Consider the following 60,948-nt stretch of genomic DNA (forward strand, 5'->3'; position numbering starts at 1 on the left):
AAAGAAAAATAAATCCCGCCCGCACGAAGCTCCCAGTAATTCGCATTTCGTGACGAATGGCATCACCCATTACGGGATGGGAAGATCGAGCGGACGATGCTTTCGGCGAGCTAAGACAGTAGGAATCAAGGGCGGAGCCGCGGAGGAGGCGGGAGTGCGCGCGTTCGTACCAGCGCCGGCCCGGGGACACCGTGTGCTTTCCCGAGTAGCCGAGCTCTGCCTTCACAGCGTGGAATCTCTCCACGAGGACGAAGCCACCGCCGCCGCCGGCGACGGCGACGACGACGACGACGACGAAGCAACCCCACGGCGCGCGCGACATGGTCATGGGCTGCTATTGGGCTACGCCTATCATGGGCCGTCCATCACCGAACGAACGGGCCGAGACACCCGAAGAAAAAAGGAATAAGTCCACTTCAGATCCCTCATGTTGACGCTCAGATTCAAAATCATCCCTAAATCCCAATACCAGAAATATTGGAACTCGAATTCACATATCCTGTCTAATATAGGTCCCTAGTCAGTATGAAGGGGTGATTTTGCTTACGTGGCATCCTAGTCAGAAAAAAAATGCAAAGTTTGTGGGGCCTACTAGTCAGTGAAATATTGATTAAAAAAATGAAAAAAACACTCTCCCTCTCTCTCACTTCTCTCCTTTTCTTTTAACTCTCTCCACCATGGCGCTATCTCTTCTTCCGTCGTCGGTCGTCTTCTATCTCTTCTTCCGTGCGGCCACGCTGGTGGCGGCATCTGGCTCGTCGCATTCGTCGTCCATCTGCCTTCTCCCCTCGGCGACCGTCGGCCGCCCCATGCGCGCCCCACTGCCTGCGCCGTCGTTCACCATCTGCCCAGTTTGTCGGCCGTCCCCAGCCCGCGGCCCGCCATCCGCGCCGCCCGTCCCCAGCCTGCCGTCCGTCGCCGTCCGCGCCGCCCGTCCCCAGCCCGCCGTCCGTCGCCGCCCGCGCCGCCCGTCCCCAGCCCGCCGTCCGTCCCCACTCCTCAGCACGCCGTCCGTAGCCGTCCGCGCCACTCGTCCCCAGCCTGCCGGCCACCACCACCCGCGCCGCCCGTCCCCAGCCCGCCGGCCACCGCCACCGCCCGTGCTGTCCGTCCCTAGCCCGTCATCCGCCGCCGTCTGCCATCCGCCCGTAGCTCGCCGGCCACCGATGCTTGTGGCGCCACCACCGATGCGTCCAAGGATACCGGCAGCTCATAGGTAGGGAGGAAGATAACGGTGGAACCTGTGGCTTGCAACTGACATTGGACTTACAAGTGGGTCTTATTTTTTTTTAAATTTTTTTTCTTGCTGACTAAGATTTCACGTCAGCGAAACCATTTATGTATACTATTATAGGACCTAATTTAAACGGTTTTATATAGTTTATGGGTGAAGATTTCTAATATTAGGATTTAGGAATATCTCCTAAACTCGATGTAAAGTCGAGGGACGACGGTCGAACTTGTTCCAAGAAAAAATAAAAAGAAGAAATTCGCGTGAGATCCTGGCCCACCCCGAACCGAAGTCCAGATTTGGCGGGAAGGCAACGACCGGTTCCCGCGCTCGTCCTCTTCCTCCTCAGCCTCACGCGTGGATCCGAGCTCTGCGTAGGCCTGCCTTCCTTCCTCCTCCGCCTCTCGTCCATCCAAAGACGGAAGAACGGTTTCGTCGTCTGCGAAAGCTAGCCCTAGCGAGCAGAGGTAGAGATTTCGGAAACCAAAGCACACGCACGCGCACGCGCCGCCGCCGCCGCGAGGAGAGCCTCGATCGGATCGGTGCGTGGTCGAAGATGAACGATGCCGACGTCGGGAAGCAGATCCACCAGATGGTGCGGTTCATCCTGCAGGAGGCCGAGGAGAAAGCCAGCGAGATCTCGGTCGCCGCAGAGGAGGTAAACGATTCCATAAACGATTCAAGAATGATACCGTCAACTGAAACAAAATTCTGATCTGACGGGGGATGCGTGCGTGCAGGAGTTCAACATAGAGAAGCTGCAGCTGGTGGAGTCGGAGAAGCGGCGGATCCGGCAGGAGTACGAGCGCAAGGTGAAGCAGGTGGACGTCGGGAGGAAGATGTACGTATGAGCGATCGATACACGCACCACTCGCGAAATCAAATCCGCGATTGATTGATCGACCGATCGATCGATCGAATCAGTGTCGCTGATGGATTAACCATGCGTGCGTGCGTGCAGCGAGTACTCGACGCAGCTGAACGCGGCGCGCATCAAGGTGCTGCAGGCGCAGGACGGCGTGGTGGGCGAGATGAAGGAGGACGCCGGCAGGGGGCTCCTCCGCGTTACCAAGGACGCCACCGCCTACAGGAAGGTCCTCAAGGGCCTCGTCGTCCAGGTGATCGCCGCCAAATCCCCTCTCACATCGATCTATCCATGAACGTTTCTGGTTTAGAAGAAGAAAGATTCAGAGATGATAGATGGTGAGTTGTTCAGAGCCTGCTCCGGCTGAGGGAGCCGTCGGTGGTGCTGCGGTGCCGGGAGGCGGACCGCGGGCACGTCGAGTCGGTGCTGGAGGTGGCGAAGAAGGAGTACGCCGAGAAGGCCAAGGTGAACCTCCCCAAGATCCTCATCGACGGCAAGGTCTACCTCCCGCCGCAGATGAACACCCGCGACGCCCATGGCCCGTCTTGGTACGTACACAACATGCCATCGATACTGTATGGCTGCCTTCTTCTAGATATCAACAAGTGTATATTTTTCCTCGAATTTCACGTGCACGCTTTTCGAACTACTAAATTGTATTTTTTTCTATACGTTCCATCATTTATATACAATTAAATAGCTATCGAAAAATTAGATAATCTTTCATTCTTTTTTTTGTCGTCAGAAGATTACAGCCATGTATATATATGACTTGTTGTTATTGACAGCTGATCATTTGTGTCCATGGTTTTGCAGCTCTGGAGGAGTGGTGCTTGCGTCGCAGGATGGCAAGATCGTCTGCGACAACACGTTGGATGCGAGGGTGGAGGTCTCTTTCAAGCAAAAGCTTCCTGAGGTATATACAGTCTTGTCATCATCGATCGATCGATGGTAATCCAGGGATTTGATACGAGTGTTAATTACCTTGTCTTTCTCTTGCAGATCAGGAAGAAGCTCTTCAGCCAGAAAGTGTCACAATAAGCTTTTCTCTTTTCGGTTTCTTGATATTCAGGAATAAACCAGACGCCGGTTCGCAACATGTATATTTTTGTTGAAGATTTGCTCCGGTCCAACAAAAAGTACCTCGAAATACCGGTATCTTGAGGTACCAAATCATTTTTCACCGTTGGATCTAGCTGAGTAGGATGTGCACGGTTAGATCCAACGATCAGAAACGATTTGGTACCACGAGGTACCGGTACCACCGGAATCTCGAGGTACTTTTTATTACTTTTTGTTGGACTGAAATAAATCTCTTTTGCTGTATTTGGAGATCTGTTCTCTTTTTTCAGTTAAAGTACACAGGCCGTACATGAAACTAGTAAGGCCAGAATGTTCATTTCAGTGAAAACAAGTACTCCTATCTCCTTATGTAAAACACTACTCTATACCATACTGGAGTCAGGTCAATACCATGAGAACCTTATGAGTTCATCACAAAACATTGATTGTAAATTAAATGCACCAATAGAGATCGACACGGTTAGCTATACTATGTGTTTGGTGTCTCTCTGCATTACAAATTATAGCATAATCTGACAGAAACGCCCCTACGATTGGAAATTTGTTGGATATCGTATGTAACAGGGTGTGTTTTAGAGATATAGTTTGGTTCAGTAGTTCAAGAAGATAGAGTTGTATTTATGTAATCAGGACCATAACTAAACTGTCTGTAAGACACCTATATATTTGTGCCCATGGTGCCGGATTGCATCCATTCAGAGAGATCAACGTCAAGTGTCCACCGAGACATTTCTGCCAAACTCTGAAATTGCATAATAGAAGTGATTGTTTGTTTTTTACGAAAAAACCAAACAATATATTTGCAAACGAAAAATATTTGTGAATAAAAAATTTATATATGTATTCTTCATAATATTTGTGAACAAAATAATATTCCCTCTATCTCATGTTATAAAAATTTCGAACCGCACAGAGCAGGATAAGTTCACACGAAGATTGCCCCCAAAAAATGCTACTCAGTTCGTTCAATTCGTTCTATGTTATAAGAATTTTTGATCTAGACTAAATTCATAAATGTGTTAATAAATATAGACATATAAAAATATATACAATAATATATCGATGAATTTAGAAAAACCAAAAAGTCTTATAAGCCCATGACCTCACGGCCCAATAGGAACCAACTCCAGTGTTGGGCCAAAAAATAATTATTCATATTTTCTATGATTATTTATTAAAAATAAATACTTTTTATTTTTTTATTAATTTCTAAAATAATATATGGCTAATAAAAGGCTTAGGGGTAGAATGGTCACTTTTAATGTCTGTTTTATGAATTTTGGCGTTTTGACATAAGTACCCTTGTTTACTAGTGGTGTTTTGGAGGGTTTTTAGGGTTAGTGTTGCTGATTTTACGGGTGATAGTTTTGGCAATAGAAAAGAGCGACGACCGCCCACCACCACCCACCCCGACCCTATCTGCGGCGCGACGACGGCTGACCCGCCGCCGCCTCCTCCTCCTCCTCCTCGTCGCAGCGGAGAGCGCCTCGGCTGTCTCCCCCTCCCACGACTCCGGCCGCCTCGCCCGCAAACGCGCGCTGCGCCGCGCCGCGCCGCGGAATCTCCCGGGAAGGATGGCGCCCGCCGCCTCCGCCTCCACCGTCGGCGTCGCCCCTCCCTCTCTCAGATGCGGCGCCTGCGTCCTCACGGCCACGGTGGCGTGCCGCATGCACGCCCGGGGTAAGTTCCCCGCGCGCCGGCTGCTCCACGGCCAGGCGCAAGGTACGTCCGGCGCTCCCTTCCGCGTTTGCAGCGGACAATCTCATATAATCGCGGTGTAGTACTTGTTTGGTGCGTACGCGACTTCAGTTGACAATGGCCCGAGTAGGTAGGTGCTAATCTGGCTTCAAGGCTGGATGAGATTAGGAATGGCTGTTGCAGAGTCCGCGAAGAGCTTGCAACGAACAGAACGAACTGATGTAGTGTTTAATTCGGCAAGTACAGTAAGATTGAGTTTGTGGTACAACACTTGGGAGGCAGCATCAGTCTGTAGATCATGCATTTCCTACTACTGCACCTCGCTAAATTACACCGACATTATCCATATGGTTTTGGGTGAAATAATGCTTTAGATTCTTCCTTAGATTTGCATGTACATATTCGATATGGCCGTGGCTGGTTATCTACCAGCTAGATGATCATAAGCTGCACATTTTTCCTAGCTTCACAGGAAAATAAACTTGTGGATCCTCTCTTTGTTGTTTTGTCATCTGCCTGATTGCTCGTATTTTGATCCTTTTTTTGTTACCATTATGTGCTCATCAAGCATAGCTGTTTATCTGCTGAACTAATACATAACATATAATCATGTTTTGGCTGCAGTTAGGAATCGGGTTGCGACAACTTGGTCCTTGAAGGCTGGTCTATGGGACTCCCTCAGATCAGGGTAAAGTACATTGTGTACCCTTGTTATAATTTGTCTTTTTTTAACTCCATTAATATCCTTATATCATGCTCCTTAAATCTGGCATGTATGGTGAAAAGAACCTAATTCTTTTGTTTTCCAGTTTTTTGAAAGGTAATAACAGTACAGAGACAGTAGAGCCACCACCAACACCATTTGAAGAGGAAGAACCTTTGCCTGAGGAACTAGTACTCCTAGAAAGGACACTAGCTGATGGCAGCACGGAGCAGATTATATTTTCTTCAGCTGGAGATGTTGATGTGTATGACCTCCAAGCCTTATGTGACAAGGTGATCTTTCGTCAAAGTTCCTTGATTCTCTAGGCGGTGTTTAGTTGCCAAAATTTTTTGGCAAAAATATCACATCAAACGTGAGACGAATGAAAAAACAAATTTCAGATTCCACCTGGAAACCGTGAGACGAATCTTTTGAGTCTAATTAATCCGTCATTAGCACATGTTGGTTACTGTGGCACTTATGGCTAATCATGTCCTGATTAGGCTCAAAAGATTCGTCTCACGATTTCCTTCATAACTGTGTAATTAATTTTAATGTTTATGTATATTTAATGCTTCATTTAGGTGTCCAAAGATTTGATGTGATGTTTTTGGGAACTAAACAGGGCCTAAATTTCAGTAACCTGCCTAGTAGCTATTATACAGCCTAACTGCCTATCAGCCTATTATAGATTAAAATGTGTGGTGCCTACTTTATGCAGCTGTGTATATGAGAAACCACAAAAAGGGCCCTAAACTCCTAAAGGAATATTGGTTTTTGAAGGGAACGCCACAATAATTCAGTTCCATGCTGTTCCTTGGTGGTTTCTTCTTTAATAAATATTTGTGTTTATAATGCTTATCTCATAGGTGGGATGGCCACGCAGACCTCTAACCAAAATAGCAGCATCCTTAAGAAACAGCTACCTGGTTGCCACGCTACATTCAATTATTAGGTCTCCACAAGCAGGTACCTACCCCGTTGTTTCATTGTTGCTGGCTCTTCCGTGATCCTACACATTAGTCAAACCGCGTCTCCTAATCGTTCAGATTATTTGCAGAAATTCATTTTTCTGGATGATGAACATCTTAGTGTACTTGTAGAAGTTATTTGACAGAGGGAGAAGAGAGTAAGCAACTAATCGGCATGGCGCGAGCAACTTCAGATCATGCCTTCAATGCTACAATATGGGATGTTCTCGTTGACCCGTCATATCAGGTGAATTGGAACTGTTTGGATTCATTATTTCAGATGTGTTATATTAAAGGTTACTTTCAATGGTTTAGACATGTAACTGTTTCAGGGTCAAGGTCTTGGTAAAGCCCTGATGGAGAAAGTAATCCGTACATTGCTCCAGAGAGACATCAGCAATATTACATTGTTTGCAGACAACAAAGGTAAATACATTTGGGTTCATTCACAGTTTTGTTTTTGTTTACAAAAGCAATTCAAGTTTACTAGCCATGTCTAAGTAACAATTGGCTATCCCTATTTTATTTATCCTATGTACCTTTGGCTTCTTCTTAAGTAACTCATCTTTGTGAGACGTATAAAAACAGGTGAATATTTTGATCCTTTGAGCAATGCAAATATGCACTATCTCTAGTGATAGTGCCACATGACCTTCTACTCTCGTGGATGAAAATGTAATTGAAAAACCATAAAAGATGAACTCTCCGAAATTTTGTGATATGGATAAAAGCAGCTTTATCTGCACCAACCTATCCTTATAAGCAATTAAAAGAGCTTATCCTAATAAGGTCATCACTTCTTACTCCAAATATGAGTCGCATCTTACCTTGAATTTTACAGTGGGTGAACTGGTGACTTACTTTCCTTTCAGCAGCTATTCCACTTATTTCTATCGCACTTTACCTAACCAAAATGTTGAACTTTCATTACTAAAGATTTTCCTAATGTGGTGAGGATCACTATCGCCTGTAGCTGGGGAAATGGTCATTCTGTACCTGATAATCAGAACATGCAGCATATTAATGTCATTTCGAAACTAACAAGTGTGCCATCTTTCTGATCGTGCAGTTGTAGATTTCTACAAGAACTTGGGATTCGAAGCTGACCCTCAAGGCATCAAGGGCATGTTCTGGTACCCCAGATTTTAAGTGCCGGCCTCTTGTTCTTCAACAGCAGCGACTACCTTCTGGTTGGAGTAACATTCGTAAGCCAGGAGCTCAGCTGTATAACGCTAACTCAACTGAACAGTGTTCCCTGCTTTCAGCAACATCTGGTTGCCTGCACCCTGGGCCATGTTCAGCTGAATTTTTCACTCAACTTTGTAGTTGAACACACTTATTGTTGTCACTTGCAAAAAATGCAGCGCAGGATCGCTGAAAACGCACATACAGTGACAGTCGCGCCACGCTCTTAGAATCTTAGATCCACCTTTCCTGTCATGTAACTGGAGTAGTGGAGTATAGCCAAACAGTTCAGATCCACCAAAGAAGAAGCTGAACTGGCTAGGGCAATGTTTAAAAGAGAAACGAACTAGAGCTAGGTTTAAACCGCTTTATAGCTCCGCCCCAGACAGACTTTTTGCTCTGGAAGTTAGATTAAGGCTGTGTTCTTTTCGTGTTAGATTAGTGTTAGATTAACGTTGTGTTCTTTTTGTAGATAAAAAATATCTAATATTTGATAGTTATTTATTGATATAGACGATGAAGTTTAAAAATCTATAATATATAAACTTTTCGTTAAAAAAAACAGTGATAAGCTGGCTCCTAAAAACCTTGAAAAAAAAATCTGACGATAATCCAAACAAGCCTGTGCAGGCTTAGGCCTGCTTAGTTCCTAAAAAATTTCTCAAAAAAATCATATCAAATCGTTGGACACATAAATAAAGTATTAAATAGGTACGAAATAAAAAACTAATTAAACAGTTATGGGAGAAATCGTAAGACGAATCTTTTAAGTCTAATTAGGTTATGATTAGCTATAAGTGCTATAGTAATTAATATACGCTAATAATGGATTAATTAGGCTCAAAAAGTTCGTCAAGCAGTTTTTTGATGGAATCTGTAATTTATTTTTTCATTTAGGTCTAAATACCGCTTCCGACATGATATTTCTTGCAATCTAAATGCTGGCTTAGATGTCGAAGTATCGCCAAATAGAGATGTCACAACATTTCTACAGTAACCTGTGTTGTCCGTGTACGTGGTGCGTGGAATTTCTTCCTGAAAGCGCCATGCATTGCAGCTAGCGTGCCTTCGTGACCTTGAGGTTGGATGGAAGACGGACGCGTGCGAAATGGTCGCGCCACGGTGACATCAGCGCCGACTGACCGACACGGCTAGAGCCGGCGAATCGATGATGCTCTCCTATCCAACACGGGACGTGCGGTGATTATTTGGGTTTCCACTTACAAATAAAAAATAATTTATGAATAAAATTTATATATATATACTTTTAAGTAATCTAAATGTCAGAAAAAATAAACTTCGATAAAAAAAATCTAAAAGTCAACTTCAAATTTAAATTTTATTTTTTAAAAATTTTAGCTTGTAAATCAAATTAGAAATGAAAAGAAGAAGGCGAGAAGCTTCACATCAACGATTCAGTAAACATACACGTCGATCGGGTTTTAGTCCCATTACTTTTGTATTTTTTTGAGGCCGTGGCTGCAGCTGCGGTTGACGCCGTCCATCAGCAAAGATATTTCGGCTGCGCCATTTGCATGCCACTGGTGTTTTTTTTTTCCTCCTCCAAACACAGTACATTACACGTGCGCTCGTAACACAGGTACATTTCCGATAATTTGGGCTGACCATATCAGAAGACTTGCCAAAAGATACGTCGCTTATATCATAAGAAAACTAACCGGTCGAGCTAACTCCACTTGACCATAACACTCGAGCTAATCTACTTGGCCATGACACTCGTGTTATGATCAACTAGTTCTCTACATGTATCCATGTATCGTTTCTCTGAATCATATACTCTATCTGATTTTTCTTATTCGATACTGTTGATATTTAAATACATGTTTAATTATTCGTTTTATTTAAAAATTTTATTTGAATATGCAAAAATTTAAATCATACTTAAAGTTTCTATAATAATAAATCAAATCAAAAAAAAATTAATAGTTATATAGACTTTTTAATAAGACAAATGGTTAAACGTAGATCTAAAATTTAACTTGTTGATGTGTGTATGTATATGTATGTATGTGTATGTATATATATATGCATGCATTCTTAGTGATTTAAAAGCTAATAATAAAAAGTAAATTATAAAAAAATACCTCTAAAACCAGCTCTGAAATTAAGGGGGTGATGGTTTGGGTTTTTCATGAAAAAAACCAAACGATATATTTATAAACAAAAAATAATTTATGAATAAAAATTTTACTCCGTATATACGTATTCTAATGCTAAAAAATAAATTTCGACAAAAAACTTTAAAATCAACTTTAAATTTAAACTTGAAATTTAAATTTTAGTTTATAAGTATAAATAAAAGTGAGAAGATGGGAGCGTAAGTCGGTGCCGATTTATTCAAAAACTTTTTAAGTACGTTTAAAGATCATCCACGTCATCTGTTTGAAAAACTAGCAGCTGCAGCTGCTGATAGTTGAAGTCAACTTGTGCGTTTCTCCATAAATTCTGAAGCGGCAGACGGAGCAGGTAGCTACTTGTGCCGTGGGCCGTGCCTATCTATCTACCCATCGTGATGATCCATTTGAGGTTGACTGTTTTGACATCTTTGTTTGGGTATAAGGGGGTATTTAGTTGGTAAAATAAAAAAATTTTATGTGTCATATCAGACGTTTAACCGGATGTCGGAAGAGATTTTCGGACAAGAATAAAAAAACGAATTTCACGGCTGGCATGGAAACCGCGAGACGAATCTTTTGAGCCCAATTAATCCGTCATTAGCGTATATGGGTTACCATAGCAATTATGGCTAATCATGTACTAATTAGACTCAAAAGATTCGTCTCACAATTTCTCATACAACTGTGTAATTATTTTTTTGATTTATCTATGTTTAATACACTGTTTAGGTGTCCAAAGATTTGACATAATGTTTTGGATGAAAATTTTTGGGAACTAACCGGGGTCTAAATGGATTTTACGATGCAGGGGTACGTATTCCCAGCAGTATAAAAGACGCTCTGTACGGACCGCGTGTGTACTCATGGTGGACGTCACCACACCTAGTTTGGAATGAAGGAAATTTTTATGCTGTAATAGGACGTATTCTAAGAGTTTATAATAAATTTGTAGTGGGAGGCCACAGAACGTACCGCTTTAAAACGAAATAGATTATCCGGTTTATCACGTTCTAACAGATACCGTTTTCTAGTGCCTCTAAAACTTTTAATCCTATCAATTTTAATAGATGAATATTCATCGGTTCGTGCATGTCCTGGGTTTTAAGGTTGTGTTGCCTCGCTAGGGGTGTGTTTGGATGGAGGGTTTTGGGTGGATAGGACATGGTGGGCTATTTTTTTAGGTGTTTGGTTGGTGCACAGGAGCGGGATAGGGCGGCCCGGAAGAAAATATTTCCCCTAGATACCGGATGGATGAATCCGACCGATTTGGTCGGATTTGGGCGGCTGGGCGAGTCGGGCGAGTGAGCGAGCGCGCGAGTCGAGCAGCGCGGCGGAGGGAGCAGCGGCGGGCGACGATCACGACGGCGACGCCGATGCGTGCCGGCGACAACGACGACGTGGTGCGGCCGGAAGAAGGGAGTAGCGGCGAGCGACAACGTGGGCGACGAGCGCGGCGGCGACGGCGACGCGTGCCCGACGATGACGAGATGGCGTGTCGACGAGAGGAGGCAGCGGCGGAGGACGCGAGAGGCGGCAGAGGAGGCGGGAAGCGGCGGTGGCGGCAGCTGGGGGGAGGAGAGGCGCGAGGACCCTGCCGGCGGGAGGAGGCGGCGGTGGCGGTGAGCCCCCGGGGGCCAGATCCAGCTGCTCTTTTCTTTTTTTTCTTTTTCTATGTGTATTTATAATGGAGATAGTAGTGTAAAAATTATTGGAAATTTTATGATTTGTATTGTATATTAATAAAATTTGATGGGGTTATACCACACCTACAAATTCATCCTACTCCCTCCAACCAAACAAATAATTGATTCACCAAATCCATCTTTATCCCTACAACCAAACAAAAGACTGGATTACCATATTCGTTTAACCAAACAAAAAACTATATCGTCGTATCCAATAAAATATGGACCGTCATATCCCATCCAGCCTTAACCGTGAACCAAACACAGCCTAGTATCATACATTACGGCTGCGTTCTTCGAGGGGGATAAGTTAACTTATTCTGACGCGGAAAACGTAGTAATAGATTAGTACATGATTAATTATTTATTAATTATTAAAAATATAAAATAGATTAATATGTTTTTTTTGAAACAACTGTCCTATAGAAATTTATTGCAAAATATACACCCCTAACAGTTCAAAAAATATGCGTGCGATACTTGCCATGCCCGAGGGCAGCCGTAGTCTATCTCTTCACCTTATTTTGTTAGTGCACTGGTCGTTGGCAATAAACTATCTGATTCACTCACCATCATTGTTGCATTCATATGTTGCTAAAAGTTCAAAGATGAAAAAAATTTGTTATTTCTTATAACTATTTAATGGTATAAATGATATAATTAAAACATCATACATACATACATACATACAAAATATATATATATATATATATATATATACACACACACACTATTTAACGGTTCGCCGAGCATAATTTGAGAATAATCTGCCACGTGAATGCTATCACTTAGTATTGCTTATCTGATTTATTTAATAATTTAAATGAATAATTTAACTGCTACAAGGTTAAAATTTTCCTTAAAAATAACATGAGAAAAATTTTTAAATATTTTTTTACATAAAACATAATTGTTAAAAGTTCAGAAAGCATGTGTGAAAATAGAATATCAATGTTAGGAGCACATGATCTTTTTCATTTGACTTCGTTGACCTTTTGGTTTATTTTTTATCATTCATCTCATCTTATTAAAAAGATTTACCTAATTTTTAGTTAATTTGGTCTACCATTAAAGATAATTCAAACATGATTTATAATTTACATATTTTAAAAAAATAAATAAGACATAGTTAAAGATAGATCAAAGAGTTAATAACGACAAATAACAAAAGAGAGAGTGCTTGCTGTAGTCATGAGACCATTTGATAGCTGGAGATGCCAAGTAGCTAGCTTGACTCGTATATTTAAATCTGACCAAAGCTCACGGCTCATTGGAAAAAGGAACACCATTGGCAATAATCAACCAACTAGTGACAAAAGTACTCCCAGTCTCATATTTTTGTATTTTTATGCTTATTTAAAAAAATAAAGTTTTAATCTGAAAACTGGAGTTGATTTTAAGCTTTTATTGTAGTTTATTTTTCAACTTTTGCTTTTATATCGTTAAGAGCAAACATATAAAAGTTTTATTCACAAATTATTTTTTATATAAATATGTTGTTTCACTTTATCATTAAGGCCTCCCGTTGGTTGTGCTGCACTAATTACTAATTACTTATCTTCTCCATTAATTAGCTTTACCTTCATTCGAAAATAGGATTATCTGTGTGCCTCTATTGTTTGTCTCAAAATAACTTCATTGTTAGTAATAAAAACGAGATAAAGTCAAGAATAATTTTATTAAGATTTAATAAAGTTAAGGGTATTCCAGTTCTCTTATTGCATGGGTAGGAAGTTACTTTTAGAAATAATACTGCCTCTTTTGATAGGCTAGTTGTCAAATTTGTCATCTTGACTTCCTTGTGCAGCATGCATCACTACATGTCCATGTCAGTTAAATCCTGCTCCCTCCATTCTAAAATCTAAATGTTTCTAGAATTTAAATTTATACCATAATATAAATATTTTATACCGATTCTTGTAATTTATAATTATTACGATGGTCACGGATCCAATCAGGTATTTAGGGAATATAGTCAATTTAAAATTCAAAAGCCACCACTGACCAAAATATCTTCTGATATCATCTTGATTTTTGTTAAACAATAGAAAAACTTATATTTTAAAACGGATGCAACACAAATCAAGCGTGAGGTCGCCGTCAGACAATTCAATCGTCTCCGGACAGACAAGATCATCTCCCCCACTACTCGGTGGCCGCCGGGCAAGTGCTCAGCGATCAAGCGGGGGCCATGTCGCATTTAAACACGGCGGCGTTGGTGGCGAGAGGACGCCGGAGTCCGGGAAGAAGACCCCAGATCCAGAGGCGCCAGGGATGAACAGGATTCAGGCTGCAGACAGGTTGATCGATTCAAAGCTTGAATTAATTGTGGACAGGTAAGTTGTTCGAGACCTCAGGTCAAGTGCAGCGTATGGGGGCTCTGATCTTAGCTCACGGTACTTGCAATTATGAGAGCGTCTGATTCATTAGACACACAATCCCACTGGGATTAGTGATGTGATGCGAGAGCGAGATGAAAGCGGCAGTTTTTACTGTTATTTTTCTTTTTCTTCTCAGGGCCCGGACATGTCAGCTGTGGGTGTGGTTGGTCTCGATCACATCAAATATTAATCCCTCCTCCGTCTAGTAAAATAAAATACAGTAGTAAATTGGTTTGTAAAATATAAGGTTCTTTTGAAACAATGAACTGTAAAGAAAAACTTTGAATAGAAAAGCGTCGTATTTTGATAAGAATGCGCTCTATATCGTAAGATTTTATAGTCATGTCTAAATTCATCTATTGATAAATACATATAATTTATATATATATATATATATCTAAGTTTATTATCATCTAGATTAAAAAATAATCTTACTTTCTGAAATGAATAGAGCAATAGTAAAACAGCAACTGAAAAACACCGGAAAAATACAAAAATAACTACATGAATGACACGTAAATTAGAAAAGAGAGATATATTGAAAGAAAAGTCTACATAACGCTGAACCTAATAGTAACATTCCTCCAAAATCTCCTTATTTGATCTCTCTATAGGAATTTCATAGGATGGTTGAGGTCTCTATCCTTTGAAACAAAGAGCCAAATAGCAATTTTTCCTATTGGTTTTAAATATTTCCTGTGTTTTTTCCTATAAATTAAAGGGGCCCAAAAATTATCTTAATAAGTTACCTACCCTTGATATATGAAGTTATAAGTTTATTTCTTCGATGCCTCTTATCTAACCGCATATTAATAATACTTTTCGGTAATGGGTGACACTTTAGTCTTTTTCCTTTACTTATTATTTTTTAAAAAATGATACTAGAAATAATTTTATTTTAGAAAACGAGAGATGGTTTTTTAAAAAATATTTTATCCGTATACACACGCCAAATCTTCTTACAAAAGGAACGGATATGAGGGCAAATATGATCCATGACCCGACATAGAGAGTGGCACCACGTCCCTTTCATACCAGTATCCCACATCACTGATTTACATTTAGTTATTTACAACTGTTATTGTTTGCTTTCGAATTTATGGAAAAAAAAAGGAGAATCCTGACTTGCAACTTTTTAAGATATTTTTAAAGCCGTCTTAACATTTTTTAGAATAAAGAAATTTGTGCTTATTTCGCATCCTGATGTACCAATTATAGTCGAAGCGTATGATATGAAATTATGAATAGCAGTATTCGGTGAATACTCCCTCTGTCCTTTAAAAAGGTACTTACCGTGTCGAGTGTTTGACATTGTCTTATTTTAAAAAATTTTAAATATTTTTTAAAAAAATCACGCATAAAATATTATTCATATTTTATCATCTAATAAAAACAAAAATATTCATCATATTTTTTTTGAAAAAGACGAAAAATCAAACATTATATTTAAAAACTAAAAAATAGATTTATTTTATGACTGAGGAGTAACTAACAAGAAAGTGCAAGCATGTTGAGAATTACATATTTACATGGCAGTAAGTCTGTTTTATTTTATAATGTAAGACTCTAATCTTACCAAAATTTGTATAGATGCTAATAAATTTAGATATATAAAAAATATATGTTAATTAGATAAGTCTACACGAGATTAAAATGTATAACGTATAAAACAGGGTAAGTACTACGCTACCCTTCTGCTGCACTAACATGTGCATCTCACATTGGGATAATAAATACTCCTTAACATGGTAAAACTCGATTATAACCAGTATTTTTTTTAAAAAAAAGAAGGCATTGTATAATGTGGAGGGGACTTGCTCTCAAATTTTTGTCAAAAATGTTTATTAGAATAGAAAGCCTGTTGTTTTTCTTGCTTATGCTTATAAGCTAAAATTTAAATTTTAAACTTAAACTTAAATTTAATTTTAAGGTTATTTATCATGGTTTATTTTACAATTTTTAAGTCACTACATACATGCATATAAAAAATCTCACCCATAAATTTTTTTTCTTTGCAAAAATGCAATTTCACTTTTTATTCCAAAAAGCAAACCGACGAGAGCGGTATATGAAAGTTTTATCTATAATTATTTTCTAACTATTAATAAATCATTTTGCTCGTGAAGATCGTGTTCTTTTTTAACCAAAGATGAAAAATCATCTATTTTAATGGTGTAATCGATGAATTTACCTACTATAAACTTGTAAACTATTTTAAAAATATAAGATAATGGTCTTCAATATATAAACTTTTTTAAAACAATATACTGATCAGTACTTTGAACATGTATATAAAAATGAGTGAAAATAAAACTGAGAATAACCCGGGGAAAAGTTCGGACGCGTTCTAAAGTGATGGTAGGAGTGATGTCAACCCACGCACGGAGAACGAGAAATGTGATTAGTATATAATTAATTTAATATTAACTATTATAAACTTAACATATGAATTAATATGATTTTTTAAACAACTTTTATATAAACTTTTTTAGCTAACTACGTATCATTTAATTCATTCGAATACGTGCACGCGGAAATTAAATATATGCATTAGCCGCTGAGGCCTTTGCGAACGCAGCCGAATTCGCCTTTGCCTCCCACATATACGGAACCCGCACTCACCATCTAGGCGAACGAACTTTTGGGCTTCCATCCTGATCCCACCATATAAAAAAGCGCCCGTTCCGACGTCGTCGTCCATAGGACTCATCACTTTACTACTCCTACTACTCCGTCGCGGCGTCGCCTCTCTCCACTCCGGTGAAGTCTCCGACCCCCACCCTCCCCTTCTGCGCGCGCGCGCGCGGAGAAGCTAGGCGCCGCTCTCGATCGGTCCTCGCGGCTTCGGAGCAAGCGAGCGAGCGAGAGGATATATACGATCGATCGAAAGAGGAAGGAATCCTGAAGGTTTGATACTTCGATTTCCCCCTCCTCGTTCTGCCACCTTCTTCTTCGAGCTTGGGGACGGATCGAGCAGCTGGGGTGTTCTGTCTTCCTCGCAACAAGTACTATTTTGAGCCTACTTTTTGTCCGCTCGTTTTCTCGCACCGCTAAACGGTATATTTTTTATATAAAAAATTATCATCAACCTGTTATACATAATTATATAAATTAATTTTATCATTTATATTTATATATAATCATTGCATCAATCTTTCGTCGACCGAAATAACATAACATATAGCCTTAGGCTGTGTTCGTCTGCTGCTCATAAGTTAACTTATCCTCTTGTTATTCGGGCGTACGATTCTCGAACTGCTAAATAGTGTATTTTTTATAAAAATTTTATATAGAAAATTTGTTTTAAAAAATCATATTAGTCTATTTTATATTTTTTAATAATTAATACTTAATTAATCATATACTAATCTGTACGTTTTCTGTACAGGAAAAATTAACTTACCTTTACTTCAATCATGTACTAATATACATATTAGTAGTGAGTACTGCCGCAAAAGCAGCATGCAAGCTGCGAGTTTGGTTGGCACGTCGTGGTTACGAATTAGGATGGCGTTGTTGTCAGTCTCGTTGGCTTTGATGTTTGCTGCCGCGGAAGCTGGGTCTTGTCTCTGGCTTCGTCGATTCGATTGCTCCGCTCGAGCGCACAGAAGCGACTGTGTAGGCAGGTTTGTTACAGAGACAGGCAGAGTAGGTACGAGTACACGACACAGACGCGTGACCTTTTCTTTTCTCAAGTTTTGCACGTCGCTTGCATACTGTCGAATTCGGCCATCCGTTTCATTTTCCATCGATCCAAGTATCAAACTACCGTTAAACAATGATCCATAGAAAAAATTAATCTGTTTTCAGATCTTGGGGGGGAATTTTCTGTGCTCATGTACCAAATGAAGCATACGTCCGAACTTCCAACCTTGCAATTAAAAGTGAGATATGATTGAGACATCACAAATAATTATGGTATTCATAAACTCATTTGTTCATTTTTTCTCTTTGCTAGGATCCTGAAATTTTGGAGTTCTGCTGTCGACGATATGAGTGGTTGCTGCTGATTATCTTACAGACATGGCCAATTTCTTCAGAGCTGTACTCTGTGCAGTAACTCTTGTGGTGCTGCTCCCCTTCTTAGAGGCTGAAGATGAGAAATCTACTGATCCTAACGAAGGTAATCTTTCCAAGCATATACTTCATGGCTTCATGCCGAGCCAAACCTGAAACCTGGGCTGGGCCGGACTAGCCCAGGTTCAAAGATGGCTTTGGACCAACATGTTCTCCTAATCCCATGTTTCATATGACTTTCTCTGTTTTCTGTTTTTTTATTTAACTTTGTTGACTTTTAGATTTACGTTTGACCATTTATCTTATTTAAAAAATTTACATAATCATTAATTATTTTGTTGTGATTTGATTTATTACTAAAAGCCCTTTAAGCATGATCTACAATTTTGTATATTTGTATAAAATTTTTGAATAAAATGAATGGTCAAATATTAATTTAAAAGCCAACAACGTCAAATAAAAAACTAGAGGGAGTATATATTGAGCTTGGTGCTGGGCCTGAGTGCCTGACACGGGGTAGGCTTAGGTTTAAAGTAGGCTTTGGGGCAGGACAAGCTTGGTTGGACTGCTTAATTGTTTTAAACTAGTTTGTTTTCAGATAATATCTACAAGCCTTTTTTCCCTTTTATTTGCACAATACTCAGGCCTCATCAGTTGGATAATATGTCAAAAAATAATTTGTGATTAAAACTTTTAGATTTGTGTTCTTAGAGACTTAACTGCCAATACTGAAAAATAACTACGATGACAAAACCCGCCCACCCCACCCCCACCCCCAACCAAAAAACAATTCCAAAATTAAGTTTTCAAGTTTACATTTTGGCAGCAGCATATGCATTTTAGCCCAAAAGATGGGGCCCTCGATACATTCATTTCTAGAATTCTAGAGGGGTGCTTCCATTCTCCCACTAGTGAATAGTGATTTCTTTAAAGCATGCACACTTTATAGATCTGAATAAAGTAATTTGTTTATGCCCTTGAAAAGCAATAAATAAGAAATTATACTTCATGGATTACAAACATACCAGAACTCTGATCTAATTAAAACATACCAGAATTCTATTTTATGCCTGTTGTGAGGCATGAGTTGTAGGTTAATTTTGGACAATCACAGTATCTGTGGTTACACATTTTTTCTACCTTTTTAGATGATGGAGATATATACCTACCCGTTAGTATGTCTGCCTACCAGAGAATGGTATCATTTACATGTCTTATATGAAAAATGTAAAGAGTTGCAAACTTGTATGCTAACGACATATGAAATAATTTTCTCATAGGATTCGTAAAAGAAAAAGAAATGTTATGCCTTCTGCTAGATAACCACTTCTATCAGCAGAAATATGAGATGTTCAGTGCCAACAGTGTTTCATTCACTTAATATATTGGGTTCCTTTGCTTAAATGTTCTCAGTATTTTCTGAAAAATGTATCTTGTCTTTCCCACTATGCAGTCATTGCACTTATGGCTATCAAGGGAGGCTTAGTTGATCCTATGAACTACCTCAAGAATTGGAATAGGGGAGATCCATGCAGATTAAATTGGACAGGGGTCTTCTGCCATGATACGAATGATGCATACCTTCATGTGACAGAATTGTATGACCAAAACTTCTATTTAATTTACCAATCATATCCTCAGTTTCAGTTTGGTTGTCATATTTCTGGAACAATGGATGAATGGATGCTAGTGAGCATAGGAAACTGTTTTATATTAAATGCTAAAGACTATATTTTGTATGGCTTATTAGGAAATACAAATTTCTGCATGCATCATTAATTGTATAAGCTATTGAAGAAACTAACAATTGATATCTTACAGGTGTCTTATTGCCATAATAAAAATTTCATGCATACTAAAATAAATTATTACCTTTTTTCTTGAATGGTGACACCGTGACTTGGTGATACATTTACTGGTAACCATGCATCTCTTTTGATATTTGATAATTTTTTAAATTTCTAATCATTGTTGGGGCAGCTTTTCAAGGACTTTATTTGCTTGAAATATAACTTATTATGTTTATCCCTTTATCCTGGCACAATAAAGAATATGATAAGGGCACACTCTTTCTGTCAATTTCAATCTGCTGCTGGTTGTATTGTTTTTATCCATGTAGACAACTGTTTAAGAGGAACCTCTCTGGAAATTTGGTACCTGAGGTCAGTCTTCTATCTCAGCTGAAAATATTGTAAGTATACTATGATGGGTGGAGTTCTAATTTTTGTAAGTTCTGCATTTATTAAATTTTAGTCCTTACTGCTAGCTTCACCTCACTATATTTTCCATAAAAAGAAATTAATGGTACATTCCTGGAAAATTACTAAAGAAAATACTAATGGATCAGTATATGGTTGATTTTTTCATCAATATCTTATACCATATATTAACTTATTGTTGTTTCTCTTGAAGGGATTTTATGTGGAACAATTTAACAGGTAGCATCCCTAAAGAGATAGGCAATATCACTACACTCAAACTTATGTGCGTATACTCATTATATTACTTTTATTTCCCTTTTTCAATATGCACAGAAAACAATGGAACTCCTTACTTACATAATTCGTTATTTTTTCTTATACTTACAAAATACATTACTTGTTATTTTTCATGTTTTCTCAAGATTATTAAATGGCAATCAGCTATCGGGTATTTTGCCAGACGAGATTGGCAACCTTCAAAACTTAACAAGGTTACAGGTTGATCAAAACCTACTATCTGGCCCAATACCTAAATCATTTGCCAACTTAAAGAGTGTGAAACATCTGTAAGGATTGTACATTTCCTTTTCTTCTCATGATTTGTTGTTCAGTATGAGTCCACTGCTAAACTCAATTGCCCCATTCATTTCAGTCACATGAACAATAATTCTTTAAGTGGGCAAATCCCGTCCGAATTGTCCAGACTGCCTACACTTTTTCACCTGTAAGAGGAAGCCTATTTGTTACATTTTTTCCTTATGCATGTTTTATCAGGTGAGACAGAATTAAACTTATTATATATGTAACCAAAACCTTGCAGTCTTGTTGATAACAACAATTTGTCTGGGCCTCTACCTCCAGAACTAGCTGCGGCACCAGCCTTGAGAATACTGTATGTACCAATGGTCAATTGTCGTACTCAATTAAAAATTGCTTCATACAATTACGTACACCTTCTTCTTATATTTGTATTTATCTTTTTGGCGTCTAGTCAGGCTGACAACAATAACTTCAGCGGAAGTTCCATCCCTGCTCTGTATAGCAACATGTCCACACAAACACTAGTTAAACTGTGAGCATTATATGTTATCTCAATCTGTTAAGTTTAAATACTTTCAATATAATGAGTAGTTTCTAATGCCAATTACCGTATGCTGCTACCTAATTTTTATATTGCTTATTCCCATGCTAAAATGCAAAGGCTGAGGGTTATGTTTCTTGTTACATCAGGAGTCTTCGAAACTGCAGTTTGCAGGGTGCTATTCCCGATCTGAGTGCAATGCGTCAACTTGGTTATTTGTGAGTACACTAATCCTGCTGAAAGGACATGCCATCTTGATTTTCCAACCTGTGTATCTTGATATCATGGTTCATGGACACTGAAAGCCACTTCAAATATCTTGATATCAGAAAAGAAGTTTAGAGTATTTTTTTAAGATAATGGAAATGGTTTACAACTCTGGCCTATAAGTTTTGTTGAAGAAGTTTAGATTAATAGTTTTCTGCCAGAAAGAAAGTTAGAGTTTCCTTAACAATGTGTGACCATTTCTCTCGAACATGAGCTGAGGAAATAACTCAACAAATGCCAAAACTAACTCTCATATGCATATGCAGGGATCTTAGCTGGAACCAGTTGACAGGATCTATCCCACCTAATAAGCTTGCTTCAAATATCACTACAATGTATGCAGCTTTTATAATTTCTGTTTCACTTTTTTAATCTCTGAGCTGATATCTAGTTTTATGACAGTGATTTGTCACAAAACATGCTTAATGGAAGTATTCCATCAAACTTCTCAGGGCTTCCTAATCTTCAGTTATTGTAAGTGTAATATTTAGCTTCGCTAAATCTTGCTCCAGACTGCTTCATGTGGGTTTTTGTAACCACTTACTTATTCCAAATATAATCTCAGGCCTCCTGCACATTTCTATCTTGTTATAAAAAGAGAACGAATTTTATTGGTTTAGGGAGAGGCAACATCTCTGCCAGTTATACTTAGATAGAATGGGACAAAGCAAGGAATAAATACATAAGAGTGACAAGAGGGGGAAGACTGAGCAACGAATAGGCACTCTAAAACTTCACGAAAGAGGACACCAAGTTTAAAGAGGCATTTCCATATGATCAACCTGGTGGTTTGAGGGAATTTAATTTTTTTCTATTTTCCTTCCTTCTCATGAATTTTACATCATATCTTATTAGCTGCAGATTTGACCTAGCCATTTTCTATTGCTGTCAATATAACTTCATTTTGACACAACACAAATTGTGTATGGCGTTATTTTGTTAACCTTAGGAAATTTTGGGGATTTTACTGTAAGTTTTGACTTAGGCAAAGCCCACATATAAAGTGCATACAAGGATGTGAAAGGACTATATTGCCCATTGCATATAGTATATCCTTAACAGTTAAAACATTGCTTTAAAAAACATGTCAACATTGCAATTTTGCAGGTCAGTTAAAAACAATAATTTAGATGGTTCTGTTCCCTCAACAATTTGGGATGGCGTCGACCTTTCAAGAAACAGAAGTCTTGTGCTGTACGATTCTTTTTGGAAAAGTTCTCTTTTACGCTCAAAGTTGTAACGCTAATATATAATTGACATACTTGTTAATTGTGCAGGGACTTCCAAAATAATTCCCTCCAGATGTTTCCGGCTGGAATTAATCCTCCACAAAATGTTACCGTCTTGTACGTTCTCATATATCTACGTGATTCACTATCAGTTGGCATTCCTACATAAAAATTCTGTGTTGTAGATGGATATTTAATTTTGAGCACGCAAGTTCCACACCTGATTTCCCTTTTGATGATTTACACCGTTTCATCTTTTTAGAGCAGCTTATATTGCTTATATATAACAGTTTTCAGGCCACACTGTTCTTTTTGAGAATAGACATCATAATCAAAACAGTTTTTTTCATTGTATTATGAGTGAAAACAGGAATTGAACTGAATATTGCCCTTCCTCAAGGGGATAAAGTACTCAAGTTCTTATGCAATAGATCATTATCACAATCAATATTATTTGTGCAGGCTATATGGAAATCCTATATGTGAGAATTCTGATGGAACTCTGGTAACTAACCTTTGCCGACCCCAGTCAGTAAACCTGGAAACATCTAAACAGAAAACAAGTACTACCATGGTTTGTGGAACTTGCCCAACAGAAAAAGATTACGAGTACAATCCTTCATTCTCGGAACAATGTTTTTGTGCGGTGCCACTTGGAGTAGGGATTCGATTGAAGAGTCCAGGAATCAAAGACTTTCGTCCATATGAAGATGCTTTCAAGATTGATCTAACTTCTTTGTTGCAGCTGTTTCCTTACCAGCTATATATTGACAACTACATATGGGAGGTTGGTCCAAGGCTAGATATGCATCTAAAGTTATTTCCAAGCAATACAAGTTTGTTAAATATGTCTGAGATTGTCCGACTCAGACACGTACTTGCTGGATGGGAAATTACACTTTTAGATGTATTTGGCCCATACGAGCTTCTCAATTTCACGCTTGGTTCTTATGAAAATGGTATGCACACTTGAAGTTTAAGTGTATACAAATTGTTCTGCCATGAAACTCCTCATTTTAACTTATCAAGGATAAATTGGAATTTTTTCTGCACATTTATTTTTTTGAAAAATGTTGTGATGGATCATCTCTCAGCTCTATATAATGACTTATTAATAATGAAGCACAGTTCTGTATTATTTAATGTTCATCATCAAAATTTTAATGTATAAATATTCAATAAAATTATTGTAAATATAAATAAATAATCATCATGTTTATTTTTTAACCATATGTCAAATATAAAACAAAGATTTTTTTAAAAACTTGTGCGGTTGCCATGCACTGCTTTTGCCTGGTTGCTCACACTGATTACTAATATTGCTGTTTTTTGTATTTTTCTCGTAGAATATCCTAATCTGGCTTCATCAGGTTTAAGCAAAGCTGCACTGGGTGGTATCTTAGCAGGCGCAATAGCTGGTGCCATTGCACTTTCTGCAGTAGTTACTGCTCTGATAATGAGAAAGCATTCAAGAACTAAGGCAATTTCAAGACGTTCATGTAAGTCATTGTACTTCTGTAAGAATTAAGCTATCATTCCATGGCATTTCAAGCAGTTATGAATGTCTGTACTTTGTGGCACTCCCATTATCTTCATAATCGTTTCTTTGTTCCATGCTTATTGAATATCTGACTGTGTAAGGTAATTTTAATCTTTGATTTTTCAAGAGACAACATGAAAATATGTAATATTATTGTTTACAGTGTCGAGATTTTCTGTCAAAGTTGATGGGGTTAGGTGCTTCACATATGAAGAAATGGCTGCTGCTACAAATAATTTTGACCTATCAGCTCAAGTTGGTCAAGGAGGTTATGGAATAGTCTATAAAGGAACTCTAGCTGATGGAACAGTTGTAGCAATCAAAAGGGCACATGAGTATTCTCTTCAAGGTTCAACAGAGTTTTGCACAGAAATAGAGTTGTTGTCTAGATTGCATCATCGGAATCTGGTTGCATTGGTTGGTTACTGTGATGAAGAAAATGAACAGGTACATCTCTTTGATTTTAGTTATTTGTGTGAAGATAGTTTTCTGGAAAAACTATCCTGATAAGATAAAATTGTATCTTTTACAGATGCTGGTTTATGAATTCATGTCAAATGGCACTTTACGTGATCACCTTTCTGGTAAGCACAGGGCTAGTTCTGTTGCTTTAGGCCCAGTTTAGGTGTAATCGATCCCACTGATCTACTGTCATCCTGAACTGACTCTTATGGCTTTGATATCAAGATCAGCCATTCAATTGTCAGCTTCCTGAATCTTACAATTGATGTGCATTCTTGAACCTGCTTAAAGAGTGAATTGTGTAATACTTATTCTACTTTAATCTCATTTATATTTTGCAACCGCAGCAAAGTCAAAACAACATCTCAGTTTCGGTTTGAGATTGCACATTGCATTGGGTGCTTCAAAGGGAATTCTGTATCTACACGCCGAAGCAGATCCTCCTATATTTCACCGTGATGTTAAGGCCAGCAATATACTGTTGGATTCCAAGTATGTTGCTAAGGTAGCTGACTTCGGACTTTCGAGGCTTGCTCCAGTGCCAGATGTTCAAGGGACATTACCAGCTCATGTTTCGACTGTTGTTAAGGGCACCCCTGTAAGTGTTAGTTGCACTGGCAGTAATGCAGATTTATGGTTTCCCTTCTGCAGTTATACTAACAACATCCCTCTCGTTTGGGCAGGGTTACCTTGATCCAGAGTACTTTCTGACTCATAAATTGACGGACAAAAGCGATGTGTATAGCCTTGGAGTTGTTTTTCTTGAGATGTTGACTGGGATGAAGCCTATTGAGCATGGTAAAAACATAGTGAGAGAGGTAAACCCCTCAACTTTCAATAGTACTTTCAGCTAGAACTATTGTAAATCAACTGGAAAACATACAAAGCATAGTCCGTTCATTACTATCAGGAAACCTATATCAAAATCCACTATAGTGTTATCAGGGGAACATCAGTGGTTCTTAAGTTATTTGCTTCCAAGAAAAGATAAATATTCTTCAGCATACATACGTTGAAGCTAACCGATAATAGATTACTGAAAGGACTGCATTTTACTCTGCAGGTAAAAAAGGCTTACCAATCAGGCAATATATCTGAGATCATGGATAGCCGGATGGGCTTGTGTCCACCAGAGTGTGTCCAGAGTTTCTTCGTATTGGCAATGAAGTGCTCGAGGGATGAGACCGATACCAGGCCATCCATGTCAGACATTGTTAGAGAACTTGAGCTCATCTTGAAGATGATGCCAGAGGCCGAGCTTATCCCGCTAGAAACTCCAGAAACATACTCGGGACCTATGACTAAATCCACATCAAACTCAAGAAATGGGAATTACTTGGTCTCATCTCAAACTTTTACTAGTGCTGATGCAAGTAGTAGCGTGCTTTCTGGGATGGTGACTCCTCGGTAATACTATTCCTAGTGTTGTAAAAATCTGGTAGCTCTAAACATGCACCAATGCCTTGTAACATTATGTATTTCACACTTCTCCTTTTCAATGGATCAGTGTTGCTGGAAAATGCATAACATGATAATGCAGGGAAATATATAAATATTCGGCTTATCCATTTTTTTTCCTCCATTCTAGATCAGTTTTTGCCACATAAGCAATAAGGTTCTCATCCATTATGTAGATTGAACACAGTGAATCAGCAAAACACAGATGGATTCCAGGACACAAGTGGTAATTGGAACACCCGTAAGGTCATAACTTAGGAAATGGTCATAACATTTCTTTACATGTTACCTAAGCCTGCCTACCTACCTACGATGATGAATACTCTGTCCGTTGCCGCAACAAAAGGGGTGGTAATTGGAACACCCATAAGGCCATAACTTAGGAAATAGACAGGCCAACAAAAAAGATTAATAAGGATGGCCTGACAGGAGAGCACATTGGTAACATGCAGCATTCTTGTACAGAGAGAGCACCCATTTCAAGTCACCATGTATAACTAATATCTACCGTCGTGCACGGAGTTTTCTCCTCTTAGCACCTTTTAAAGATTCAGCATTAGGTGAGTCATTCTGCTCAGTTGCATCCTTTGCACTGGCGTCCTTTTTGTCCCCATCGGCTTCCAAGTCAACAGATTCAGACTCGTCTGCATCCTCATCATAAGCCTTTCTAATGTAGATCTGTATAGAGGAATAAATTCCATATCAAAGCTACATATGTTAAACAAAAAGAGAACGTACAACTGAACACACAGCAGAATAAAGATCTGAGTGAAGAAAGTAACAGAACTACCAACAATGATATCCACACTCATTTATTGGTGAAAACAGATAAGCTGCAGTGGGGTATTTATTTTCTTACTTTCATCCCTGTGTTGATGTATTTGATTATATTTTCTTACTTTCTAGGACATGTAAGATATCGAGGATCAAGAACCAGCTAAGGAGAAAACATCGGAAACGAATATGAAACTTTAATTTGGACAGTTACCGCCTGGTTTGACCAGTTTCCAGCTGGTTACCACCCAAATTACATTTAGAGTCAAAATTCACAGGATAGCACTTGACTGTATTCTTTCTTGCTGAAAGATGGAAGATGAAAGATTTTCTGATTTTTTTATAGTTGTTTAATGGTATAAAGGGTGGAATTAACTACTATAAAGTTGACAATTTACTTTAGTGAGGTGAGATGATCTCCTCTATAAAACTTTTTGCAAAACATACACCATTTAGCAGTCAGGTCTTTAGTAAGGTGAGATGAATGGGTACTAATTAAACCAATAAAATTTAGGGAGAAGTAAAACAAATCAACAATATGGTCAGTTGCTGCCATTTTTTTTATTCCTGTCAGAATTTGGGACTTGGGACAAGCATCTAAAAGTGTGCAAGTTTTGATTTTTCTTGGAAGGGAATTTGTCAGGTCCAGATTACCATGAAACATGTCACTGAATCTAATATCAAATAGTACCTTAAATCTGTCAGGCTCAACCAATTCAAAGACCAATGAATCACAATCTTCCAAGTTGTGGTGCATTGCAAATCCTCTCCATCCACCACTTAGGCCTGTGCGGTTCCCAATGTAGACAGAATCAAACTCGCCACCCTCTTCATCCTCCAATACCATCTTAAACTCTCTAGGAGGCAAATGCAACTTACAGAAGCGACTTGGAAGACCCTTGTAGGATAGAAAAATCATGGCTATGAGTATCACTTGATCATAACATATCTCATGAAATACTTAATGGATCCCAGAAAACATCTTACAAGCCAAAAGCAACTAGACACATGCGATCGAACCATGGTCTTAACAAACGATGGGTTCTCAGGGTCTAAACGATTTTGAAGTCTCTCAGCTCTTTTGAAAGCACTTTGTTGTTGTTCATAAGAGGCAATCCTTCCAGTGTAATCTCTTCCCTGCTCTGTGTTCCTACTGCCCCTGTTCAACATAAGCAAGTATTACCTCCGTCCCATAAAAAAATCACTTTTGTATATGAATCTGGACAGACATTGTGCCCAGGCTCATGTATAAAAGTGAACATTTGTTGGGCCCGAGGGAGTATCCAATTACATTAAGCCTAGCCACAGTCACATTTATCACAAATCAGTAAACCAAAGGGAAGTATTACCTCCTACGGCGTAGAAAACTGTCAAGTTCACCAAACTGGTACAGTGAAAAGAGCACAACTTAGCATCAACATTGGCGTGAAAAAAAAATATTTCATCACTCCAAGAACAAAACAAAGCTTCATTGCACTTTAAATTATGTAATTACCATTTCCATTGTCTAAAAAAAACTTACAGTATTTTTGCTGTAATCATTTCATTCTACATCAGTTTCACAAGAAAGGTCACTAACATCGTGACATTAAGGATACAATCTATTTTAAAAAGCCATATTCACCAACCATTTCAGGTTTTTATAATTTACTGTCCACTTCTCTACTACTCCCTCCGTTTCACAATGTAAGACTTTTTACCCTTGGCTAGATTTATATAGATGTTAATAAATCTAGACATATATATAAATTATATATATTCATTAATTGATGAATTTAGCCAACGCTAGAAATTCTTGCAATATGAAATGGACAATATGAAATGGAGGTAGTACTTAAAAGCAGTCCATCTTCTTGCCAATCTCACGTTATGCAAGTTCCACAAAAACAAATAAAAATCAAGTAGATTATGTAAAAAAAATTTCTATGTGGCTATGTGCCTGCCCATCATTAGTTAAACGAGCATGTTGCGATGCACGGTGATATTACTACAAATAACTGTCGGTTTAAAGTGAACAACTCACATCATCATCCTTGTACGAAACCGAGTTGCGCGCCCTCGATGAACGCCTCACTTCGGTGGCCTCAAACTTCCTCCGCTGCTTCGGGCTCGCACGAGTGCTCTGCGAAGAAGACGCGAAACAAATCAAATCCACGAAACAGCAGACCCAAACCCCGCGTGTAGGCGCAGGTTCGGCGCAATCACCTTCTGCAACCTCGCCGCCTGGAGCAAGCTCTTGGACATCTTCGTTATACCCAGATCCTGCGCAGAAGGAAAAAACCGAAATCTTAGCCCCTCCAAAAAAAATTAAAAAAAGAAAAGGACGAACTGATGCGGCGACTGTGTAAAAAAGGAAAGAAAGAACACCTCAAATCCATCCATCCACAAAGAGGAACAGAGAAGAGAAGAGAACCAAAAAAAAAAATCGATCTGAACTGGGGTTCATGGGTGATTCGCGGTGTCCTCTACCGCGCGCCGGGGGGGGGGGGGGGGGGGGGGGACGCACCTCGAGTTGCTTGAGGTTCTCGAGGACCCGCTTCCGGCGCTCCTCCTCGTAGGCGGCGCCGGAGGCCGCGCTGCCCGCCTCGGCCGCCATGGCTGCTCCTTCACTACCTCCTCCGAATCCTTCCCCCCACGCGAGCGAGAGAGGGAGGCAAGGGGAAAAAGAAAAAAGGAGAGAGAGGATTCGCTTGCCTTATTGAAGAACAAACACCCCCCCCCCCCATTCGTTTTGAAACTTCAAATTCGAGACTTTTCATGCATCGGAATCCGTGCGAGGGAATCTGCGGGCCGTACGTACCGATGGGTCCAGCGGCAGGCTTCAGCTGACACGTGCACTGCCGTCTTGGATGCCTGCACTACTTGCGCTACAGGGAGTCAAAAGTCGGAGCATCTCCAACCGTCTCTTCAAATCTTATTTTCTAAATAGTTATTTGGCAACTCTTCATCTTATTTGGTCACTTAAATTTATTTTTTCTCTAACAGTCTCTTCATCTATTCTAAGTCTATGACACTTAGGTCACACATGCTCCTTCTCCCTCAATCTCTTTCTCCATCTTTCCTTTTCTCTTTCTTCTTTTTCTTTCATTTCCTCCTCAGGGGCGGCAGATGGAGACGGCGGCGGAGCCGGCGGCGTCCGGGTGCGGCGGCACGGGGAGGCAGCAGGCGACGCGGTGGCGTCCGCACGGGCGGAGGCGGCGCGGCGCGGTGGCGTCCGTTCCCGGGGAGACAGTACGGAGGCGGCGTGCGCGCGGAGGCCGGTGGCCACGGCGAGCAGAGGCGGCAAGCTGACGCGTAGGCCGGCGGCGGGCACCGCGCGGAGGCCAACGACGGGTGACGAGCGGCGCCATGCTAAGGGCGGCGCCGGCGGCTAGCTTCATGCTCCTCCTGTGCTTGCCCGTGCTTGCTGCTTGGTGTGTGAGGATGGATGGTTGTGTGGCCCACTGTTGGCCAGCCAAATAGAGTGGCCAAATTTGGCCAGTGGAGATAGGGATTTGGCCAGCCATATAGCTTAGCCATTCAGATAGAGAGGTTGTTGGAGCATGTTTTTTGGCTAGAATGGCTAAAATTTGGCTTGGAGAGTAGGACAAGAAGGCTGTTGGAGATGCTCTTATACTCCAAAGTTATAGCATATTTTATTATTATTGAAATTAACGAATGGGCTAAGACTCATGTGTAGATTAATTTTTAAGAAAATCACCAAAGTTTATCTGACGGGAAGCACACGTATGAATCTTTAGCACCAACTTACTAGCTCAATAAGAGTGGGGCATCCTTAAATGGAAGAGTATAAATATTTGAGCAAGAAAGAAGTAGATGAACACGTGTGCTCGCTCGCTTGCTGGACATGGTCGGGTCGGGTGCACGTGCACACACGACATGAGCATGAATGGTCCACCGCCACTCATGCTTGAACGGAAATTTTGGTGTTAGTTTTGAAACTTATCGGATCTTTCCATATGTGAGATGGCGTAGAGTTCATATAGGTTACGTGCGGCCTATCCAGTTCGGTTGTATATGGAAGACGTGAACCTATCCAATTTGGTTGTGATATGGAAGACATACTGATCACACGTCCTATATATACCGAACCGCTATCTCTTCCCAAGTGGGGTGAAAAACAATCTAGGATTTGTCTTTTTCTCTGTAATGTGCCGCCACCGTAATCTACTCCATCGTCTCCACTGTCGTGCACCGGCGATTGGGAGAGCGGGTCTCTGGAACCGTCGCCGTCATGAAATCCTATACCGGGAGAGGACGAATAAGTTTTATGGGAAGCGCTCATGGCGACTGCTTGTTGTTCGTACACCACAGCTTGTCTTCCTCGTCTATCGGTTGCGACTCACCGTCGTCCATATCTTCCGCCGCGAGTTGTCAGTGCTGCGTCTAATCCTCCTTCTCAGAACAACATTCGGTATAGACTAATCATGTTTAATCTAGTACTGAATCTGTTTAATTTATTCGTGTGTAGCTCTTTTGTATATATATTTAAATATTAATCTGTTCATGTTGGTTGATCCATGTGTTGTCATGCTTTCGTTATACAATGTCATGATTTATTTAAGGGATAGATTAAATTATTATTTGCTTATATTTTCAACAATTATTGTGAAAGGGGTATTAGAAAATAAGAAATGAAATAGTATAAGCTATGTTTAGCTACAAAGAGTATCCATATAAATTAAAATACATTATCTCTCTCCTCTCTCTTCCCCATAGGTCGTGTCAAGATCATAAAGGCTACTATTTCAATTAGAACCCCTTTGGAATGAAAGGTTGGCATATGAATTTTGAAATATTCAACTTCCAACAAAAAGGGAATTCCTTGTGGCCCCTTTAGTCCATAAGAAAGAAAAGGAAAATGCCACAGATTGCATTCATACGGTTGAATCTCATAACAAATTAAAACTTTCATCTCCTTTGTTTCATGATGCTACCAAAGAGCTTCGCTAATCTTGACGTGGGTTTTATTCTTGTGAGATTAGAGAAACACGTCACTTCAATTTCCCGCATTTTCTTTCCTTTCCGTTCAAAGAGCTTCTTAACTACTGAGGCTGCTATGAATTTTACAGGAGTTTTGCAGGATTTAGATGCCTGCAAAAATTCTTTAAAATTTATCTGTTCCAAAGGAGGCCTAAACATTCAAATGGATCATGCATGCTTTATTTATTTATCATTTTTTTATTTATCATCTATTTTGCGCACACGCTAGCCAGCAGGCGCACATCGTCTTCATGCGTTGCGAAAGCTCTTTCAGCTTAGCCAAAAACAAGTGTTCCATAAAAGCATTGTGCATCTAACTGCAGGAGAATTTTGCTTTCTAACGTGTATCCTAACATCAGCAGCAACCCAGCAATGAGAAACATCATATATATATGACATGGTTATCAACTTATCAACCTAGTATAAGACTCAAGAATATTTCATCTTGACAGATGCTTTGATAGCAGCTTGCAAACATATGTTGCTCAGAGCCTCAGACAGGTCACAGTAACTCAGAATTCACAGTAACTCAGAACTCTTCACACTACCAATATCTCAGCACTATCAGTAAGAAATAAATCAAATGTTCTAATTATACAGACACAGAGGAGGATTCGCTCGCTACTCATCGATCATATCAGTCAGTTATGAGTTAAATGTCACATGGAGATCAAAATTCTAGCTGTAACAGATGCCGCGCAATGCCAACACCATCATGAAATCTTGCTCATGAAAAATTAAGTTGTGAAGGCATGGATTGATTGATTTCTCTTGAGAGGGTCAAGGGGGAGGAGCAAGCATCCAGTTATTGTTTCATCCGTTTCATGCCACCATTGCTGAAGGGAGAAGCACTGCCAGGAAGTGGACTTTCCTCCCTAAGTGGTGAGTTCAACATAGCAAGTTCTCGGAGTTGCTGCCTCTTGTAGTAATCTTGTGATTCATCCTATAGGGCACAACATGAAATAATTAGTACTAGTAAGATTTAGAAAGAGGCAAAAATAGCATATAATTCATGATTTATAAAGGCAAATATATAATGGCCAGATGCATTAGTACTAAGTAGTGCAGTACAAAACAATCAGCAGCCATAGGAAGGCAGAAGTGGTGAAGATCAGTGGGAGAAGAGGGGCAAGGTGCAGTTATACTTATTAATGAAAATGTAAATCTTTAGAGGAACCGTCTGGATTAGCAGAGAATGAAAGATAAGAAAGCTGCATACAGGCTCTTTTGTTGCCATGTTTTGGACCTTTCAACTTTTGCTAGTTTGTTTAATGGATATTAATTAATTAACTGTAAGGAAGATAGGCGAGTCGAGATGCATACGCATACCACTGGCTTCAGCAACTCTTCTAGGATTTCTTGTGCTTTTGCAAGTCTAGCATCAATGACATTGGCAGGTAGCTCAGCTTCAATCAAGATATGCAGGGGGTCATCCAAGTGTTCATACCCAGCTCTTCCTTTAAGTTGTTCCTCCTTTTAAGAAATGAAAGGAATTACATGTGAGCATTGTTGGCTTGAAAGACAGAACAAAAAAATGACGAAACACGCATTCAAATGCACAAACCTAATCCATATATGCTCAACTCCAGATTTATTTTTTAAAAGTGTGTCTTGTTTACCTTGTTAGGGTCTTTAATTGAGCCCTTTCCTCTGATGAAAACACGGCAACCTGTAGAGGCTTCAATCCTCTTCAACGAATTTCCCCTTGGTCCAAGAAGGCGACCGATAAAATTGAACTAAGGGGAGTATAATATAGTGTGTAAATATTGACTCCAAACATCGCCAATATGGAGAGAGAGAAACAGACAGAGCATACATTAGGGAAAGCATCTGTTGGTATTTCCAACCGCAAGATCTTCTTGACAATGTATGAAGAGGGGCTTTGTGGTGATCCTTGCCAACTGATAGGTCCTTGAGAGAAACTTACTCTCTGGTAAATGTGAGCATAACAAGGTTAAGTACCACTAAGGATAAAATGTGTAAACTACAATAAATATAGCACTGAATGAGGAGGCAAAACACAACTGAAGATCCGAAAGAAATGGATTAATGGAAGTAGGAAATCATCCTGTCTTTCTTATCAGTAGCTATGGCCTATGGTATACATCCTCAGTTCATGAAACTCTAGTCAAGAGTACACTATGAAATGCAGAGTTACAAGTACGTAAAGATCTTGATTACATGTATGGCATTGCATCCCTCAGTAAAAGAAGGTTACACTTCCTAATAATTACATGGAATTCCTTGAGCACGCTAGGAGGTAGACATGATTTGCTAGTTCAAAAATATAGTTGCATTTAAGTAATTCAAGAAGCGCAAGGAAAAAAAAGCCCTCTGTCGGAATGTGTTGTGAGTTGTGACTTCTGTTCAGGCATTTCGCATAAATTGAAGCAATTGCAGCCGCACATTTCAGAGACTACCTATGATTAGGACAATATGAATGCCAGTTTAGGGCAATTTATCAGTTTATCTGCTTGGTTGCCTACACAAGGAAGACATACTGCAAGATAATTATTTTAGTCAAGCTAACTGAGAAATGGTCAACCAAAACTGCAAATTTAAACTTTTTTCTTTTGCCAGGACAAGCAGAACATATCATAGCTGATGCTATGGTGCTGTAATTTTGTTACCAGCACATGAATTGCATTAATAAGCGGGGAAAGAGTTATGGAATTTAAGGGATTTCAAAATTTAGATCAGAGGTTGGACTGATGATGATCTGCTGTTAGGACTTAGGAACATGATGGAAGAAACGAGAGTAATAGGTAACACCACAGGTGACGGTGCTGACAAAAAAAATGCATGGCCCAATTGTAAAGCTCAATGTTGAGGTGACTGAGGTTGTGGGTTCAAAGTTCAAACTGCATTCATACTTAAGAAATTGTGTATCGGATGAAATACTATAGAGTATATAAACTCTAAACGTTAACGCATATGTACATAGATATCATGTTTAAAGGTACCTGTGGTGATTATTCTCAGAAGTTCAGACTCTGAAGGTTAAGAGGAGGCAAGGGAGAAGTGGATCTTACATGAGAAGGTCAAGACGAGCTGATAAAAATGTTACCTAATCCAAATTAAAAATGGCCGACTTCTTTTATAAACCATGCCAGGTTATCAACATAGAAAAGCTATACGATGGCCACGGCTGCTTGTTGCGGCATGTAAAGCAACATTTTATTTAAAATGGTATACATAGTACTCTTTAAAATCCAGTTATACTTCAAGAGGACCTTGATGGATTGACTTGATGACATCCCATAAATATGGAGTGGCCTTTAACAGAACCGCAATAGTTACACATTCATTTGTTTCCTTCCTTCAGATCGTAGTCGTAACAAGTATAACACAGCTTAACTCATGCGATATGTTACATAGCAGTCTTTTTGTAGAAATGTTTAACTGCCCGGTGATCAAATATGATACATGACTGAATGTAGCACGTTCATGAACTTCGATAACTAATGCTTACCTCTGGACGCATCCCGTTCCACGGACCGAAACCATTACCACAGAAATTGGGCATGATCTGCGACGGATGCATCTGATTTGGACTTGCAGGTGGCAACCTCTCGAAATCCCCTACACCAGGTTGGCGAAACATTCCAGACACCCGCATTATCTCTGTCAGCAGCAAACATTAGCACATGCGCATCATCAGCATGGACACATGAAAACACTTGATGGCACTGAAGGGAAGACACGGTTCTTGGCATGAATCAAGCAAGCCACAACCTTTCAAGTCCTATCACCTATGACACACAAAGGATTGCTCATAGACTCCGAGCTAAGTTTTTGCATCAAGCAGAGGTTGGTGAGTAAGAGCAACTAGCCAGTCAGTGAATCAGAAAGCGACGAATTCTGATCCGATCCAAGAAGAATGCTATCCACTGAAGAAGCAGGGCAACCGACGAGCTCTCACCTTGATTCAGCAACCTGCTGCAGATTGGGAGCACCTGCATGAACGGCCCCAGCTTCTGATGCTCCTGCAACAACTCCGCCAAGTACTGCCTGCACCACCGCCGCCGCAATCCAATCCAATCCGGCCGCCGCCGACGCCGCCCAAACCCGAGCGCAAAGCCACAAACAAAACAAAAGCCACAATTCAGACTCCGCCATCCACCAAACACCCAAAAAGAAGCAATCTTTTTTTGTCCACCCTTCATTCCACTCTCTCTCTCTCTCTCTCTCTAGAGAGAGAGAGAAAAAATCAGTCGTTTCTTACCCGCCAGCGTCCGGCGGCGGGCCGGGGGCTCTGACCTGCGGCGACATGGACCTCCCGGGCGAGAAGCACCCGTCCGTACCGTGCAGGCCGTCCATAGGCGTCGCGGCAGCGGCGGCGGCGGCCGGCTCCGCCCCCTCTCCCCGGGATTGGGATGAAACCGAACGGGGAGAAAGAATAAGAGGACGGAGGAGGAAGAAGAAGAGGACGGAGGGAGGTGTTTGTTTTCGCCTCGTATTCTTTTTCTTTTTCTCAGGTACGGCGGCGACGTCCCTTTTTTAGGAAAATCTCGGCAAAAACCCTGCGCTGCCTGCCGCTGCTCCTAGGGGCGCGCCCCCACGCACGCACCGACCGCCGCCGCCGTCGTCACCTCCCTCCCTCGCGCCGGTAGGGTTTATAAACCCCGCCCTCTCTCCCCTCGTGACGGTGTACACGCACGGGTGACGGCGCGAGATATACGCAGCCTATCTCCCTCCCGCTGCGATGCGGCTACGAGTACCTGCCGGTCGGTCGCCATTTTCTTCCATTACCGGTTTTATCGTACTCCACTGGTATATAGCGTATTGATATGTTAATGTGTGATTTTCTATATATTACAGAATCGAGGGGATTTATCATTTTTAAAATATTTTACATTATAATTTATTATCTTACCAGATCATTGATACACATATACATGTTGTTATGAAAGTAGATAATAGCTACAAACATATTTTTGTCATGCCCTCGTTCTAGATAGTTGAGATGTGATGGTGCGATAGCTATACGAAGATCTATGTACACATGCATGTTTTGTCTATAGTTGCACGCTTGAAGATATATATATTAATATCTTACTGCTAAAGTTAGCAATACCTGTAAATACATTTAGCACTATGTAGTTCAGATATGACAATATTATACCGCTCTAGTCGTAATATTTATAGACACATCTAGATCATTATTACGTAGTCAAGAAGCGGTGATGTCACGTTGCTAAAGTCTATAGAAATTAAATAGATAAATATTTACATTGCATGGCCTTGTTATATTCTTATGAGATTTTTATATTTTTCTGAATAATTTATTTTTTAGTATTTATTTGAGTGTGCAAACAACTAAATTAATTATTACAAAGTTGAAATTTTATTTCATAATGGTAAAATGTATTAAATTTATATAGAAAAACTTTTACGCAAAACATACCGTGTTTTTTGGTCATCGTGTATAGGATGATCAAACAATTGCTTATTTGACGGGATCAGGTATTAGGATTAATTGGGATGACCATTACTCAGGAGTCAGGAGGTGCCTATTGTATCTTTTTTGTTTACAGTGGTTAGCCAAAATTCAGTGTAGTGTTTAATTTCTAATTTCTTGTTTATGCATTCGATATGGTTAAATACCAAAGTTTTTATTGCACAACAAAGCTCCAACATTACATTATTTCTACAGCATTATGAAATAAATAAGTACAGCAATTACTTGAGCACAGCCAAACCCGTGGTGTGCTATGGCGAGTTCAGAAAATAAAAGTATCATCTTCATTTGACAGTGACCAATATACAAATAATGGCAAATGACCAGAGTCATTTTCAAACATTTTAGTAGCAATCGATCAGTTGAAATACCATTTGGAGTTTATCGTTCACGTAAACGAAAACCCACAGGCAAACATAAACCGGTGGAGCACGCAAGGCCGAAATAGCCAGTAGAGACAGTTCACCGAATTGCAGGTCTAGCAGCCGGCTCGTGTCAAGAAAATGTACAGAACCTGAATTTCTCACATATAATTGTTCTAATATTTTTATTAGTAGTAAGGCCATGTGCCCATGTTCTTAGTCTGATCGTGGATGCTCGTTTTTTAAGCACGTAAATGATGTGTTTCATGTAAAAAATAGTTACATGAAATTCTTATTTCACATATGTAAAGCATTTTTAAAAAAATTTATTAGTTATTTATAATTTATTTGTTTATAGTTATCATAAAATGAAACAGCAAAAAACTCTTTAAAAAATATAAGAAATGAACACATAAAACCCCACCATAAAGTTGTCTCGAATAAGGTGGTGTTTAGATTGAGAAAATTTTTGGGAGAAGTGTCACGTCAAATGTTTAACCGGATGTCGGAAGAGGTTTTTGGACACGGATGAAAAAACGAATTTCACAAGCTAGCCTATAAACCGCGAGACGAATCTTTTGAGCCTAATTAATCCGTCATTAGCACATGTTGGTTACTGTAGCACTTATGACTAATCGTGGACTAATTAGGCTCAAAAGATTCGTTTCAAGATTTCTTTCATAACTGTGCAATTAGTTTTTTTGGTTCATTTATGTTTAATGTTTTATTTAGATGTCTAAAAATTTTCGATGTGAAGTTTTTGAAAAAAATTGTGAACTAAACAAGTAAGACTGGTGCATCTGGATTGTCTCGAGATGACGTTTGCCGGAGCATACCATCTTATGTTTTAATAAGATGTCAATGGCCAATTAGGAATCTGCAACCAACACCGATCTGGGGTTGGTGACAGGGGAATTAAAATTAATGCCAAGTTTATCATATGGCATGTGTCTAAATGGTACCACTTCTTTGTCACGTGTTCCTCACAAAATGACACCGATCGGTATAATGGGTGTATACATGAACCACAGCTGTGTAGAGAGCGTTGCAGCTGATCCGCCATCGATTTGCTGACACATCGAGGCCCTCAAAGTCAACAATCAATTCTAGAGTAGTAGATCCCTTACCGTGGAATCATCGCATGAAACACGATGCTGTCCTGTGCACTGTGGTGTATGTGTCGCTTTCTATGTCCGGGAAAAATTAAACGAAACATAGGGTCCGTTTGATTTAAATTATTTAATGCATTATGCATATATTATCTGCATGATTGTAGAAGATAAATTAAATGGTTTGAGATTAAGATCATTAAAAAAGAAATATGTTGGTTAGCGATATGGGTACTAGCTAGGGTCTCCACCGTCGGCGAAAAGTGATCTCCGTAGAAAGGGGACCTCCCTAATGGTTCCATGCGAGATAAGACATTAGACAGCCTGACCCCGGCAAATTAGCAGAGGCGGTGTTGGGCTGGCTGTCGCTCGACGCCTATGCCTCAGATGAGTGGGAGCATGAACAATTAATTACATATGCGTCCGGTGTCAGACTAACACCCTAGGGAGCCCGTGTCAGCTCCGTATCATAGCATTTTAATGGACGTATGTGCCTATCGTTGAAAGGAAATGTGTTGCACGCACACCCTTGACACATATGTCTTGCTAGCCCTGTTATCATTATTACTCGTTTGCATCAGAGTGATGTATGTCTTATCCGGTGTATGCGATAGGATGAAGTTGCTCGGCCTTGGGAGTTGTGTTAACCGTCGAGAGGAATATGGAAGGATCAAGCAGTGTGTGCGCACTGCACAACCATATGGTAGCATGGCCATACTTAATCACTCTCCAGGAGACCACAAGAAGCATTCATGATGTTACCGTTGATCAATGGGTATTCATCTCTTTCCTGTAGCCATTCCTTCTAGACACTGTGTTGATCCCTTATAATGAAAAAAAGTCCATGCTTAGGAAGGAGAAGAAAACAATTTTTCATGCTATTAATCTCATAACAAGATATGGTATTACATCTCAATGTGGCCTGAACTTGCATGCTAGCTCACTCCTCATTTGCGCATATTCATCCACCATTCTTAAACCTTCTCCTATTCTTAAACCTTTTCCTAGCTCTTATTCAACCATGTCCCCTGAGATGAATCCTAGAAAAAGGGTCTATCATGATCCCTTGCTCAAGAAGATATATATTGTTTTCTTGCAATAATTAAGGAATGGATGTGCATAAGCATAGGCAGAGAGAAAATATGAATAATTTCAAATGTAAAACAATTGATGTTATACGTAGTACCGTAAATAGTGTCATAAGTACTTATATTATGGAACAACATTCAAATTATGGAACAACATTCAAATTATACGATTGTTTTTAACTCATGTTTTTTAAATGTGATTTGCAAGTATTTTTTAACTCGTGTTTTTAAGCATAAAACATTCTACCTCCATATTTTAATGGTGATGTCGTTGACTTTTGACATATATTTGAAAATTCATCTAATTATGTAACTATCATTTATTTTTAATGTGTTTGGATTTGTTGGTGTGCATATTTTAATTATAACATTTCTTTTGCATATTTGTAAAAGAAATCAAACGTATTTCAAAAGGTCAATGACACAATCTATTAAAATATAGAGGTAATATAATGATGTGAACGGTTTTTAATAATCCAATATAATAGATAAGCTAAAAAGAATAAGTCCTAATTAGAGTAGGAACAGCAACCGGACTGTTCGGACAGCTACCATCGCTCCATCACCGGTACATATATCGTAGATTTAACGAAAAATACTTCCAATGATCCGCAGGTATTCTTCTTTATTTCGTACGGTCGCTGCAAGCTTAAATTTGAGCTACGCACACGTATGGTTGACCGATGATCTAACATACGGCACGAACACATCATCAATGCATTGGGACCGAGAGAGAGAGAGAGAGAGAGAGAGGGAGGAAGCGAGTCGCAGGCGGTGGACACGCGCGCGCCGTGCATGGCATGTTGGCATGGCAACCCACCCACCGACCGAACCGATCGGGAGAGCCACGACAAAAGGCCACCACCCTAGTACGTGCCTTGCCCCCGCTGATTTCTAAAACCGGCATCCGTACATCGGAAACCGGGGACGCCCACATGCATCCACGGATCACGGAGATCGTAAATAGTACCACCTTCTCCACGCTAAATATTTAACGTTATTGATTTTTTAACATATGTTATTTGATCATTATTTTATTTAAATTTTTTATAAAATATATAAAGTTATATATATATATATGTATAAAAGTATATTTAGCGATAAATCAAGTGATATAAAAATAATTTATAATTATATATTTTTTTAAAATAAAACAAATAGTCAAACATATATAAAAAATCAACGAAGACGGAGGAAACAGTCCATTTCTGTCTCAAAATAGTTTTATTTCTTTTCTCTTTCCACACATACTAATAAAAATAAAAATACATTTCACTTTATAGGTTATCTTTCGTTCTGAATGCAAAATGTATTTATTTTCTATTTTTTTATAACTTCAGATGAAATGATAGATAAAAATAAGATAATCTTATTTTAAACGAATATAATAGTACTCCATCCGTTCTCTCTAGTTTTATCTAAATTCATCTAAATATATATATCTAGATTCATTTTGGATAGAAAGAAAACTTACAACGCGGAACGGAGGTAATATTTTTTCAGCCGTGCATGGACGCGTCACCTGCACGTGCTGCTGCACGAGTGCGGCGGCATTGGATGCCCTGCATTTTATTTTATCTTTTTGTTACTACACGGCAGTGCGTGTTGGGACGCATGAGTATGTTCGTATACATGTGGCTCAGTGGCTGGGTGCGTGTAGCAGTTGGAAAGCGGTGTTGCTGATGCAATCACAGTCTCTGCCCGCAGTGCCAGAGCCGGCCCGCTGGAACGAACGGAGCTCGCTCGCTCGCTGCGGTTGATGGTAAATAAGAAATAATTTATAGCAATCTAAGAGCTAAAGAAATTTAAATTTATATATGTATTTTTAACGATCTAAAGCTAAAGAAATTTAAATTTTTATTTATAAATATAGATAAAAAAGAAAAGATGGGTAAATTTTTGTTGAAAAATATTATAGTAAGTACCGGTACTGCTCTAGTATTGGCCAGCCTCGTACTAGGCTAGAAAAGAAACGGTGACGCGGAGGAGGAGGAGCTGTGGTTGTTGTGAAAAAAGCAGCGGAGATGGAGATCCCCTGGCCTCCTCGATACGGTTGCAGCTGCCTCTGGGCTTTTGGCTGCGACGCCCACGCAGCTTGTTGTCACAGGCGAAGCAGGAGCTGCAAAAAGGGGAAGCCTGACCCGAGGAGACAAAAGCGCCATCCCCGCCGTCCCCACCTGCCCGCCGCTTCCAGCTTTCCGAATTCCGAGCGAGCTCGAGCTTCGTGGGTGGCGCGCTGCTGCAGCTGCTCTTGGGGGGTTGCTTTTCGGCACAAATCCAGGCGTCCTTGTCACCCCCCCCCCCCCCTCCGGTTCAGTCCTCCGAGAGTCTACCGGTGAGAAAAGAAGGGCAAAAAGTTTGAGTAATACCCCTAGGTAAGACTTCGTCTAAAATTCATTGATCATCAATGGTTAGATATATAATATATATGTCTAGATTTATTAGCATCTATATGAATCTAAACAAAAATAAGTCTTAGCAAGTTCAATAGTATAGCCAAATGTTAGCTCCAAATCATCTATAATCAACTTAATAGCTAATTTATACAATAGTCATATACTACACAATTAATACCACCATATGTCATACGCACATGTGTCTTAGAGTCTATGCTGCATCAGGCTATAAATAGTCTACTGCCCTTCTCTCTTCTCTGTTAGCCTACTATTGTACCTGCTCTTATAAAAGGGAGAGAGTAGTATTTATTATCTTGCTTAACTATGGTTCTAGTCTAAGTTTTTGTGCTTAGCGACAATCGAGGATGCCAGTTTGCCGATTTGGCTGATGAAGTATAAAAAATTATCATATTTTTAATAGTCATTTAGTGGTATATATAGAATTATCTATTATTAAGTTTAAAAAAATATAGTTATAAAGGTGAAATAATAAACTTATACATAGATTTTTTTTCTAAAAAACACACAGCTTTAGGAAGCTTGCGTGCAAACACCAGGAAAAATAAAGAATAATCAAAGTAAAGGAACACAACACATATACTCTCTTTGTTCCCTATTACAAGATAGTTTGCTCGTATCTAAATTTATCGATGGATCGATTAATATGTTATTTTTGCGTGATGACTAATGTAAAACATGAAAGGGCTGTTGAGTTGTCTAGAGAGGTCTTAATAGACGTTTCCTGAAACGCTTAGCAACGAAATCAAATTACGTCAGAAACATTGAAACATTTGATCAACTTCTCTGTTCGATAAAGAAAATAGGTCGTAACTTCAGATCCCTTTATTGATTTCCTCTCTAGGAATTCAACCAAGGCAACACACACAAATATGGAGGGGCATGTAAACAACTAGAGGCAAGCTTAGGAACACGAGAGAGAAGACACAAATTTTCCATTGATGTTAGGATCACATGAGATCCTACATCAAATAAAACTATTAGCCCTGGTTTATGGCTTTCTCCTGACAAATATTTTATGTTTTATATCTCATGCATTATCATTGCTCTATCTTCTACCAAATGGATATATAATTGATACAAATATTTAAATAAGTTTTACAAAGAAAATCTTATAGGGCCCGATTGTACCATTGGATACAACCATTCTACTTAGGATCCTAACAATCTTGGATGAGTCACGGTAGTGTAACCCAGCGAACGACGTGGCCTGACTGATCGACGCAACAAAAGAAATTACGGTAATAATTCTTCACAAATGATGCCACCATGATAGCCAACGAGCCAAAGGAGAAATAGTTGCAGTACGTGGTACCACAACTATGTCGCCACCAGGAAGAGGTATCCGTCTCAGTGGTCATTGACCCATTGGTACCAGTCAAAACCATTGCAATATCCGGGTCAGAATTATTTATACCCGTGCATTACAATGGTCTTATATAATTGATAATGACCACACAGTACCTTAAAACTAGAAAAAAAAATGGTTTTAAAAAACTATCTGATTATTTTTGATTTTTATGGAATAGGTGGTTTTTGCATAAAAGTAGATGAACGACTTCGATTTTCGATTTTAAGTAGAGCCGTAGAGGCAGAGATATAGAGGAAATAATCTGTATTCAGAGGGCCCACGGCGCTGCCTGTATAGATGTCTGCGGCCCAAGTGAAGGCCCAAGGGAGAAATCGAAGCCTATCCGAAGGGCCCAGAAAGATGCGGCCCGTTGCTCTGCATCCACAAGTCGAGCATATCGGCCTCCCGAGGCAGGACCCAACCCCACCGCTGGTGGATACCTTAGCTTAGGCTCGGGGAATCTCGCCGTCGCCGTCGCCTCCGCCGCCGCCGGCTTGATCTGAGCAGTCGCCTACTCGCCGAACGGGTCCCGATGGCGCGGCTGCACTGGCTGGAGGCCATCCTGCCGCTCGGAATCATCGGCGGCATGCTCTGCATCATGGGGAACGCGCAGTACTACATCCACAGGGCCGCGCACGGCAGGGTATGCGGCTCCTCCTCTTCGCCCCCTTTGCTTTCCGCCTCCGCCTGATCCAGGAGCCTCTCGCGTTCTGAACGCCTCGCCTTGTTCGTTTGGATGGATGCAGCCGAAGCACATCGGGAACGACAATTGGGACATGGCGATGGCTCGCCGGGACAAGGCCCTCCTCCGCCAGGCACAGGCCTCCGGCAACTAGGTGCGGATCTGACCCCACGCTGCTGGCTTATGCGTGCTAGAGCTCCTGCGGTGGTCTCTCTTCGATTCTCGCGGGGCATGGCCTTTGCGGGGGATGTTGGATTCTAGGGTTTGGGCTCGATCTGGCACTGTGATTGTGTTGTAGCGAGTGCCTTATGTCCTGCCTCCGATAGGGGATTTAGTGTGGGGGCCTTGGGTCTGTTGCTTGAAATTCCAATTTAGCGAGTGCCTTATGCTTCTGTTGGTAATTTGCAAATTTCTAGTGGGGATTCCACTGCAGGATAGTATGTTTAGTTGTTACTCCCTCCGTTTTGGATTGTAAGACTTTTTAGCTATGCTTAGATTCATCTATTGATCATTGTGTATTGTTTGTATATATCTAGATTTGTTCGTATTCATATGAATCTAGGTAATGCTAGAAAATCTTACATTATGAAACGGAGTTAGTATATAATAGTATGTTATGAACCGTCCTAGACTCTACAATTATGTTAGGTTACTTTAACCCTGGGACTAAATTGTGTCGGAATGTGGTATAGTTTGGCCTGGTTGGTTTTATTTCAGTGTGAGTAGCTACTTCGAAGTACTGATGATACTGCTTAGGTTCCTGCATTGTATAATTGTGGGCTTGTGTAAAACTAGGAGGCCATAGAGCACATTCCTGAAAAATGGCATCTGATTGGTTTTCAGGGTAGGGTGATGATGTTTTGTGCCTAGATAGCCTTTTTAGCTGCGTTATTCAGTAACTGTAATGTACCTGAGCTAGTTTTACTTCACAAATTGGTATAGAGTTGGCTACTTAGTTCGTTATCTTTCTCTCCAATCTCCGTAAAACTCTTGCAGGAGTGCAGAACTACACAAACTAACTCCAATAACTACTCGGAACATTGACCTCTAGTATATCAATTAGAAGTTGTGCTACATCATCTTTGCGCTATATTCTTCTCTATTTCCTTTCTTTTATCTTGTGAACCATGAATAACACCAGTGATCATGTCAATCCATCAATTTGTTGTTTATTTACCACTCCACCTTACATTTGTTAATGTTTGCTTTATGGAACTATTTTTCTTGTGATTCCTTGCATTCTGTTCAATTATTGATGTTGAAATAGCCACAGCATGTATGTTGCCAATTTACCTTCAGTCTGATTGAGCGCAATAAGTCACCATTGCCTTTTGTATCTGTACCACATGAATGCTTCTGAGGCACTACACCACGTTGGAAATCACCTCAGAATATTTAATGTACAGCGTAGTGTTAGTTTCGGAACCAGAATTCAGATCCTCTTACCTCAAGTTATGTGGCTTTATGGTCATGACATGTAGGCCCATAGCAAAGTGGATGCACATGTCAGTGAATGCAAAGGCAGTGACTACTAGTATTAAATTGGCTGTGCCACTACTTGGCTGATCACAGTGAAGGAAATCTCTACTTATATTAGATGGAAACATAACGCATCTTCCCCTGAAACTATACCTATTGGCAGAATTTTCTAGAATATACTCTGATATGAAAAAGAGTATGTGTATTAATTAATTTGTTAAAGAAAACACTCTGTTGGATTTTCTGGAAACATGTTTATGTGATTTTGTGTATTTTACCACCTATATAACAATGAAAAAAACGTAGCTCTGTTATGCATTGGCTACATGTTTTTATATCTGTTTTCTAGGTAATGCTGACTGTATATTCTTGTGTTTGAAATGCATGTTTGTAGGATATTGATCAACATTGATCTTGCCTGGATGTTGACGAAGCTCTTTCAAATGCCCAGAACTTCTACTGTTAGTTTCCTTGTATAATGGGAAGCAGGGCTTATGCTTTTCTTTTCTTTTACAACTTTTCGAACATTGGATGAATAATGTGTATCTGGAATCTGTTTAATTACACAAAGTGGGTGTCCCCTGTCAACTTTGTACCCATTTCTCCCAGGAGCTGATCATGAAGAAAGTATTGTTTGTTGTTCTGGTGTTTTCTGTTCTCTGTACTGTACAAAATGAGCTAGTCACAGCGGTAGCACCGTAGCGGTATGATTGCCATCCCTGGGACTAAAATTGCGAGTTGTTATAGTTGTAGCATCGAGTCGTCTTCTCATAGCTGTTTCTTTTTCCGACAATGCTGGATAAATGAACATTAGCAGGGGAACGAAGGTTTTAAGAATTTGGTAGTATCAACCCGATATGAACATTTTATAAGTCATGTCCTTTGGATTATAGGGACGGTTTGAAAATCAAACTTAATGCTTCATCGTGAGAAAATTGCATTCAGGTCGGATGAGATGATGCCGATTGCATGAGTTTTTTTATTTATTTCCACCATGAGCGAATGTGCTAGGAATTACATGAAGCAAAACAGGCAAAAAATTTTAAAGTTAGTAGACACGATATACTCTCTACACACATACACAACAAGCTTCGCAGTTTCAGCGATCATAAGAGGAATTTTGTCAATCCTCGTTCTTCATCTCCGCCGTGCCATTATGATCCTTGAAGCTCGGGAGAGTGGGCGTCGTCGTCTCTGCCGCGCCGTGGTCTTCGTCGTTGGAGCTCCGGCGTGTTGGCGTCGTTGCTGTCTCCGGCAAGCCAGTGTCTTCCTTGAAGCTCCGGCGGGTGGGCGGTGTCTCTGGCGCGTCATCAACGTCTTCTTTTATACTCCGGCGAGTGGGCGGCGTCTCTGGCGCGTCAACGTCGACGTCCTTCAGGCTCCGGCGAGTGGGCGGCGTCGCTGGCTCGTCAACGTCGACGTCTTTCAGGCTCCGGCGAGTAGGCGGCGTCTCTGGCGCATCAACGTCTTCTTCCTTCAAGCTCCGGCGAGTGGGCGGGGTCTCCGGTGCGCCAACGAAGCTCCTGCGCATGGGCGACTCGGCGGCGCCGCTGTTTGACCTCGACATCCGCATCCTGCCGGCGTGGCCCAGCGGCGACTGCGGCGCGGTGCCCAGGCCGCCAGCCTCATGCACCCGGAGATGACAACCGTACTGCTGGCCGGCGCCGGCGTCGTCGTCCTCCTCCTCCTCGCAGATCATGTCCTCGTCGAGGTCGACGACGTCCTGCATGTTGAGCTGGTGGAACTCGACGATCTCCCGGAGGAAGCGGTTCTCCCTGGCGTACACCGTGTTCTCGTTCGCCAGCCGCGCCTTCTCCGCGAGCAGCGTCTCCAGCTGCTGCCGTATCTGCCGGCCCACCGGAGCGCCGCCGCCCGTTCAGTCAAGCCGGCGAGGGAGGAGAGGAGCAGAGAATGGAATGGAGCTTACCAGGTCCTCGTCGGCGTCGTGGTTGCCGTCCCGGAGCAGGCGGTTCTCCTCCTCCAGCTGCGCGCACCGCTCCTTGGAGAAGGCCATGTCGGCCTTCACCGTCTTCAGCTCCCGCTGCAGCAGCTTCGCCTTGGCCGCCATGGCGCTGGCCACCTGAGCCCGATCGCCAGCACCGATCAAGTTCCAGAGCAAAGACAAGATCCAGCGCGCTGGAGCGGCACAAAAGAGGAGGGCACCTTACGTCGCGAGAGGCCTTGATCTGCGGCGACTCCGTGTCGGACATCATCGGCGACATGTCCGGGCTGGCCAAGCCCAGGTTGATGTTGCGGAAGTCCATGCTGCACGTCTTCCTCCTGATCTGCAGCTTCCGGCCATGGACGGCGTCGCCGCCGGCCCTGCTGCTGCCCTCCGCCTTCGTCAGGCCCTCCTGCAGAATCGAATCGATCGATCGATCATGGCGTCACCCATCGATCTCTGAATGCTCTAATGGAGCTCTGAATTGAATGCTACCTCGAGAGCGTTCTTGATCTTGCCTCCAATGTCCAACGTAGGGTTCTCCGGCTTCCGGACCCGGTCGTAGGACCAACGAGATTGAGATGTCTGAAATGCATATTCAGAAAAAGGTTAAATTGATGGAACTGAACATGCATGAGAATCAAGCACAATTTTAAATGTCAAAGCTGAATTTGCAGACAAAATCTGAACAAGACGTCATCGAATTTATTGATCCATAACCATGAGGCTAATTGATGGACAAAATTCTTTTTTTTTTCTTTTCCGTTTGGGTGGTAGTGTTCTTGTTTCAGAGCTCTGATCTTACCAGAGAGTGATTATCTCTGCCATCATCGGTGCCGCCGTTCTCGTCGAGCATCACCTTGGCTTGCTGGGCCAGGACTCCCCAGAATCCGTGTTTTGCCTCGTTGCTCTTCAGCTGCTCGTTCTTGGGATCATCCTTTGCGCCGCGCGTCGATGTGTACAGCTGAGCGATAGGATCCTGCAAAAGTTGAGTAACATCATCTGTTTGGAGCGGATCGAACTGCTGGTTTCACAAATTCAAACGATTTTTTTCTCAGAATTGAAAGGTTTTTGAACTTGTCAAAAGGGGAATTCAGTTTGGCCGGGCCCTAGCTAACGCTGTAGTTTTCCATGACTCCTTGTGGTATGGGAGGCGAGGAGGAAGAGGAGGAGCGGCGAACCAGGGTGGGGTCGTCGGGCTGGAGAGGCGAGGCGGCGGCGGCGGCGGCGAAGAAGGCCGGCACGTCGCCGCGGGCGGCGGATGCCAGCATGGCATGCGCGGCGAGGGAGCGGTCGGGGCGGCGGCTGTCGTCGGCGAACCGCGTCGCGCGCGGCGACGCGATGGCCGGCGAGGAGGTGTCCCCCGGCGGCGGCGGCTGCTGGCGGTGGTCCTCCACGAAGGTGGCCGACCTCTGCATCCCTTGCTTCCTCCGGTACGCCATCACCACCGTCAGGATTGCTCGAGGGGCGGTCGAGCCGCGCTTCGCCTCGCCGTTGGTTTGGACGGTGTCCTCCTCCTCCTCCTCCTACCTTAGGTGGTGGCGTTTGCTCCTCCCATGGCCGCCCTCCTCCCATCTCCGCCGCGGGGAGCGCATGCAGTGGGGAGGCGATGCCATGGCCGTCGCTTCGCCCGCGTTTTGAGGCCGCGCGCTTCCCGTTGGATCGCAGCTCGCACTCCAGGCATTTTGCACACTTTTGGCCAGGAAGGATAGGGCCCACTTGTAAGAATTCTACTCAAAAATTCTACTTTGATCCTTTGGAATAGGGGAATTTAACTATTTGCCGCTTTTAGATTTGTCTCCTCTCCAAATACCCCTTTTACATTTGCACTTACAATATTACCATCGGTTAGAGAAACATCTTTAATTATTTGCCACTTTTGATGACGTGGAGCGCCACATAGGAGTGCCAGCATGGATGGTGGACACAAAAAGACCATTTTACCCATTGTATTCCAGCAAAAGAACCCAACTAGCATGTTACTCTAATTTTATCAATTAATCATAAATAAATCAAGTCAAATTCATGCAAGCATATACAATAGTATATTGAAAAAAATGGAACACTTTAAATAATTCTGGAATATAATAGGAACAACTAAGGCCGAGTTCTTTTGATAAGTTAACTACACCAAATTCTTTCGTTTTCCGCTCACACGCTTTCTAAATTATTAAAGTATGTATTTTTGCTAAAAATTCTTTTTCAAGAAAGTTGTTTTAAAAATCATATGAATTCATTTTAAAGTTTTTTTTATAGCTAATAATTAATTAATTATATAGTAACTCACCGCATCATTTTCCGCGCAGTTAGCTAACCCTATACCGAACATGACCAGTAAATTTAACGATGAAACAAAATAGGGACGAGAAATTGATTAGGGAGATAACACTATTTTGACTAAGATAATAAGGGTATCCAGGTTTTTTCACGTCCCTCTCCACATAGGCAGTCGCCTATATGGTCAAAAGTGACAAATGATTAAAAAAATCTCTCATCAGTGGCAATTCTATAAATGCAAATATAAGAGAGACATTTAGAGAGGAGACAAATCTAAAAGTGGCAAATAGTTAAATTCCCTTTTGGAACAAGGGATAACGTGCAGTGCAGTGCCGCTAAATAAAACTTGCAACGTAAAATCCCCTATAAATTCTTAAAATATATTGAGGCTGATATACAACTTTCAACGTAAAATCCCTTATAAATTCTTTAAAAAATATATTTATTGATGTGTAGTTATATTATAGCAATGTATATAACTTTTAAATACCGGACGTTAGCGCGCTTGTCACAAAGCGAAGGGTGTGGATCGAATCCTATCACCTTGCTAATGAAATTTTCCATTCATGCTGGCACAAATATTCGAGCATATCTAATGGTCCAAATTTTGACATATTTTCTGAAAAGTTTACCTTATTCCTATGTGAATTTCTTTTATAAAGAAGAAAGGGAGGGAACCTCTCCGAACGATCCTCCCATGTTACAAGGTTTACTTACCGTGGTTACACATTAATCATGTACAAATAGCTCTTGTTTTTTCTAAGTAATAGCATGGTTTTTTTTAACGATGATATCGTTATAACCTGTCATCTAGAACTAAACTGAAGTAAGAATGCTAGATGGCCCAAAAATAGTAATACACATTTCATTTTAGTAGCATATATAAAATTTAAAAACGATGTCTTAAAAAATAGACTAAAATTTATAAATTTTTAAGGTACAAATATATGAGATAGTAGGCTTACGAAACTATTGCTATGAAAATATCATGGGACGAATGGATCTGTAGCCTCTGCTATTGGCTCTTAGCCCATAAACCCTCACAAAATTTTTGGTATATGGAAATAGGACTAAAATTTCTTCTAAAGTTTTTTAGAAAACATATTTAACCCCACTATTATTTTTTTAAATCCGCCACTGGTATCCACCAACCCGTTGCCGCGTTACTTGCGGTCCAGCACATTCGACTAATGCTTTAAGATTTGTGCAAACATGAGATGAACGGCTCTCACAGGCTCCGGTCCCACGGCTTCCTCGGCAGCCGCCCCCGCGAAGCCGTAAACCCCTGCGAGGCATTTCCTCGAACACCTGCCGCGCGCGCCGTCCGCCCAAATCCCCTCGCCGTCGCCGCCTCGCCCCCAAACCCCGCGCCGGCCGAAGCGGCTCCCCGCGGATGCCCTCCCGTCCCGGCGCGGCCCGGACGGCGGTAGTAGGGAGCGGGGGCCGGGCGTAAGATGCGTCGCTTCCCCCCTGCGGCGGCGCTCCTCCTCCTCCGACGCTCGCTCGCCGCCGCCGCCTCCGCCGAGCTGCGCTCGGGTCCGGTACATCTATTGCCCCTCTTTTAAATATTTCAGTTTGCACATGGAAATAGAAGGAAAAAGATACTACTTGGCTGAAGTCACCGAAGCCGAGGATGATTGTTGTCGCATGGATTGGTGGATGAGATTGCAATTCGGATGGTTGGTATGTGTAGAGATTTAGGTTACTTTGTTGATTTAGTTATCCCCGAGCTAAGCCGAAGATCATATTGTTTTATTGACTGTTGAGAGCACATAATGAGTTTGTATGACTTGAGCCATGTTTAAGCATTTAGATATTATTAGGACTAACATTGGTTATTATTATAGGATTTAATTTGCGTTGTTTTAAGATTCGTTGTCACATGCAACATGCCTTGCTTTGTGGCATTCAAATTGCTAGATTTTTCTTAATTGTATTCATCTTGCCTGCAGAGACGGTTGGTGCGTGCCTCTTTTCTTGACGAAAGCCCCTCCATATACACGAGTCCGGCCATGGCTGTGCAATACCACCAATGCTCTAGTTCAGAAGACAGGGATGACGATGAGGTTCTTGCGGCTTTCAATCGGGACTGTTGTACTGACTCAGATGGCGGTGTTATGGATGGTTCAGCATGTACTGCCTACGTTGAGAAGCTCTGCAGATCAGGCAACTTCTCTGTCGCTGTTCGGATTCTCCGACATTTACATGATAAGAATATCCATGTAGGGCTGAACACTTTTAATATGTTGCTGGAGCAAACAGGTGAAGTGAACTTCATTCTTTTTGCCAAGGTATTCAGGTACCTGCTGCTTTCCAAAATTGCTCCTGATTTGACTTCTTATAAAAATGTTGCAAAGGCCCTTCAGACGTTGGACGAGTATGAACTAATACTTAAGTTTGTAAGACAAACTTTGGAAATTACACATGATAGAGATCCTACAGTGATGAATTGCATTATTTTTGCCATGGCTAAATATGGACACATTGATAAAAGTTTGATCATATTTAAAGAATTGAAGAAAGATCAAAGAGGGTTGGATGTTGTCACGTTCAATACTATTTTGGACATGCTAGGAAAAGCTGGTCGGGTGGATCAAATGCTTCATGAGATGACACTAATGGATGAACTTGGCCATTCTCCTGACATTATTACATATAATACAGTGATAAACTGCCTGCGGAGGCTTGGAAGGTTAGATCAGTGCAAAATCTTTGCAAGAGAAATGATTGAGAGAGGTATCAATCCAGATTTAAGAACATATACTGCACTAATTGATATTTTTGGGCGGACTGGCGATATTACTGAAGCCCTTGAAATGTTTGACCAGATGAAAAGGTCATATCAACCTTCAATTTATGTCTACCGAGCCCTTATTAGTAACTTAAGAAAGGCTGGACAGTTTGAGCTAGCAGAAAAGCTCTCTGAAGAGATGAAATCAAGTGCTTCAGAATTACTAGGCCCTGAAGATTTTAAGCGGAAGTTTAAGGGTAGAAAGATCAACAAAAACAAGCGAGATAATCGCAAATGATCTTCCAGGCCTGAATATTTTGTTTGCATGCAACATGTGCTCATCCACTGTTCCAGCCAAAGATTCTGGGATAAATTGAAATCTTTCAAAGAATGTATCTCATTAAGAATGAGATAACCACAAAGCTTGATTACAAAAGCATGATGATTGCTAACATATGCAATGATCTCAGGCAGAGAGAACCAGATTAGAAACCTCTATGAACTATTATGGCTGCAGGCTTTTTTCTGATGTGCATTTGAAGAAACAATAACATGCTTCTCTGATCTATATCTTCGCATATGCAAGAGAAGTTATCTGGAGACAAGTCCTGTACTGATGAGACATGAATCTTTATTTGAGATTGTTCTACCATAGTGCAAACTCAAGCCAACAAAGAGTAGACTGGCCACAAGACTTCTTGGTCGAGGTATATATGATGTGCTTCTACTGGATTATCATGTGAATAACATGCTCTTTGTGCATTGTTCAGTACTAATCAGGTTGTGTGGCTCTTCACTTCAACAAGTTCAATTTCAGCATTGCTGTTCCTGTCCAGTGCCATGAAAAAGAGTTGAACCTTTAGAGCTCATCAACAGATTGGCTAGATTCCATCCCTGAAATTTTGTTTTGGGGAATCCTAAACAGAATTTAACGTGTGAAAATATTTATTCCTCCAAGAGGTTGGCTAAATTGACTCCCTAAACATAAAAAGTGGGCCCATACGAATCTACCATCAGAAATCAGTTTATTTGTCGAGGCGGGAACATTTTATGCACTTGCGGGAAGGAGCAGCGATCTGGAATAGGGAGTGAGGGTCGCTCCGAACTTGTGGAGACTGACTTTACAAGGGAAGGGACCTCCAATTCTTGGGGGGTTGCTAGGAGATCTGTTGAGATATTTTTACCTAAAATCCCCTAATTTGGGGATTTATAGGAGTTTAGGGGGACTGTTGGGCATGCTTCAGTTATTTAGGCCATTTTTGTGGATCACTAGGTATAACAAAATACATATACCAGATTTTTTAATTATCCTCTATTTTTGCCATGCAGTCAAGTAGAATACACTGTACTTATGTAGGTTGTTTAGTCCATTGTATCTTAGATCATCTTAATATTTTTATCATTTGTTTTTTCCACGTGCTTTCATGCATATTATGTTGTATGTCTCTGAAAAGTATGGCATGGAACACTGATTACAAGGTGCAACAGAAAATCATATTTCTGATTTAATTAATGCAGATGGTTATTCATGGAACTATGATTTGCTTCATGCTAACCTGCTTGCTGTTGATGTGGCAATGGGTATTCCTTTGGGGAAACTGGAGGAAGATACCTGGGCCTGGCACCAGAGAAGCATGGAAACTATACGGATCGTTCCACATACCGGTTGCTGCTTGGAAGCAATCCCATGGATAAATCTGTTGATGCTTTGACAACATTTGGCTCAGAAAACCCATACTGGAAAACCGATCATTGGGTTCTGAAAAGCCATACTGGAAAAAGCTTTGAAAATGCCTACCCCGTCCAAAGTTCGTGTCTTCTGGTGGCGGGTTCTACATGACAAACTCTATATTCGACATATTGAAAGGATCAGCTTTTTACTGAAACCTGTGGCAACAGCAAGGATACTGATGTGCATGTTTTGTTGGTATGTATATCAGTATATGACTTGATTCATGCCTAGCAAGAGAATAACTCAAATCTAGCAATCATCTTGAGCAATTGTATTGCTCGTGATTGTAATCCTGCTTCAGATATAATATAAGCTTTTGTTTCCATCGGGAAAAAAGTATGGCATGGAATGAAGCATCTCAAATTCATAATATGCCTCTGTAAACAAGATTTTCGCTATTTACATATTTGCACTTCTATCTAGTAGTCCTAACCAACCAAAAGCAACAGTTTTAAGACAACGTTGTACTAGATGGACATATTTTACAAATACACAGATGGTCCAGTAAACGAATGATCTGATTTGTTACACCAATGCCTTGGCTTCATCTCTTGTTTTCAGTAGGTACATCAAATAAAACCTACAATGGCAGTCCCTGGCATTTGTCCATGGCCCAGCCCCCCCCCCCCCCCCCCCCCCCAAAAAAAAAAAAGTTTCTCTCCTTTCTTTTTGAAACCCCGGTCACTTCCATAGTTGCGACTCGTTAGATAAATGATTAATTAAAACCCGGCGTCTACACCGGGAACGGGTGTACCCAGCCAACCCATATCTGTGGCTCTGTTTCACAGACATCATGCACTTGACAGTAACACGTATTTCATAAACAAATCATACAGTTTCATCATGTGAGGTAGAGTCAGTATCTGCAAAAGAATCACTTGAAACATTAGAAACTAGAAAAACCCAAGGGGCGGTGGAAAAATGTTCGACCATACACACTGCAGGAAGCAGGATGCAGTTAACCCAGCATGAACAGCATATTCAGGTACAGTACAAAGTGGGTTCAAAATCAAATACTCTACCTAGAACAGCATGGCAAGATAGAAGATAATCCATCCTGCCATTGAGAAAACGGCAAAGATATGCACCCAGAACAAAATCGCAGCTGATTCCTTGCCGCAACCTCTTAGGTTTGCAACAGCACCTGCCGATAAAAATAACAGATTAACTTATTATACTTTATAGTCCACTCTAAGGTTGATTAACATGCCAAAGATGGGGTGGCATCCTGATATAGTTTTCCATACCTGACAGTACAGATGTGGGCATTGAGTGCTGCAGTAACAAGACGAATTTGAACATCTTGTCACCTTTCGGGATAAATCCAAGCTTGTCAGCAAATGAGACAATGCCAACACCAGCAATTGGAACCAAGACCAGGCGTGCAAATATAATGGCGATGGTGGTTCGGACCCCAAGCCTCCTACTTCCTTCACCGGGGCCTGAAACCATAATCAACCACAAGTATGGACTTCAGACAAACATATTTAATTGCAGAAATATAAGTGTACTAGAAGTACACTTCGTATCACTGCACGGTTCTGTTGAGATTTGAGATTTGAGAATATAGCACGAGCTTACCATCAACAAGATTGCCACCAACAGCAAGCAAAATGCATGGAATCATAGCTTCCCTGAAACATATAGAGACAGCATTCTTAGTAAGAGATGGCTGTTAAATGTGAATTTAGCTAGAGCCGAGAAATATATTGCAAGAAGGACGAAGTGTGAGACGGGTCAATACCCAAGAATGAGACAGCCATCTGTTAAAAAGAACAGGGGTGCATCATCTGTGAGGATCAAATTCTTCAAGAATGGCACAGCACCGAGAGTAATTGCAAGAACCTGTTACATGATGCAGAGGAAGTCAATTAACTGAGGAAAAAAAGGCAATTTTTAGGAAGTGATAAGAGCCAAAAACCAAAGATACGGAGCACTTACAGATGCAATAATTGGTGGTTGAAGGAGCTGCCTCTTTTGTAGGAATCTAACCATGCACTTGATAGGGATCATTATCTGCATTGAGCCATAGATGGAGTATTGTTAGTTATTTTGGTAACAGCTACTGAGGTACCTCTATTTGTTTTCCAGCATGATGAACTAACAATATGCTTTGCCTACTTACCTTTGAACCTAAAGAAGGAACATCCTGCTCCTCCTCTGAATATAGCAGGGGCTCTTCCTCATGTGTATCGTCATGAGCACTTGATGGATATTTTTCTACACCTGGCATGGCATTAGGAGCCTTAAGTGGAAGTTTTTCTTTCTCCTCATCGCAGCTGTCAAAGGTCATCCCAGGGGGTGGAGCAAGCATCTTGAACACATATGTGTAAATAATAATTGCACCGACCTGCACCCGGCAAACAATCCGATCGTCACAATAAGTATTTTGCACTTGCATTTTAAAAAGGATGTGAAACTCCATAAACAAACGGATTTGGACATACCCATTGACCAAATGATAAGTATGCATTTCCATCTTGAGTGCATCTGCTTGAATCGCCAAATGGATTTAATTGGTCACGGCATAATGCTGAAATAAGGACAAGTGGTATATTTCCAATGTTCCCTGCATTAAATGAATGTCAAAAAAATATAATCAGAAAGCTTGATGAATCAGAAGCTAGCAATATTCGTAAGGGTGTGAAGAAAGCACAAAACCTATTCCGATGTGAGAGATGGTGAACTTGAAGTATGGATAAGGGGGTCGCACAATCAATGCCACTATAAGACCAATCAAAGATGCAGATGCTGCACCCAGAGCAATGTTTACTGGAATGAACCACCTGCAAAAACATAAGTAAAATAACAATCAGAAAGTGCTCAGTAGAGTGGCGCGGGGATAGTTTGATGCAACAAGACACCAAATATTGCCGACGGAATCTGCAACTTGTTCTTCTTTCTTACCACTGCAGAATCTTGTCGAATGTGATTGCTCGTCCGAGCTGCGCGAAGATGAGGCAAGGGAGAAGCAAAGAGAACACAAGCTGCAAAAATGATGATGAGAGAGAGAGAGAGAGAAATTAGTGAGAGCTTCATGATCCATGAGTTGATGATGATGATGGTGAAAGATTTAGGGAGGGGTTACGGTTACCCCGTTGAGAAGCTTGCGGCCGCTTGGCTTAAGCAGGCCGACGCGCTTGGACGCCATGAGGAAGCCCATGAAGCAGACGACGAACACCTTGGCGATGGGCAGCACGGCGTACCTGAGCATGTCCAGCACCGACTCCCCCGCGGCGCCGCCCTGCGCCGCCGCCATCTCCAGCGCCGACCTCCCCACCATCGTCGCCTGCACCGGCGCCGGGATGCAAAGTGTACGACGAACCCGTCAGCAACACAGAGGCGTTAACCAGGGCTCCCCACCCCCAAAACCGCACGAGCGGAACAGACGCGGTTGGGTTGGTTACGGCGGCCGCCAGAAGCTGCCCGGCGGCGAACTACTCGCCAAAAATAGCAAGCAAGCAAACAAGCAGCTCCCCGAAACGGACAGCTCGAGCAACCCCCCTCCTCCAGGTTATGCCACCACCTTCCCCCCTCCGTGTCAGGATCGATCAGCATCCCCAAACACACAATCAGCATCGGAGTCGGACGGCTCAAGGATCAAAACCGCCCGAAATCTAGTGCTAATCCGAGCTCTCTACGTGCAATCGAGCCCCTGACGCCGGAGGAATCGCGCGGTGATATGGGGCTCGTCGGAGGTCGGCGAGGCGGTGGTGGTAGGGTACGACGAGACGCCGCCGACGAGAGAGAGGGAAGAAGAGCGCCACGTCGGACGTGTGGGGCCAGGGCTACCCCTCTCCGGTCACTCCAGGGCCCACGTGACGTGGACGAGTGGGCCGCCGAAATCTCGCCCCGCTGGATTAGATAATAAACCCGTGGCCCAAGAAGCCCAAACGGCAGAGACCCAAAGTTGAGGCCCAAACGAACTGGCCCAACTGCCTGATCGGCTGCCAAAGGCGTTTTCTGCTACAGGACTATAAAACCAACCTGAACACTCTCACGGAAATTATCTAGGACGGAGTTTTTTATTTAAATAGATGACGGGTTGAGATCCGAGAGGAATAATTTTTCTAGGAGGGAAAATTTAGGGTTTAAGATGGCGGATCTAAAAATTTTCTTGAGCCTGGGCGAGCCTAGCGTTGCATAAGGAGAATACACAACTCCATATACCGGCTTCTACTTTGTTTATTTATGCAAAGGCTTAAGAGTCTATTGGGAAGGAACGACGGAGGCAATCCATATCATATACCATACTAAAGTAGTTTACGAAGAGTAAATTGTATTTCGTACTAGACAAAACATACGTTGTCTCATTTTACACAAAGTTTATTGAATACTTTCACTTTGCACTAGGTGTATCAAAATAAGTTTTACGTACTTTGCACCCGGTTAGCACATTAGTAATTTAATAAAATTTTGTTGAACTTGAAAAATCTAAAACCAACTTCGCACAACATATCTTACATTCAAAATTTTAAAGCTCTACTCATACATTTAATATTTTTTTCAATTATATGATATAATCGGTGTAAAGTGAAACTTATTTTGACGTACCCTGATGTAATGTGAAAGTATACGCTAAACCTGTTGCAAAATAAAACAAGGTACGTTTTACTTGGTGTGAGGTGTAATTTACTCTTTAGGCAATCGTAAAGTTGTAATTTAGAAAGAGAGAAGTTGTAGGTGTAATTGATGGCCGTATATTGTTGATGAACCAGACTAATAAGCTTGTATTATGGAGAAAAGAAATATATATGGTCGGTGTAAAAAATAGTTAAGCCATTTTGCCGTATGGTTTTAGATGTGACATTGTGAGCATTTGCTTAGTTAGTTTGTGTGGCTGGTCTAACCTTATTAAATTAAATAGATTAAGCACCATAATTAAGTACTACCGCCTCCGTCCATAAATGTTTGACGCGGTTGACAACGAGCACAACTGCGACGTGACGATGAATACGAAATTTATTGTCTTGACATCATTAGCGGTGTTCTAATGACATTTTCCATCGACTTGCTCTACCATGTCAGTCGCGCCGATATTGTATTGAACTTTGGTTCTAAGATACATATCACATATTTATTGAGATTTTATAATTAAAAAGTTTATTTTTTATCTTAATATAAAGTGCAATATATTGAAAGTGTTTGTCTTGTTTCTAATTGAAAAGATAATTTCTAACCTTTGGAGACTCCATAATTGATAAGATTATTTCTAATTTAGAAATCTCTAATATACATAAAGTTTGTGTAATAAGAGATAGAGTCCGTCCTACACGTCCGATCTTAAGAACATGATTTTAGTTGTGATGAATAAACAAGTTAGAATAAATAAATGCACTGTGGGTAGATCTCACATGAATTGATTGTTTAGGACCAAGCAGGATTACTACATTTGGGCCCACATTCACTGCAGGACTGACAAAGAAGAAATGGAAGCCCAGTTCGGAGGGAAAAAGTAGGCCCAAGTTTACTAAATCTTACGCTGGATGCCATATTGCCATATCTCCCTCGTCTCGTGAAGAAGTGAACAAATATGGAGTGTTCTGTATCTTTGAACAGATGAATTTCGCGCAAACTTCATGATAATTTCGTATAAATCTAGAACTTATTTTCGTATTTTAAAAGATCCGTCGGCATTAAACCCTGGGCGCTCACTGTTTCCCTCTTATACGTATCTGTTCACGCAGGGCGCATGCAAAGGAGAGCGTTACAATGGACGCGTGCGTACTCATCCTTCCTCTCGCGTGTATGCTGGCTATGGCTAAGGTATTATTACTTCGGCTTTTCAGTAATGCTCAAATTGTCCCAAGTAATAAATAAAATATAAAAAAATACTAATAATTATGTAAGATTTTGAACAAGATAACAGTAAAAAAATAGATAAAAAGATTAACAACGTCAAAACAAAAGGAGATATCACGAGGTAGCACTGTTTTCTATGTAAAATTTGGTACCTTTTAATATCTAAGGTACCAAAAGCTATCAAATTTTACGTAAAAAAAGTGGTACCTTCTAGTATCTTCTCAATAATGGTAAAATTACTCGTCTGTTAGAGAGCCAGAAGAACAAAATGAAAGGACAAAAAGAGCATCTTGAATTCTCGATCATGTGTTGATCTCCAGCTAGATCATCAATTAATCCTAAGCAAGCACGCACGCACGATCGATCGGTCCCAGCTTGCGTAAGAATTAATGTGACCGTGTGTGCCACCACACGTAAGCTTCATTTTCTTTGTTGCGCCGCCCGGGCGTTTGTGATTAATTCCGGTTGGAACGCAGGGAGTTTATAGAAATTACCATAGAAATTGGAGGTTTTATTTTCTAGGTGTAGTAGCGCTTGATTAATTTGTCCACCATGTTTATAATAAG

The 60,948-nt window shown here is 40.9% G+C and overlaps 8 protein-coding genes and 1 long non-coding RNA gene across 15 annotated transcripts; 5 read left to right on the forward strand and 4 right to left on the reverse strand.

Annotated features, from left to right (window-relative positions):
* The first annotated feature begins 1,341 nt into the window (after nt 1-1,341).
* Nucleotides 1,342-3,264, forward strand: LOC102701171 (V-type proton ATPase subunit E-like). Its single transcript, XM_006654484.3, has 6 exons — nt 1,342-1,889; nt 1,972-2,072; nt 2,193-2,349; nt 2,448-2,644; nt 2,913-3,012; nt 3,099-3,264. The coding sequence occupies exons 1-6, from the start codon at nt 1,788-1,790 to the stop codon at nt 3,135-3,137; spliced, it is 696 nt and encodes a 231-aa protein (XP_006654547.1). The 5' UTR covers nt 1,342-1,787; the 3' UTR covers nt 3,138-3,264.
* Nucleotides 3,265-4,545: 1,281 nt separating this feature from the next.
* LOC102701448 (serotonin N-acetyltransferase 1, chloroplastic) lies at nt 4,546-8,033 on the forward strand. Of its 2 annotated transcripts, none has more exons than XR_001550204.2 (7): nt 4,546-4,901; nt 5,502-5,565; nt 5,687-5,873; nt 6,450-6,549; nt 6,698-6,798; nt 6,867-6,977; nt 7,621-7,707. XR_001550204.2 is itself a non-coding variant. In XM_015836943.2 (7 exons), exons 1-7 carry the CDS (start codon nt 4,754-4,756, stop codon nt 7,698-7,700), a joined length of 774 nt encoding a protein of 257 aa, XP_015692429.1. In that variant the 5' UTR covers nt 4,565-4,753; the 3' UTR covers nt 7,701-8,033. The 2 variants fall into 2 exon arrangements, 1 of the variants encoding a protein (XP_015692429.1); XM_015836943.2 differs by having other exon boundaries at nt 4,565-4,901; nt 6,884-6,977; nt 7,621-8,033.
* Nucleotides 8,034-16,624: 8,591 nt separating this feature from the next.
* Nucleotides 16,625-26,257, forward strand: LOC102701821 (probable LRR receptor-like serine/threonine-protein kinase At1g06840). Of its 2 annotated transcripts, none has more exons than XM_006654486.3 (21): nt 16,625-16,945; nt 17,899-18,063; nt 19,411-19,555; nt 20,077-20,148; nt 20,370-20,441; nt 20,581-20,724; nt 20,811-20,882; nt 20,979-21,050; nt 21,150-21,230; nt 21,389-21,457; nt 21,773-21,841; nt 21,909-21,980; nt 22,614-22,700; nt 22,784-22,852; nt 23,198-23,694; nt 24,082-24,234; nt 24,439-24,722; nt 24,808-24,859; nt 25,085-25,335; nt 25,421-25,555; nt 25,801-26,257. In XM_006654486.3, the coding sequence occupies exons 2-21, from the start codon at nt 17,964-17,966 to the stop codon at nt 26,146-26,148; spliced, it is 2,844 nt and encodes a 947-aa protein (XP_006654549.1). In that variant the 5' UTR covers nt 16,625-16,945; nt 17,899-17,963; the 3' UTR covers nt 26,149-26,257. The 2 variants fall into 2 exon arrangements, with proteins under 2 accessions (XP_006654549.1, XP_006654550.1); XM_006654487.3 differs by having other exon boundaries at nt 16,625-16,847.
* Nucleotides 26,258-26,297: 40 nt separating this feature from the next.
* LOC102702286 (B3 domain-containing protein Os05g0481400-like) lies at nt 26,298-29,672 on the reverse strand. Its single transcript, XM_006654488.3, has 7 exons — nt 29,476-29,672; nt 29,175-29,231; nt 28,993-29,091; nt 28,319-28,353; nt 27,957-28,128; nt 27,661-27,867; nt 26,298-26,873 (listed from the first exon to the last, which is right to left on the reverse strand). Exons 1-7 carry the CDS (start codon nt 29,563-29,565, stop codon nt 26,700-26,702), a joined length of 834 nt encoding a protein of 277 aa, XP_006654551.1. The 5' UTR covers nt 29,566-29,672; the 3' UTR covers nt 26,298-26,699.
* A 2,471-nt stretch (nt 29,673-32,143) lies between these two features.
* On the reverse strand, nt 32,144-36,594 carry LOC102701729 (KH domain-containing protein SPIN1-like). The gene is made up of 7 exons (XM_006655357.3): nt 36,178-36,594; nt 35,875-35,963; nt 35,425-35,576; nt 33,769-33,882; nt 33,572-33,688; nt 33,282-33,425; nt 32,144-32,895 (listed from the first exon to the last, which is right to left on the reverse strand). The coding sequence occupies exons 1-7, from the start codon at nt 36,270-36,272 to the stop codon at nt 32,758-32,760; spliced, it is 849 nt and encodes a 282-aa protein (XP_006655420.1). The 5' UTR covers nt 36,273-36,594; the 3' UTR covers nt 32,144-32,757.
* A 7,536-nt stretch (nt 36,595-44,130) lies between these two features.
* Nucleotides 44,131-46,541, forward strand: LOC102702562. The gene is made up of 3 exons (XR_423544.2): nt 44,131-44,380; nt 44,484-44,573; nt 46,293-46,541. It is a non-coding gene; the product is annotated as an uncharacterized LOC102702562 (long non-coding RNA).
* A 278-nt stretch (nt 46,542-46,819) lies between these two features.
* Nucleotides 46,820-49,503, reverse strand: LOC102702290. Its single transcript, XM_040523855.1, has 6 exons — nt 49,022-49,503; nt 48,646-48,819; nt 48,336-48,425; nt 48,067-48,252; nt 47,826-47,978; nt 46,820-47,744 (listed from the first exon to the last, which is right to left on the reverse strand). Exons 1-6 carry the CDS (start codon nt 49,280-49,282, stop codon nt 47,022-47,024), a joined length of 1,587 nt encoding a protein of 528 aa, XP_040379789.1. The 5' UTR covers nt 49,283-49,503; the 3' UTR covers nt 46,820-47,021.
* Nucleotides 49,504-51,419: 1,916 nt separating this feature from the next.
* On the forward strand, nt 51,420-55,101 carry LOC102702757 (pentatricopeptide repeat-containing protein At1g11900). 5 transcript variants are annotated; one of them, XR_005811756.1, is made up of 3 exons: nt 51,420-51,658; nt 52,070-53,628; nt 54,367-55,101. XR_005811756.1 is itself a non-coding variant. In XM_040523796.1 (2 exons), the coding sequence occupies exons 1-2, from the start codon at nt 51,572-51,574 to the stop codon at nt 53,144-53,146; spliced, it is 1,164 nt and encodes a 387-aa protein (XP_040379730.1). In that variant the 5' UTR covers nt 51,420-51,571; the 3' UTR covers nt 53,147-54,354. The 5 variants fall into 5 exon arrangements, 1 of the variants encoding a protein (XP_040379730.1); XR_005811755.1 differs by having other exon boundaries at nt 52,070-53,555; nt 54,367-55,100; XR_005811757.1 differs by having other exon boundaries at nt 52,070-53,555; nt 54,457-55,100.
* Nucleotides 55,102-55,244: 143 nt separating this feature from the next.
* Nucleotides 55,245-58,038, reverse strand: LOC102703036 (protein PIN-LIKES 6-like). The gene is made up of 11 exons (XM_015837480.1): nt 57,675-58,038; nt 57,488-57,567; nt 57,242-57,366; nt 57,028-57,149; nt 56,706-56,930; nt 56,522-56,596; nt 56,325-56,425; nt 56,162-56,214; nt 55,828-56,022; nt 55,603-55,724; nt 55,245-55,443 (listed from the first exon to the last, which is right to left on the reverse strand). The coding sequence occupies exons 1-10, from the start codon at nt 57,861-57,863 to the stop codon at nt 55,603-55,605; spliced, it is 1,287 nt and encodes a 428-aa protein (XP_015692966.1). The 5' UTR covers nt 57,864-58,038; the 3' UTR covers nt 55,245-55,443.
* Between the last annotated feature and the right edge of the window lie 2,910 nt (nt 58,039-60,948).

This window comes from Oryza brachyantha, chromosome 5 (assembly GCF_000231095.2).
Source record: "Oryza brachyantha chromosome 5, ObraRS2, whole genome shotgun sequence".
In the NCBI taxonomy this organism is placed as follows: domain Eukaryota; kingdom Viridiplantae; phylum Streptophyta; class Magnoliopsida; order Poales; family Poaceae; genus Oryza; species Oryza brachyantha.

Coding starts and splice junctions, on each gene's coding strand:
- LOC102701729 (XM_006655357.3), bottom strand. CDS start 36,272: ATGGACGGCCTGCACGGTACGGACGGGTGCTTCTCGCCCGGGAGGTCC. Junction 33,689..33,768: donor CAACAGATGCTTTCCCTAAT/GTATGCTCTGTC, acceptor TACTCCCCTTAG/TTCAATTTTATCGGTCGCCT. Junction 32,896..33,281: donor AAGAGTTGCTGAAGCCAGTG/GTATGCGTATGC, acceptor TGTGCCCTATAG/GATGAATCACAAGATTACTA.
- LOC102702757 (XM_040523796.1), top strand. CDS start 51,572: ATGCGTCGCTTCCCCCCTGCGGCGGCGCTCCTCCTCCTCCGACGCTCG. Junction 51,659..52,069: donor CCGAGCTGCGCTCGGGTCCG/GTACATCTATTG, acceptor TCTTGCCTGCAG/AGACGGTTGGTGCGTGCCTC.
- LOC102702290 (XM_040523855.1), bottom strand. CDS start 49,282: ATGGCGTACCGGAGGAAGCAAGGGATGCAGAGGTCGGCCACCTTCGTG. Junction 48,253..48,335: donor AGATCAAGAACGCTCTCGAG/GTAGCATTCAAT, acceptor TCGATTCTGCAG/GAGGGCCTGACGAAGGCGGA. Junction 47,745..47,825: donor ACGACGCCGACGAGGACCTG/GTAAGCTCCATT, acceptor GTGGGCCGGCAG/ATACGGCAGCAGCTGGAGAC.
- LOC102701448 (XM_015836943.2), top strand. CDS start 4,754: ATGGCGCCCGCCGCCTCCGCCTCCACCGTCGGCGTCGCCCCTCCCTCT. Junction 6,550..6,697: donor TATTAGGTCTCCACAAGCAG/GTACCTACCCCG, acceptor GTTATTTGACAG/AGGGAGAAGAGAGTAAGCAA. Junction 6,978..7,620: donor ATTGTTTGCAGACAACAAAG/GTAAATACATTT, acceptor CTGATCGTGCAG/TTGTAGATTTCTACAAGAAC.
- LOC102702286 (XM_006654488.3), bottom strand. CDS start 29,565: ATGGCGGCCGAGGCGGGCAGCGCGGCCTCCGGCGCCGCCTACGAGGAG. Junction 27,868..27,956: donor TGTCTAGTTGCTTTTGGCTT/GTAAGATGTTTT, acceptor CTATCCTACAAG/GGTCTTCCAAGTCGCTTCTG. Junction 26,874..27,660: donor TTGAGCCTGACAGATTTAAG/GTACTATTTGAT, acceptor TCCTCTATACAG/ATCTACATTAGAAAGGCTTA.
- LOC102701171 (XM_006654484.3), top strand. CDS start 1,788: ATGAACGATGCCGACGTCGGGAAGCAGATCCACCAGATGGTGCGGTTC. Junction 2,073..2,192: donor GTGGACGTCGGGAGGAAGAT/GTACGTATGAGC, acceptor GCGTGCGTGCAG/CGAGTACTCGACGCAGCTGA. Junction 2,350..2,447: donor TCAAGGGCCTCGTCGTCCAG/GTGATCGCCGCC, acceptor TGAGTTGTTCAG/AGCCTGCTCCGGCTGAGGGA.
- LOC102701821 (XM_006654486.3), top strand. CDS start 17,964: ATGGCCAATTTCTTCAGAGCTGTACTCTGTGCAGTAACTCTTGTGGTG. Junction 20,883..20,978: donor CTGCCTACACTTTTTCACCT/GTAAGAGGAAGC, acceptor AAAACCTTGCAG/TCTTGTTGATAACAACAATT. Junction 22,853..23,197: donor CCACAAAATGTTACCGTCTT/GTACGTTCTCAT, acceptor TTATTTGTGCAG/GCTATATGGAAATCCTATAT.
- LOC102703036 (XM_015837480.1), bottom strand. CDS start 57,863: ATGGTGGGGAGGTCGGCGCTGGAGATGGCGGCGGCGCAGGGCGGCGCC. Junction 57,568..57,674: donor GCCGCAAGCTTCTCAACGGG/GTAACCGTAACC, acceptor TCATTTTTGCAG/CTTGTGTTCTCTTTGCTTCT. Junction 55,725..55,827: donor GCCCACATCTGTACTGTCAG/GTATGGAAAACT, acceptor TTTTATCGGCAG/GTGCTGTTGCAAACCTAAGA.